Here is a 54,571-nt window from a genome sequence, read left to right as displayed (position 1 = left end):
GATCAAACTAGATTAAAACTTCAAATCGATTTTTCTTGGACACGTATCATATTTAACAGTAGCTTAATGTTAGTAATTGCCAATAATGTGTTATATTAGTACGATAACCGCTAGCTTGGTGGTTAGTGCGTCCACCTCTGATTCGGTAAGCATAATGTCGATACCCTGTCGGTGCATAACAAAGACTTTTTAAAAATGGTACTTCGACGTCAAGAGTAATTCTTGCTTGGCACTGAGCAGTGGAATGGATTCGGGTATGTACTCAGTTGCGCCTCTATACGTCTGCATTGACAACGTCTGCTTCCTAAAGCGTTGAGGGAGAATAAACGCATTCTGCTATGGATACAGTGCTATACAAAACAAGCATTATTTTGTTGCACAGTATGAGTTCTAAAAATGCCTCTATCTAGTAAGTAAAGTTTTAAAGTGACCTTGATCTTTTTGTTCGTCAAGATCAAGATTACAAAAAAAAGTGATCTTAGATCAAGATCACCAAAATAAAGTGATCCGCAATGTCATGCTTAGCTCTGTCCTTAGATAAGCTGATGATTTTGCACAACAGTAGCTTGTTTGATAAATTCATAATTTTTCAAGTTGTAGCCTATTTGCTTTAAGCATCTAAAAATTTTACATACAATTGCAAGGATAGGTTAATCACTTACAATTGAGCTGCTTTTTTTTAGAATTTTGTGTTTACAAATTATGGAGTTGATATAATAAAAAAGCATAAATTTACCCTTGAGCCAGTCAAAAAGAGCATTTGTGATGAAAAAAACAGCACTATTTTTGAAACACTTCACTTTGAGAAGATTGTTTCGAACCCCGATCTTCTATAAATCCCTGAACTTGATAGACAAAAAAGAAAACTAATTAACAAATTATTTGTTAACGAACAGTCACGTTGTTGAAACAAATTGTTTCTACAAAATTAAAGTTGGATCCTTTAATAGCTAGTTTCAAACTTACTAAAATCACAGAAATGGCAAGCCAATAAAGTTAATGTTTGTGTCTATTTTCAGACAGGCCAATAAGTGCTTTGCCAAATACAGTAGGTACACATCATTCTCTTAGTCGTTGCCGTACAAGAGCTCTTATCTCCCGATTACAAGCTACGACAGCAGTAGCCTATAGGACATTGTTGTTTGCTTTTAGCAGCACGATCCTAATTTATTTCACAAGTGTAGATAGAACTTTCTTTGTCAGCCCAACGCTGCGAGTTGACTGTGGAAATATGGTTTTTCATGAGCTTTCGGAACACGATTCGGATAGTTCATTGATTTGATAGCTATGAATCATGACCGGTGGAAGCTACTTAATTTACTGCCTCAAAACTTTGACATCAATACTAGGTATTCTAAGGGTATTTGCTCTTATAGAATGCAATAAATAAGTTAAAGTTAATGCTCTGATAGCTAGAAATGAATTAGAAGAAAACGAGATAAGTTTAAAATTAGCCATTAAAAACCTAAATGCCAAGTCCCAACAAGCAAAAAGCAAATTATTCAAGCAATCCTCAGGCTTGGGTGATGCTTGGATGGTCCACTGAGCTAAAAGCTAATACGAGAAGTCTAACCACGCTCTCCTTGACAACCTGAAGTATTCTGACATACATCATGGCAGGCCTCTAAAGATGACGGAGTTTGAGAAACGTGCAAGCTTTGGGCTGCTTAAACAAAAACCACACAGATTTACCAGAAGTCTTATCAAATATGGAATCCACCAATGAAAAGTCAAGTCAATGGGAAAAAATAGCCCACGAAGCAAGAAAAAAAAAATTGAAGGATAACACATGACACAGTCAACAAAGCCATATGACATTTGACACAACTAATCCACTTGAAAAATGTGCACTAACTCCCATACATAAAAATAATAATCTATTTTACACCACTTGGGTGAAAATAGCGTCAATAACATATTTGACATACTAGACCTAATAAGCGTCACTTTGAAGAAAGTCTGCGCTTGGAAAAACCAAACTCTAATAATAGATCAAAGTTACTCCACAGCACCATCTTCGGATTTCAAACAAAATCTTCTCCCTGTGTACATCGATGCTTCATCCCATAATCAATCCAAGACAAAGCCACCTATTTCATCAGAAAACGACGAAAAACATTCCAATAAAGATGAGGACCCGCAAAGAAACACTAAAAGTTCTAACTAACTAGTAGCCTAATTAACAATTGCAGGAAGTCCCACTTCAATTAAAACTAGTTAAAACTAGTTTTGTAACAACTGTTCACAAACAAATCAGTTTTTTTTTACTACATCAATCTATTCAAGTTCGTTTTGTAATAAACTTGTATGTGGAACGTCGGAGTTATAAGATCTCCTTTGCTTGATATTACGTTGACATCATAATTAAAAATATGCATTTGCAATAAGAAAGTCGATGTATATGCAGCTTAATTTACTGCAAGGTAAAATTACATTTTGTCTGTGTCACAATCAAGGTGCAACTGCCTCGCGATGGCTTGCTTTGTATCTTCAACGAATGTGCTATTTTCATTATGGAATTCTGGTGCGTTGTGTTATTATCGGTTATGACCTGAAGTAACCTCTGATTGAGAAATTTGTATTATGTAACGTATTTCTTGAATCATCTGTAAGCATGCAAATCTAGAAGGTTCTGTTGTTTTCCATGATTTCTGAGCGTCGTTTGTCATGACGTCATAAGGTTGTTTATCAGTAAATGTCCGATTACGAAATCGTTATTATGTAAGAATCTTCTTGCGAACGTGACCTTCTAGAGACTTCTGTTGTTTACCTTTTAAATGCTACGTGACCGAACGATGGTTCTTTATGATGTAACCTTCTCGAAGTTACTGGACTGAACAGCCAACTATAAATAGTGGTGTAGTTTGTGTAATGATTATTCTGAGATTCTGAGATTATTATTATGGGAGTTGTATTATGATGAGTTGGTGATGAGAGTTCATTATTGTAGTAGTAGCAGTTGTTAATAGACGCAAAGATTATTGTTGATCGAGAGTGGAAGTATTGAATACGAGTACTGTAAAGCAAAGTTGATGCTAATATAATTTCTGATTGAAATTAGAATCGTATGAGAAGCTGTGAGTGGATCACGTTAAACTCGATCAATAGTCGCAAGCATTGGAATCTATTGCTGTTTACTATTACTTTGATTAATTGTTGGAAGTGGTGAACCATTCGTTGGAGTCCTTCAAGCGTTTTTATATATCATTTCACCAGTAGAACTATCCGTGAATTTAATTGACTGCTTTTCGGTTTGACCCATTAAACTACGTCATTGAATCTTTCCAAGTCTTTTTCCTGGTAAGAGATAGAAAGAAATCGTGACAGTCTGTAAAAAGATGGTTACAAGTTTTGTAAATCATAAATACATATGAAACGCACAAAATTAAACTTTGTGAAAGTTTTTATTTTTTCTTAAGCTTCATGTCAATTCGTTTGAGAGAGTAATAATATCCATGCCAAGGTTTCCATTCTATTCCATCTGCAAACGAGTCGTGTGCTCCTCCCAAGTATAATCCATTAGGATTGGCGTCGTGACAAGCTGCATACCACCAACCACCTTTGAATTCATTAGAGCAACTATCTGGCCATATATCCTGATCACGATCTTTGGCACTGAATCGTGCTGAATACAAAGCTTGTCCTAAAAAATATGACATCGTAACATTTTTTTAAAAAGGTCTTGTAAACTAAGAATAATTATTATAAAATGTTTTTAAAAGCTAAAGTTATGTAATGACAACAATTAAATATATGATTCTGTTGAAAAACGTTCATAAACTTAATCAAAAAACATTGGAAAATTAATTTTTCCATGTTCTCATTGGCCAGTTTAACACATCTGAGGAAGTGTGGTTGCAAAGGGGAAAAAAGAATGCTTACGGTCAGGGAATTGCGTGCAAGTGAGAAGATAGTTGGCAAAAACTTATTAATTAATTAAGGTCATTAATGCCGGATTGAACAAAAATGGAAAACGCCATATTCGAGTTTCATCCTTGTTTGGGATCATCAGTGGTGCGTCGTTAATTTTTGTTCGATTGGGGCCTTGACTTTACAAATCCCCAAGTCCACTTGCTTGATAAAAGTACAATCAAAAAGGCAAATAATTAAGGCCTCGATACCAGCCCAGCTGAAGTTCTATATTTAACTATACCGCGTTACATAAACGTTTATTTGGAATTTTACTGCTGTATTAAATCAGTTATTCAATGCCCAAAGCTTCTCAAAGTAGCCTATATCAACAAGCTTTTCAAAAAATGTCCTAGGCTGCAATGAAAACCGAAATCAAGCTAAGTTAATGTAGCATTGATGAATTTGTTGAGTCTTTTAGTTCGCTGTAAGCAGGCTTGCAGCGAAGGTTTTACTAGCTACCTAATAAAAATTAGCGGAAGAGATAACAGAAGGAAGTCATTTGGATTTTGCAAGTTAATATATTAGAAAATATTAGATTTTGGAGAATTATCCTCCTGATAAAAATCTTCGGTGAAAAAATCCTCAAATATCTCAATTGACCTAAATCCCTTAAAATCATGTCGTGTAATCAAAATAGATTTTGTTGAACTGCCATTCGAATAAATTGTTTTTGACAAACTGTCATGTCATAGTTGAACAAACTCTACCTGCAGTTCCACTGTATCCTCCAAAAGTCATAGTAAAATTTTTTCCAATTCCAACAATGAAGTCGCTGAAACAAGAAACACAAAAACATAAAATGTAAATTGCAATGGTCTATTGAAGGAAATGGAACACAAATAAAAAGTAAATTTTTGCACAACAGTGACGGCAAAAGTAATACCCACTAGGCCACCACGTAGATTGATGTAGGCTACAAACAATCCAATTTGATTATGAAAAAAATCTCAAAACTGAAACTGGCTCGTTGCTTTTCTGGATGAAGTGCTCCATTTTTATTTAATCTTTACGAAAGTTTAATTTCCTGTCGGATTATTCTAAAAATTCATTAAAACGTCGCTGAATCCCGATTCTGCTTATCACAAAATCTATAGGTTTAAGGTCGTAATGAACCCATCAGCTTGGCCCTGATGTAAATGCGTTAAAGCTCTTTATTTTGTAAATTCGCTGAGAGCAGTGTGTATCGGACTGAATTTACACGTATTCTGGACAGAATGTTAAGTCGGAAAGAAGTAGTGTAACTATATTTGCTCTATAAACTATGTAAACCTCACAAGATGAAGTCTTTGATGGGAATTTGTTACGTCAAAATTGGTCAATGCCTTTTGTGAATTCTAGGGCATATTTTACTTGAATATTGTACAACCAAAGTATATAATTATGTCTAGTTATCATTTCTATTATTTTGTTTAAAGTTCTAAGACTAAAACTTTCTCCTACTTGTAAAGAGCATATCTTGTTTCGCCTTCAAAATCTTCCATGTCTACTCTCATTTCATACTTTCCATTTTTAGTCAATTTGTGTAGGACATCCAATCCTGAAAGAAATGAAACAATTTTTAAACGATATTGTTAAAAACATACTTTGTTAGTTTCGTAATAAGGTAAGGTGGCCCACGGCTGTCTAGGTGGTGTTTCAACAGAACTGAAATAAACAGGGCCAGACAAACTAATTACTGATATTAAGCCTCATTTTTGTTTGACAATGTAAAATAATGTTTCCTTCGTTTTTCAAATTTTAAAAACAGTTAGTTGCTCTGTGACGTCATACATAAAATTTGAGTAAGCAAAAGTCTACATCGAAATGCAATGTAACTGCACAGTGCACAGCAAACGCATATGATAGAAGGTGATTTTAAATTCTATTAATGGTTTAAGCTACAACAATATATAGGTAGTTGGGTTTTTATAATTATAAGTAGTCTAAAATATTTTACAGCACTTAGCAATCGAAAAGTTAAATGACAGCAAAAATAAATATTTTGTTTCAAATAGCCTTTTGTTTTAAATGTTTTAATAGAGTATCGGTAACTTTGTAAAAACGTGTTCCTTTGAAAATGACCAAACCCAACTTGAGTTGCAAATCATAGCCATGCAATATTTGCATTCAGTTATGTACACATGATGAAGAGGCTTCAGCGCACTGCTCCCATTTTTTAACCTTTTTTTACGAGTAAATTTTAATCTAACGATTTGGCTAGTTTAATCTAGCAACGTCGCTTAGTTTCTTTGTCCCATTTGCTTTTATATTGTTTTTTTATATCTTTTTTCAGATATATATCTGATGATAATATATCTGCAGTAGCTTTAGTTGTTGCAAATTTTTAAATTGATATTGTAGATGTACGCTGAGTAGAGGGTGGTAATCCTATGCTGGCTAAAGACTACCAAACAAATGGACGGTTATTTAAAACAACAAATACGAGACTCGGAATATCCTCTCCTTCAAAAATATTCTGCGTAGCCTAGGCCACTGTCTGCATTTGCTTTGTTTATGTAAATATTAATAAGCTGATAAAAATTATTTTCTTTCAAACAAGTTTTAATCATTTAACCTACAAAATATATCTGACGTGTTTTTTACCTAACCAGAACTCTCCTTCTAATCGACCAAAACCTTTGACATAATCTTTAAAATTTCGATAGAAATCCTCTGAACCGTCTATTCTCTTCTGGAAAACCTGAAAAATTGTTTACCATAAAATCTTAAAGAGGCAAGTTTTTTTTAAACACGAGTTAGAATAGAAATATCTGAGGTACATCTGAAAAAAGCATTACTCAAGTTCAAAATTATAATCCCAGAAGCCCGATACTTCGACCACATTAAAGGTTGAAAAAATTCTGAACCACTATTCATGGTCATTCTAACAAAGATATATGATGCCATGGTAGAAAAATAACTGAATGTTTGTGACAAAACAACAAACCATTATGTTCAGAATAATACTGTAGGCTACAATATACCCATATATGGATATTTTTAAATCTAACAACATAATACGTGCCCTGCCAGAAATGCTGCGACAGCGATTTATTTTTATTTTTAACTGCTGAAAGTTAACTTTACAGCAGTGGTACTCAACCCTTTTGTATTTGGCAGACCCCTTTTTCTGCTTTCGAAGCAGTCGCGGACCAGTAGATCGCGTCTCCTAATGGAAACAAATGTTTTATAAGTTTCAAAGCGACACACTATGAACAATTTCCTGAACATATTTATAACGATTGATGGCATTGACAAAGTTATGATATGACTTATGAGCTATATGTTGGCATACAGGATAAAGAACCATTAATCTAAAAGCTGATTTAATGTTTTTATATAAATTTTATCAAAAGTTCGTAGAATTTTTGCGACAGTTCCAAAAACATTCTTTCTTTTTTCATTTGTAGTAAACATTCGTTACAATCACGGCCATGGCAAAACCTGCGAGTGCTGATTGATTGCTGTCAAACGTTTGCATTTGTTAAACATGTATCAGCAATCTGTCTCAAAAGCATTGAGTTGGACAAAGCCGTATTACAAAGAATAACTCATTTACATGATTTGTTTTTTAGTTGGAAAATCGAACCTTTGTTCGACGTCCTTTCAAATGTCAAACGACACACAGTTTGAAAGTCACTGTAATACACAAATAAAGCATAACCAGAATTTACATTTCGCAATTTATCAATCATACTGCAAACTCGGAAACTTTCACAAACCCTGAATCCGCTTTTAGGATCCCGGCTAAAAACCACTGCTCTATAGTGTCATCAAGCCAAAAATTGGCGCTTTGGTTGGCATACAGCACCAGGCTTGGAGTTGGTTGGTTTTGAATCTTTATCATCGGACTGACAAAGCCTTGATAGGTTATTCCTGTTCCTGATAGTTTCGAATACTTGTAGAGGCTTTTGACGCAGGGCCGGTTACCGAGATTGACAGAGTAAAGTTTTTCGATTGTTAAAGTATTGTTGCCGGGGAATTATTCCATAGGTGCCGCTGAATGGAGAGCAGTCCTGAAATACGTTGCTCAAGCGCATACCCCGAGAGTCGAACCAGCGCCGCGTGATCTTGACACGGGCTTGTAACCACTGAGTTAACGGGGCGGACGGAGGGGTTTCTAACGAAACGGAAGTAGGCTAAGCAAAAGTTTACAAAGCTTTACAGTAGCTTCTGCTATGAATCGTTTTAAAATGAAAGCAAAAAAAACACTTCATAAAACACATTGATTACTTGCATTTGAAATATGGAGGAATGTGGTTTCCACTTACCATCCATCCACCACCATCAGTTTCCATATCACAGTAAACCCTCAAACGAGTCAAGTCACCATTCCCATATGGGTAGATGGTATAAACCCCACTCTCACTGATTCCATCATCGGAAAGAAAGTCTGAGCATGTTTGTGGAAACATTGCACCTGCAAGAAGTCGCATTGCACAATAACTATTTGACAACAGAGTCAAAGTAATGGTAAAAGACATCCTTTAATTTAAGGAACCGTTTATCTATCATGGAAAATGCTGTTGCTAATAAGCAAAAAGATATTACGTATTAAAGATAAGTTATAATTTAACTATTTCGATAAGTTATAGTACATTATAAGAGACATGTAGCTATTAAATAAACGCGAGTCTTTAATTTGAATAAGTGGTCAATGTCCACTGAATTAAAAATGACACAGGCCAACAAAAACATTTTGGCGCAAAGGATGAAGGTAATTTCAGAGTATTGGCTTCTAATTTTAAAAATGCACTTAATTTTTTTAATTGGTTCTAGTTTTCGAGATATTCGACAATTAAAATACTTTTGAAATCCTCACCCGAAAAGTCTTAATTATTAAATCACTCATTTCCAGCACTGTTTATCATGATGATGTCATAATTGCGCTTGTCGCGTTCCCCAGTCAGTGGTAGACCTTGCTATGATAGCGACGTCCAAGCAGGAAAATAGTCCACGCACTCTCACAGTAGTTAACAGTCTACGTAGTAGGTCCGACATTATTGAAGTCAACAAGCATATAAACTCAAGTTCCATTGCATATTCTTCATCTTACATCCTCAAGCTTACTTCGTATCGTGTTTTAAGTGTTACTGGGCTGGTAAACCTTAAATAGCAGTTTGTTCGGTCGTAATCAACTTGATAAGTCCCAAATAGCTGTTTATATAACTTAGAAATATGCCTGGGATTACTTCCAGTTATGTCTATTTAATTAACGACACGGCGTTATAAGTCTATGGGTGCTAGCAATTGTGAAAGAAATAATTTTGCCAATGCCTATATCTAAAAAAATTAATAGAGGCCCGGCCCAAATGTAAATGGAACCTCTAACATTAATACCGGTCGGATTTGCTTTCAGATGCTGTTACTTGGACGTTTTAGCGCTAAGGCAGCCGCGTGTCAGGAGCAGTACCACGAGGAAAAGGTTAAAAAGTATATCAGATATAATAGATGATAAGGCAACGAAAACAGGACATTTCAAATTAAACAAAATGTTTTAAATTGAAAGCTAGCAAGAATTTCATAACATTAGTCAAAAACCAATGTTTTCATTAAAAAGTAGAAAATCAAACGCAGCAAAATTAACGAAAAACTATTGTTTTGACTTACCATTTTGTTGAAGCTTGTTTTCTGCTTTCTGAGTGTAATAAAAAAAATAAATTTCAAATAGATTTAACAAAATTTGCATAAAAATTACACAACGAAGCATTTTGTTATTTGTGTTAACCCTTTGCTTTTCAACGTTTTTTTGGAAGTTAACTGCTCAAGGGGGGGCCGTTTTTGGATCAAATTCAATCAGCTGTTACGTGTTATCCACTGATGCTATTTCAACAGAAGTTGCACTGGTGTGAAAGCAAATCATTTGTCTATAAGTTTGAAAAGTCATTATTTTAAAATTTTATATGTTAAACTTGATATTTCAATTTTTGCAAAGGTACCCAAAAACGACAATTTTGATTTAACTTGCCGCTATTTAATTACCGTGCTAATCCGATTTCATGCAAACTTCTAAATAACAAAGAGCTCGATCGAACGCACGAAGTGTGTGTGCGGTGTGCCGAATCATTGCATTGATTAGAATTTACGACTTGCGAGCAAATCTTATTGTAAGCTACTCACTGATTCTAAAATAGTTACAATCAGAGTAACATTGTTACACGAATTTGAAAAAAAACAAAACTGCGTTTGTTGTCTTACATTTTTATCCTAAACTAATGCATTCCGAAACTCATGGCTAGCTTCTAGTTTTATGGAACCAAATTTCTCATAAGTAACACCTTAGCCTGCTTGAATAGCTGTTTACATCTTCGTTTGTGTATTTTAGGTTTACAATTGAGTTTGTAGTATGAATATTTTTAGTAGAGAGAAGACAATTGAACAAGTTGTTGAAATTATCTGAAATTTCTAAGTCAAATTAGGTGCTTTTGAAATTGTGGATTTGTGTCAAGTCGCATCACAAATATCATGCCGGCCACATCATAAGTCATTTCGCTTACGGGTGTTTATAAACATGACTCATAAATTACATCCACAAAAAATACAGCATTTACATCAACAAAGCTAAGTTCGAAGCTCACTTTTTATTGAAGATTGTGTCAATCAATTTGAAAATACATTTTTAGTCCGCCAGGGTCGAAATAATGCAACAGCGAATTGAGGAACATGCGTGAACAAAGGAAATGTGAAATAACCCATAGTCAGCAAATCTACATAAATTTAACGTTTACAAATGTTGAATCAATGTAAAAGGACTGGATTGCTGACTGGGTCCTTATTGTTTGAAGCACTAAAAATACGCGTAAAAGCGACAACATCAGCAAGGCAGTGATTATGTTTCTGGCCAAAAAAAAATAACTTTTGACTTCAAAGATAAAAATGATTATAACGAAGCTTCAAAGTTTGTCGTAAAACATTTTACAGAGATACAATAAACATAATCATTTTGTGCCAGATTGTGAGAAGACTTCCTAGATTCTTTCCAACCATTTGCATGATTGCAAATTATTTTCTATAACTTTATATTGCTAAAAGATTGCTTCTTTGTTGAAACAACGTGGCTACAATTCTATAAAAAATTCTTAGGCCTACTACATGAAATTTTTTTTGTGATTTTGCTGATGACGTTTTACAATATCCGAGAAGTAAAAAATAATAATGATGAATTATTTTACAAAACCGTGGTTTGCAAGTGCTTCACAAAAAATTGTTGGGGGAAAATTTACTATTAGACGTAAAACGTTTGTAAAAGAAAATTGTCGGTTTACGTATTTATAATGTTTATTGCGCTGTTATCGAATTATAAACTGCCTGTAGGCTATTGTCTACCTTTGTGGTTGCCGGCCAGCTTAGAGCAGCATGCAAACTAAGCGTTTATGGTATTTGCATCGTGTTATGATTCTCGAAAATTTCCCACAAGGTCTATATTTTTATCGTGATATTTTGTGCCTCTTCTGTCCTAAACTTGAAGTTATTGTGCAGCACAATCCACATCGGTTTTTAGACTCAGTCTTCAATGAAAATCTTTTGTGTGGTGCTTCATTTCAAGTAGTGTCTTCCCCTAAACTGTTACACAAATCGCCCAGAACCAGGTTGATTATTATGTATCTTACAGCAGTTGAGAGCCCGTTATTGTATGTGTGGAATTATTACTGTAGATGTCTGACTAAATTCATGCCAAAGTCGAGCAAATTCTTCTTTCGGGATCCTTGCCGTTATTTACGGTATTTTTTGTTGATAAGTTTAGGCAGCATTTTTCCAAGATAAATGAAGACATCTTTATTGTTCGTCACTTAGATTTAGTTTTCTCAGCATTGTTTATTCATTCTTTGATCCACTAGTTTGTCTCACTTTTGGTATAATCGGATCGTTTATAAATGGCGGGTCTTCACAATAGCCGGCCCCTTATACATTGGCGCAACGTATTCAGATGTTGAATCAATGATGAAGAAAGCTGATTTGTTGTTTGTCTTATGTGACGCCTAACTTTATGCCTCGTCTACAGTACAAAATATTTTGTAATGTACATTGTGTACATTGTACATTTTGTTTGTAGGCCTACATTACAAAATATGTTGTAATGTAGATGAGGCATTATCATCTTTATTTTGCGCTCTTTGGAACAAAACACAGTGCACTGTGAAACAAAAATACAGAACATAACAACAAGTAGGCGACATAAAGCAGTGAAGGGACGCCATCGAGTTAGCTGCTACGTGTAAATGGAGCCTATCTCATAATTTTGAGTGTATCTCACAATTACTGTTTGCAAAAACGCTATTTCTCCGGCTTCTCCCAAAAGCATTTGCAGTGATACATTTCCTCAATTGCAAGTTTTGTCAATGAGAGCATTTCCATAGAACGTTTATTTCGAAACCAGGTTTTCGTGTCTTTATCCAAGAGAAGATTTCTTATTGTAACGTTTTTTATTCGTCAATGAATATTATCTGCTTGAAACAACTGTTTTGAATAGTTTGTGGCCTCCATAGCCTACTATTTTGATCGTGGATTGCTATTCTTCTTTGTAGAGCTGATAACGCAAAAAACGTTTGCTATTATTGTTTCTAATTAACAGCTTTGTGATCACTGGCTTTTCTTTGTAGCATAAGAAATAACGCGCTTTGTATTATTGAGGTCAAACCAAACAAAAGAAAGCAAGAGGATGTTTCTCTCTGCTCGCGCATATCGATGCACGAAGCAATTATGAGCTTATGGCTTGTCATCGCAATGTAATCCATTTCACGCTTTGCTGGAAGTTAGCTAGAAATAGCAAAAATTCACCAAAATCTTGAATTTACAAGAAAACTACACAACTTTCAGCATCAAATTTAATATCATCAGATCCGCCTGGCAATTTTAGGAAAAGTCAAGAAAAACCAAGTGCATGGCGTTACTGTGCTTCAAATAATTAAAGGAAATATGAGGGGGGGGCCAAATCTGGCCTCCCTTTGAGGAGCAAAGTGTTAAAATATTCATAGGTAGGCCTACGCCCTACAAGTATTAATCAACGATTTACCTTTAAAAGCACAAGATTAACGCTGATAACCAGAATGTTAATGACGAAGACGACGATAATTGTTATGAATAAATTTCTGTTTCGTACAAGAGGCTTCCGTTCTGAAATACAAAATACAGCTTTAGTAGGCTATCTATAACTAAGTGAGCTGATCATAACCAGAGCGATTTTTAGCACCATACTTTGGTACCACGGATTAATGTTTGACAGTTGCAAATGCAATGAACATAATTTGAATGCTGTTTGGTTTGGTTTGATCATAAATTTAACAATTTAACAATAAAACAATCAAACAATAAATGCAATTAATACTTTTAATACTACAAAAAGTGATCAATGCCAAACAAAAAGCCAAGCAGAGCAAATTACATCAAATACAGTTACTACTCTCTAAAAACTTCTACAATTCAAAAATTTATAAAAAGGAAATTACTATCAACGTACCACGGCAGAAATTTGAAAGGCTTCAAGCCTAATTTGGCACAGTTAGGAATCTTCTTGCAATTTGATTTAGTCTCGAATTTTTGTTCATCTCTAATGCTTCGAATTAATGTTTGATGTTGAAATTTTTACGTTATCTCACGTGGAAAGTAACGCTCAGACATATTTTGGTTAACTTTAAAAATAATATGTGTTTCACTTTTTTCCCTTGCCTTCAACCGCATTGCAGTAAGCATATTATTAATTTTGTAAAAAAAAATTTGTATGTTTTTCGCTCTGAAGATCCCCATTGTCATGGTGCACGAAGCAAAACGTCAATGAAACGATAAATCAACTTGTTTGTCTTTGCGTGTACTTTTACTTTCATCAGATGAACGTTGCAACTAATGCCAGAAACGATAATTATCCTGATGAACGCCGAAACGTTTCAGTATTTATTTTCAACCAGTCATATTATACTGTTTCTAGATTAAGTAACCGATTAGCGGGCAAGTAAGCCAATTTGCTGTTTCCATGCAAGCTTGTCATCAAATATCTTGCCAAGATACAGGTGTGTGCTTTCGGTAAACGTTCGATCAACGCTATTTCGAACGATGTTCAAGCCCAGGTGGAGTTTAATCTTTACGAAGTGTAACGAAATGTCACCAAATATCAAAATAAAATATTGCAATAAATGCAAAGCAAAAAAGCAAGACAGACTTGATCAAGAGCATAACTAATTGCACTAAATTCCATATCACGATTAACTTGACAAGAACATGATAATTCAACAAGAATATCAGTTATCAGGTAACAATTGTAGTTACAGTGATTGTTACATCACTTCAATCAAAGAATTGTTGCTTCTTTCGGTGTCTGCTCAAAACGAACAAACCTTAAACCGTTTCAAGAAATGCTAAACACTTCCTTCAATGACAATTTGTTGTGATCACATTTTTCGTTCGTTCCTGCCTACTTTGGTTTTGTTATCAGCAAACAAGCATCAAATTGAATGAAAACAAAACAGAAGGGATATTAGAAAAAGTTTAGCCAAAATATTCTTTCATTTTGACTTTCTGTAATAAACTACGATAGAAATTAACCCACCAACGTCAGATACATTGACATGGGGTTGCACCAACGACTTGTTTTGTGAAGCCTCATCAACTTCATCAGCATCTGGGTTTGTAGATTCCCTTGGTTGTTGGTGTACTTTTAGGCTCACTTCCATTATCACATTTGTTAAGCAAAGCTTATTTCCCGGAGTTGCTACAGAATGATATTTGTGGCTTTGGTTATATATTTGTACTAAAAACCTTCCTTAGAAAATATGAAAAGATTTGTTCAAAGCATCTAACAATAAAAGACCACAGTGCGTAAACGAAGAAGGTTCAGTTCAGTTTGTTTTTATTTCTGATCATCACAACGAAAAACAATATATGCCAAATATAGCAGAGGTCTACAGTAGAAAAAGGTAGAAGCTTCAAAACCCGGACGTTATAACGTGCATGATATCAAAGCAAGACAATCAGTTTAAAATATGGCATGGTTGCACCACCTTAATTATAAGGTATGATTATGTAGCGATGATTTAACTCTCTGGATATGAATTTGAACAGTTTATTGATTATTGGTTTATTTTGTTGTGCAATATCATAATAGGTAAGCGCTAAATGACACAGCATGGATAACGAGCATGACTAACAAAAGAAAATAATAAATGTAAATTAAGTGTAGTAAAGTAATAAATGTAGCCATGGGCTCTATCCAAGGGGGGGTGAGGGGGGTGATCACCCCCCCAGTAATTGGAGTGGGGGGGTGATCAATGCAAAATCACCCCCCCACTCATTTGGCTTTGAAAAGGTTTTATGATATTTTATTGATCAAATTTTGAAAAAAAGTATTTTCGCTATTAGCAGATTTTAAATATTTTTCAATATGAATTTTCAGTATGAATATATATTTCATTTTAATAAGATTTTTTGGTTTGGCAACCCTGAACTACGAGCCAGGCGTTTACACTGTGTTTTAACCAGTGGTGTAAGCGCATACAAAAAATATTGACGCCGTCAGCGTAAACACAAACGTTCGAAAAACCATACGCCGTATATGCGTCAACGTAACTTGTAAAAAAAGTTGACGGCGTCAGCGCATACACCAGCGTAAACTAATTTTGTTTGCTAGGTGCCAAACATTCACACGGTATAAACCACTCGAAACAAACAAGTTTTATTTTGAATTTCCACGAAGAAACACAAGCATCTGAAAGTGTTCATCTGAAATTTTGCTGTGTTTTGGTTCGAATATGTCTTTGCCCATTGAAAACATTCTTTCAACTGCAGCGCTGGAAGGTATTGGCGTGTTGTAGCGAAAAAAAGTATGCGTTGACGCTATGCGCTAAAAAAACGCGAAAACTTTACGGCGTAGCCTCAAGCGACAACTATCCAAAAAAATGTGGCCGCAAGCGTTAGCGTAAACAAAAAGTCTACGCCGCAAGCATGCGGCGTAGAATTTGCGGCGTATACGTACATCTCTGGTTTTAACTTAGTCTGCTTGGTAGCCACTTTAACAAGAAAAAATTCTGCCACTGCAAATTACTAGAATGACACCGCCAACCAATCAGAACATGTTATAAGAGGCTACCGTCCAATTGTGACCTTTCTCGTATTGCAATCAGCCAGAAAGTTAATCCTTGTTTTGAACTTTATTTGGTAATTACAGAAGAAATAAGAGCAATAGCAGTTGTGAGAATGGAACCCACGTCAATGAAATGACTACTTTCTAACCCTAACCCCTATGCCAACCAGCTGACAGAAAATCCAGCACTTGATTTGCTTTGTATCATCTTCTTTTCGCCCTTTTTCACATCATGGAAAACGTAGTTTATGATTGGTTCGAGTTTTCATTTGCAGTGGCAGAATTATTTCTTGTTAAGTGACTACCAGTTTGCTTACCCAAAAATGCCCTTTCCGAAACATACTTTGTGAAATGACTTGGAACCCCTGTGCTCCCATCAGAGTGAAGCTGATGCTGCAATGGGGGGTCTGGGGGGCGCAGCCCCCCAGAAGTTGAAATGACTATGACGATTTTAGCCCACTGTCCAAAAATCACCCCCCCGAATTCTAAAAGTGGATAGAGCCCCTGAATGTAGCCTACACTGCATCGTTCAAGTAAATAAAAGTTTCAAGTAACCACAACGGGGAATTTCAAAGTGACCATGGCGGTCTTCGAGTCAAGCAGCCACCCTCAGCCAAGTCGATGAGAAACCTTTAATATACCTTAAATTAACAACAGAAATACCAATAGAAACAAACTTGCATTCATAACGTGTCAAAATACGAATCTTTCATATTAGATACATTTCTTGTGGTAGGCTATCCAGGCTTATACCCGGTTGGTTGAAGATTTAGATTAAGCGGATGGGAAGGCAAGGAAGCCAATCTTTATGCCCACCTTTAAGCATGATTAAAAGTCCTGCCACAGACACAGGGCTCTCACCACTCGGCTATGTAGCCGACATATTAGATATTGGATGCTGATTTGGATGCATATTAGATATTGGATGCTGATAGCAGGCCCGTAGCCAGACATTTTCAAGGGGGGGTTCCCAAATCCAAAAATATGGACCTTTTGATAACACTTTCTTTTTTGTGTGTCTCCAAGCAAGCAATCAAAATATATAGACCAGAGGTGACAAACCTGCGGCCCGTCAAAGAATTTTGTGTGGCCGCAAAACAATTTGACAATCGCTCATGTATTGCATGCATCGAACAGTTCTTTTCTAAAATGCACTTTACAAAAAGTCGTTACAGTTGAAGTCGAGGCTGACAGAGGAAAATCTTAGTATGTAGTTGACAGTTGCCACCTCGTCTGTTCGACCTAATATTGAACGCTTAGTCAAGCAAAAACTTTCCAAAAATCCCAATAAGCAAAAAAAGTCAATGCTTCAATGTTATTTTTTAATATTTTATGCTTCAATGCTGCATTAAATAGCTTCAGCTGTAGGATTTGCATGGGCTTTTGTTTGTTGTTTGAGAAAGAAATTTCATTAACTGATTTCTTGTTTCGGAGCATAATGGTCGAAACATTTAGTCAACTTGAGCAAAAAGGATAGAGCCAAAAAAGAAGAAATCATACCCATATGAAAAGAACGCTTCTAAAATTAAACTATCTTCATTATCAGTGCAAGTACTGTTGCTCTATCCTTTTTGCTCAAGTCGATTTGTTTTTATTTTTTACTGTTGTAGGCCTTTGTTTCAATTCTGCGTAAGAGAATTTCAACTGTGTGGGTTTTATTACTTTCATCTGCCGTTTGTTACTTTTTATAAATAATATCTTGAGTCGCTTTTAAAAGATTTCATAATAGGTTAGGCTACGATTAAAAAGTTGTGTGGCCCGATAACTCGTGTATAATTGACAAAGTGGCCCGCGACCGCAAAAAGGTTCGTCACCCCTGATATAGACCAACAAACAAAACAAACTTCATATTGTCAACATTAAAAAAACGAAACAAACAATCAGGCTACAAACAATTTTCACATTAACATAACACATCTATAGAGGCGCCGGAAGCGGGGGGCAGAGGAGGCGGATGCCTTTTAAGATCATGTAAGCTACTGCACATTTTGCAATATAACAATTTCTGCTATTCGCTTTTAGCCTAAATTGTCTACGATATGCGAGGTTCTAAACCAGGGATCCGCAAATAGTGGGTTGCAACCCAAATTTGAATCGCGAGACCATCCACAGTGGGTCGCAAAAAGGTTTAAACTTAACTATAAATATAGCTTGTATGTCAAAAATGAATACAATCATATACCGTAGGCTACTCTTTGACGTACTGAACTACTGAGTTTCGTCTTTCCACCTAAAACATCGGGAAGCTGATCGTGAGCTACATGTTCAGAACAATGGAAAACCTCTGTCCTTCTGCCCCGAACCAAAATAGCTTGGGGTGACACTAGGCAGATCGCTCGCATACCACCACCATTTGGTGTCACTGCGCATGACACTGACATCAAGCGCTGGGCTACTCAAGCACCTGGCAGGCTCTAGCTGGGTGGCAAGGGATGACACTTTGCCTATAGCAGCCTTAGCCCTTGTCTACTCTTCAGCAGAGTTCTGTGCACCTGTATTGGTGCTGCAGTGCTCACTGCCACAACATTGACACTGCCATAAACAATGCCCTGCGCACAGTGACCGGATGCCTGCGTCCCACACCATTGAACAATCTCCGCATTCTTGCTGGCATCCAACCCGCTAAGCTTTGTCGCGAAGAACCCAATCCGTCTCTCAGTCGACGGGCACTGGAGCCTAACCACCTTCTCCACCATAAGATCTCTGCTCTCCCAAACGAGCACCCCCGTCGATTAAAATAAGACAACCATTTGTACCAGCCGCTCAACTTCTGATCAACGAAGCTGATGAACAAAACATCTCTGCGGCTACTTGGGCAGACCATCTAAGAATTCTGAACGGAAGTCAAGTAGCCTATTACCAGACTCCATTCGTTCATTTCCTACACCGACACATGCTCCATTGGCCTGACATTACGAAGACAGGCATGGGTGGGCCTCTACAGTCTTCGTGCGGGCGTCGGGCTTTTCCGCTCAACCATGCACCAATGGTGAATGGTCTCTTCCTCCTCCTGTGAATGTGGTGCCGAGGAACAGACCGCAGACCACATCATCAATGACTGTAGAACGGAGTGGAAGGTCTGCGCGTCCTGGATGATGAAACCAAAGACCGTCTGCTCTCTAGTAGCCTTCCAGTGTTGTCCTGGAACATCGTGAATCTGGGGTGGTAAAAGGGTAGATCCTCAGCCCCAGAGGTTTACACGACGACGACCTCAGTTAGTAGGTCCACTCGCTTATTAAGGCCTATTCGGTCCACTCCTGAATTACAGAAAGTATAGGAGTGGTGGACAATTCCCCCGCTCAATAAGCCCAAAATTGTCCGGTCCCGATGTGAGCTTAATAAGCGGGTACGACCGTATTGAAATTGATTTTAAATTGCAAAAGATCATGTGCAAAATTATATGCTTCTGAAACGTTTGGAAACCTGAGAACCCCCCCTGGCTACGGGCCTGCTGATAGTCAACGATAAAATGTTCTAAGATCAGAAGTCTACGTTATAAAATTACAAATGAACAATACTTTTTCAAGAACAGCAAAAAGCTGAACAGTAAAGTTTCAAAAGCAGCAAAGAGCTGTTCTTGAAAAGCATAAACAATGTTGTTCAAGAACAGCTCTTCACTCAATGGAAATTTGTGAGTGTATAGTAATCTATCTGTAGCAGCACTTCAACTACTTCAACTAGGCTATTTCAAACTTTATTTTGCAAACTTGATCAGATCTGAGCGAGTACTTAAAAGTTTCTACAAAACCAAGCGAGCAAACTAGAGCAAGGATTTCTTCATGGTTTCACAACAATAAACAACACAAACTGATTTCTTAATCTGACAAAAGTGTTTTATTAAAATTGTTTCAAAAAGCAACGATATCCGTGCTTAGAATTACATATGCGAGTAACTGTAATCTTTTTTTAAACTTTTGTTTTCTTTCGTCAAGGGTCGTGGGACTTTGTTTTTTCACCACCACCTGAACAGTTAGTAGTCACTCAGGCTAGATATTTGGGCAAGTGTGAAGCCATTGAATTGCACACCATTTGACACACAATAACTGAAGCAGTTGCTGATCGTGTGATCTGTGGCATGATCATCTTTGTCGCCCTCACACAACGCGGATGGTTTCATTTGTCATTTGTGCGTGTTGGAGCTAAATAGTCCGACGCCAGTACGAAGGCAATTGGGCTGCACCCAGGCCTTTTTCAGCAACTGCATCCTGTTCAGCTGGGCCCAGTGCAAGATGAAGCTTTGGAGCCTAATAGAGTTCTTCTTCCACTCCAGGCTACATTGTTAGTCAGCCCACAATCCCCACATAGTCTCACTGATGGATTCTCAGTCTCAGCCTCAGCCTGGAACAATGCAAAAATTACCAAAGGTTGCTACAAGATTATCTTCAGCAATTTTCATCAAGAGTTGAGTAGGCTGTGCAGATGGATGTCTTGATTTCAATTGCCTGAGTTTGCTCGCTTACAGACTCATACAGCCTTGACTGGAGCGAGTGGTTAGGATTTATGGCGCGACAAAAAAGAAACAGGCAAGACAATCACTCTGTCTGGTCCAGATCTTTACCAGATCTGGTACGGATCTGACTAGATCTTTACCAGATATGAGCCAGATAAAGTGGCTGTGTGGTAGTGTGGCTTCTTCAAAATGAAGCTCAGTAGGTTGGATGCCTGGAATGAAAGGAAGGCTGGCCGATGGTGTAAGTCAAAGGCATTCAGTCACAATACGCAAGGTCTCTTTAAGAGCAGTGTCAACGTGATCGCAGTTGATACTGTGACTAGACAGAGACTGCGACTTCAAAATGTTTGAAGAGCAATCAATCAAGGTGTCAACTCCGTCACCCGAGCCATAATCAACCAATTGCCTTAGAAAAGCTGTGCGTGCTGAGATCTCTTACGTTGTGACTCCAAATATTGACTATTATAGGTGAGCAATATGTCCAGGACTATCCCCAGCAGAAGGTATCTAGGGTTTGGAAGTTTTTCTGCCAGTTTCGCTTTCCGGTTATGGAAGGCTGTCGTCACTATTTTGATTTCGCCGAGCTTCCATCCGCATTTCTAAAATTTTGCCGAAACTGTCGGCATATTCTGGTTTAGGGACATTGCATGTTGAATAAGATCAAATATTTATGGAAAGCTTCGAGTTTTGCAAAATCGTTCTTTTACTTACATAACCAATAAACGACTGATTAGCATTACGTTAACCATAAACTATGGAACAAAAGTTTAATTAGGTTACTTATAAGTGAAAATTTACTAAGCTCATATTATATCATATGCACATCGACACAAAAAATATATTTATCTGACTGAAATATGAGAGAACAAATCAATAAACATTAGCAAGGTCTCAAGGTTGATATGTAATTCTGTAGCCTACTTAGTGAAAAGCATCAATTAAGTTTACACAGTTTTAAATAAGTGAATTAAATCTCTCTCTTAAGTAGGTCTAATCAAGAGTAAACCTGTTTTTTTTTCAAAATATATCTATTGAAACAACATCATTTGTTTTCATCACTCACAACCACGACCGAAGTCATATCGGTTTGCTTTGTACTTTGCTTTCTTTTTGCAACAATGGCGCATACTGAATAGCTTGCATTGGCTACTAATCTTTATGAAAGTGATTGAGTTCAATCAACTTTCCTGTGAAATCTGACTCGCTGGTTACGAATTTATTTCATCGCTTCACGACCGAGCTAACTGTAAGCTGCTTTCCTGATTGCAGTTTTTAACCAACCAAGCGTGAAATTTCATAAATTACTTGTGAATGACTTTACTTCGCATGACATGACTTCATGCATATCACTTCGTGAACGAAGCTTCAAGATCAAGCGGCGCTAGTTCGACTTTCGAGGTGTGCGCTTAAACAACGTATTCTAAGGACTGTTCTCCATTCAACAGCACCTAGTGGATAGAAAAATTCCCCGGCAAAATCTCGGTGACCGGCCCTGCGTCAAAAGTCTCTTATATGCAAAACTACCAGGAATAACCTATCAAGGTTTTGTCTGTCCGAGGATAAAGATTCAAAACCAAACCAAATGAGAAACGTTTCAGCAATCATCTCCTTCCAACGCTTTATGGATTACCAGCTGCTGACTTGAATGAAAATGTCATCAACAAAAAAAGGCTTGGAAAACAAATCACACAAAATGCAATGACGCCGATGTATTTGTCATGTACATTTGGAAATGCTTTCATCTATCGTTGCATTTTTTGTTAGATTTTCTTTGAATATCTTGCTCTTCTTCATGATGAGCTAAACAATTGCAGCTAGATTCATAGAGCTGGTCACTGCCCAGACAGTCCACTACGAAACAACAAAATCACATGCAAGAGCTGCAAATAAACTTTCGTAGATGATACGATCCATTCACTCCACTCCCGCCTGAAAAAACACCTTAGTTCTGACAAAAGTTTCGATCATCAATATAATAATTCCACACCAACTTCGAGTAACATTTCCGCTGCGGCAGCGTTAAAGATTATGCGACAGTGCGAGTCGGCGAGGTTTTCGCTGCCTGATCGTTTTGTCTGTAAGAGAAAGCTACTGTCTGAAGAAACAGTTTTGTCTCCGATAACGTTCCAATAGTTTTAAACGTGTTCTTTTTCGTTTTCCTTAGATATAAACTTACCTCCAGCAACTTTTGGATAAAACTTTTATCAACACAAAATACATCAACCTTTTTAAAGCAACCTATAGCAACAACTCAAGAGCACATATTAAAGCAAACATCGGAACAACCATATCGATCGGTATTCTAAAAGGTGTTAAACAAGGAGATGAAAGCACAAAATGAATGCACAATTGGATTCACGATTGGCTGTCACGTGATATCCAACCAAAGCTATATAGACGACATGGCTATCATCAACAACTCTAAACAGAAAATACAGGAATTTTCGATACTCTATCAAAAAAAGCTACTAAATTCGACCTTTAAATAAATGTGTCTGTAACCAAATGTATGACAACTGATATAACCAGTGGTGGATTTCCAGAAGATTAGCTTCAGGAACGCTAGTTTTTTACTTTCCAAATGCGCTAGGTGTCGTAGAAAAGATTCAGAAATATGCCCTTATAAGACTTTGAAACAACACACTTGATGTACGGTACCTAAAACGTTGCTAAAGTAAGTATTATGGTTTATAGATGGTATAGCGTTGTTCAATGCAAATATTCGTATTTTAGTGAAACAATAACACAAAAAAAATACAAGTTATAGCCCGCAATTTTTCAAGACATTTATCGTATTCAAAACTATAAAACTTCTGGCGATTTCGGGTCTCAATTGCCGGTTTACGTCCCTGGCGTAACCAGGATCCAACATACTTCGCTGGTTAAAACATTCTCAGTGGAGGACCGACCATTCGTACAAAGAATAAACTTGAAACAGTTGCATAGTGTGCAGAGAAGCACGGTCAGATGTCAGTATGAGGTTCATTTGTGAAAATCCGCGTTCACACTCGCTCGATAAAATTGGAAGGGATTTTAGTGACGTTATCAAATTTTGAAAACTCTGGGATCTTCTTTTTGTAGTTATATATTCACGAAGTCCTCTCACAGCTTCGCGTTCATTTAAGCGTCGGCTGCATAGCTGAGTGGTGAGGGCCCTGAAACGGAAATCGAAAGGGCGCCGGTTCGACACGGCTCATGAGCATACGGCTGTGTATTTGGCAGCACATTTAAAGGCATGCCTGAAGGTGGACACGACGATTGGCTTCCTTGCCTTGCCGTCCACTTAATCTAAATTTTCAACCACCGGATGTAATAGCCTGGATGCGACAAATCTAAGCGTAATCTCTTTGCCACTTCAATGATTTCGTTTTCTCCGTGTGTAGTTACGTGTTACATTACTTACTGTGCCAGAGGACTGGTCTAGTTGAATCATCCCTGAGTTGAATCAAGTATTTTGCAGTTGTTAATAAATGACAAGCCTGTTGAATTCAACAAGTGATCTTGGGTGGAATTTTCTAAGTGATGATAGAAGATGCGGGGATTGATTAGCGGGCTATTTCTGAAATTGTTTAAATTCAATTCCACACCTTTGAACTCTAAGTGTTATTCAGCATCCTTGGGAATGCGATAATGTCATCCGGGTTCGTTCCTACGTGTTTCAAATAATTTTGCAAGATTATTAATTTTGTTATCTGCATCCCAAATAGTACATGCTCTGTTTTGCAGTTCGAGGATTAAGCTACTTCGGATAACTCTTGCAAGAATCGTAGGCCTACATCAAAGCCAAGTCCAACAAGAAATCCGTGGATGTTATCTTCGACAGGAGTCCTTGATATTTCGCACGTTCCAGAGAATCTCTTATGTCGCTACTGGCTCCTTTTTTGAAATGTTTGACAAGTGCTGGGAAGTCATTACAGACGGCATTAACTGGGCGGAAATTTGAGGCTACCCAACGTGTGTCCAGGACTCTTCCGATTTTCAACAATTGCACTTCAACAGCCGCTGCACATTTACCAAATTCCCTGCTATTGTTAGGAGAAGCGTGGTAAAGGCTATAGCGCTTGTCCATAAAAGATCGAAATCGATTGACATTACTGACTGATTTTACAACATCACGAACCGATAGTTCTAATCTATGTTTGTATACAATACCACACCACAATGTCTGGAAATTCATCAAGAAGCAATTTTGCCACACCATTTTTGCGACCTAACATCACAGCCGCGCCATTTCATACTGTACAACACCAATCAAACAAGAAGATAAAAATGTTGTAAACATGCCATATGATGTTAGGCAGCTCTTCAGGGAATCAAAGATGCCATTCGCCGTAAGACTAGCGAGCTCAAAAAGATCTACAAATACATTCACATGCAGGTTCGCTTTCGTCAAGACTGGTACGAAGATATAGCCTATTGTAGGCTATTATCAGAGTGGATACGCGATTTATTGTGGTCGACTCATCAAGAATTATAGATAAATTTTTATTGAACAGGACAAAGCAAAATAAGAGTATAAAATATTTGAGCTTCTGGAACGCCGTTCCGGACAAGTCAACCATTTGATCGAGCTTCCGGAGCGGCGCTCCGGACCGTTCCGGCTGAAATCCAGCCCTGGATATAACTGACAACTCGAACAACGTATTCAAGCATTTGAAGATTAAAAATGAGAATTAATTGGTATTCTATTGAATAAGATATTAAACAAAGCCGCCTTTACGGTGGCGAAAACTTTATTAACAACTTATACAAGGTTTTAAACCTGACTAATCTTCATTAAATGAAAAAAAAAGAGAATTTCGACACTTTAAACCCTGATTAACGTAAAGTCAATAGAGGATCTGCGTAAAGCAGATACAAAAGCATCTAATTTAGTGAAAAAAATTGAATGCAGTAATAATGACGACCTTTTAAAGTACATGTAGTTCAAACAGAAATAGAAAATGTAGGATGGAAATTCAATGTTTATGACAAAGTCCAAATTGAAATTCTTTTGTTGCAGATCGCGATTTCGAGTATTAAACCTTCTTCAGTACAACTTCTTAGCTCATAGTATCAGTAAAAATTTCGCAGACTAATTTGTTCCTTAGCAACCACATAACATTTTTAGTCGTTTTTCTAAAGTGAACTGCTGAAAATTTTACTCATACAATGAGCTAAGAAGTTGTACTGAAGAGGGTTTAATACCCGAAATCGCGATCTGCAACAAAAGAATTTCAATTTGGACTTTGTCATGAACATTGAATTTCCATCCTACATTTTCTATTTCTGTTTGAACTACATGTACTTTAAAAGGTCGTCAATATTACTGCATTCAATTTTTTTCCTAAATCTTCATTAATGCTGGTTTTTAATTTAAGGCGTTTTGTAAGATGAGCTTCATCAGATCCTGCTTATTTTTGCCGAGGTCAACAAATTAATACAACTGTTATTTATCACCAATTTAATGTGCTCAGAATTGACGATATTGTTAAATTAGAGACTGCAAAATTTATGTACAAATACAAGTACAAAATGCTGTCCCAGGCCTTTGCTGGCTGCTTTATTTTTGTAAACGAAATTCACCATCATAAAACTCGTCAGAACCAAAAAAATGATTTATATTTGACTTCTGCAAAGTCAAACTCTGGTAAGAAGATGCTATTTTTTAATGGAGTGAAACTATGGAATCAAATACCAAAAGATATGCAAGGAAAGCCTTATAATAGTTTTAAATTTAAACATAAATGTTTTTTGTAGAACTTGTAGCCTACAATCATCACTCCTAAAACATATCATCTGCTTATGTCTCTGCACAGTTTTTATTATCTTGCCCTGTGTTATTCCACTGCTAATGTATTATGTAAAGTGCTGGTATTGTGCTATATGTGTTAATGTTCTTGATTTTGGGTCTTTTGTTTAAATGTTTGGGTGGAAGCTGACTTTGGTGACCTTTTGGTCTTTTGCTGCCATCCTTGTGCGAATTATTTGTGTTTATTTTGTTTTTGTATATTGTTGTTTTTTCTTTCTTTTTCTCCAACAAAATAAAATAAACCGAACTGCAAGCGGAGGTTCTCAACAGATCTTGGACTTAGTGGATATGTCACCAAAGATGTTTACAGGATAATTAAAAACTGGGTATTGTTCAGAAGAGGATCTTTATTGTTCGGAAGAGGATCAGTATTGTTCAGAAGAGGATCTTGATTTCCGCGTAAAAACTGGATTAGGATTAGAACAAGCTTTAGCAAACAGTTTAGTTCACATTGCAATCTTGTATTGTTTTTTTCACATGTGCTGATGATGCGAAATAAAAGAACTTGAACCCCCTCCCCACCCATGACACGAAGTGAGCTATAGTTTTGGTGTACACAGTGTAGTATGCACCCAAGTTGTAAATGCCATTGAAATGGAATCTAAATTATATCAACATGTCATTTAAAATTCAGGAAAGTTTTTTTTCTCAATGATTTAAGGATTGTGTTTTAGGGTGGCCCGGAATACAAAGATATTCACAAAATGGTTGATAATAATTGGCAGGATTAGAATAGGATCTTTAAAATTTCCAAATCATTCACATCAGGATCGGATCTTGTGCTTGTCAAATTAGAACTAACTCAAAGTCTTAGAAAAGGGAATTTTGAACATCTCTGCTAGTCACTACGGACATTGAAGAGTCAGTAATTTTTAAAGCTTCGTGTAGCATATTCGCGTTCAAAAAAAATGCTTTTCTTTGTCTTGACTATTTTTCTTGCAATTTTCGTTTCGTTAAAATTCAAGTATATTCCTATTTTTTTAATTTTTTACTGAACAATACTAAAATATTTTACATGGAATAACACAACACATGTCGTGATACTTTTCAAGCTTGTGGGAGGCCTAATTCGTTGTTGTTAAAAAGTTTCCAAAACCTCATTGACATTTATACCTTCAAGAGACGGAATAAATCCGCGTTTAATTCCTATTACTTCTTTCAAGAAAGTAACTGGTAAGTAGAATTAATGTCATATCGCTTTCCATCTCCCAGTCCTCATTAACCTGTAGCATTGATTGTCATGACTCCAAAATGACTTAAATATATAAATTTAATAATGTGATTGCGGAGTCAGATTGAGTTAAACATCCTTTGAATGAGATCAACAATAATAGTTTCAAAGAAAGAGCAAATATTTCTTGAAAGTAAATGTGAATACTTTACAAAACCAAAGTTGGAAAAACCAAAAAGCGCAAAGAAGTGGTATTTTGATACAAATAAGCTAAAAAACAAGACTTGAGTAATTGGAAAAACCAAAAAGCGCAAAGAAGTGGTATTTGGATACAAATAAGCTAAAAAACAAGACTTGAGTAATTGGAAAAACCAAAAAGCGCAAAGAAGTGGTATTTTGATACAAATAAGCTAAAACACAAGACTTCAGTAAATTTTTGTCCAGACAATTGTCCATATCAAGAAACTAAATTGTGAAATAAAACCTTTTTCTGATCAATCTAGTTTGTATAAGTCATCTATGTTAGTAAACAGAAATATACACAGCAACCATCTTGCGCAAACGCAAAAAAAAACACAGAAAAATGCAAGCCAGCTAAATCAAAAAAAGCCCAATATGAAACGATGATTTGAGCTGTGGCAAACTTTTCAGAATTTTCTAGTTCATTTTCGTTTCTGTTTGATGAACCATGTATGCTCCATGGCTAAGCGCTCCTGCACAGTTTGTTGCCTTTTGTTCTCAGCTTAACTGGATTGAAAATTATTCTGACTTAGTGGTAACATGAAAATGATCGTCGACCTTAATCCTTCCGAATCTGAAAAAAATAATTGGTACCAATGAACAGCAGACATGACCACCACGTTAAACATGTTTTTTATTTTACTTTTTATTTGTTGTGTACTATGCACAGCACAGGTCCTTTCAATTTGTTTGATTCTGTGTTTGACAGGGTCGAGCTTTATCTCAGTTGTTCGGTATGAAGATCTTTAGTTTGTGAGGGAAAATCAAACGTGGGTTTGCATGTAATGCTGCAGTAAGCCACAAAACCACGACGTTTATTTTGTTTGTTGCCTACCAAATATATTTTACTTAGTCTACTCTAGCACCATATCTGTTTATAATACACTTTAGGAAGAGAGGTAACTTTTTTAAACCATAAACAGACGTAACTCAGCAACCACACTACATTTAACAGTATAAAGAAAAAAAAACAATAAGCTAACGTTTTCGGCTAGTCATACAGCCCTTTTCAAGCCTATAAGATAAAATATGCTAAAGAATCATACAGTATCACAGCAAAAAGTATGACCAAATCTATACATTTGAGAAACCGCTTACCTCGCTCATACAAAATGATCTTAAAAAATTACGCAGCGCAACTACAGGTCAAGAAGTATTTAAGAGATAAAATTAATTGTTCAGAAAAGGACTCAAGCAGATTGCGCAGTATGGTTACTGTATATCTGTTGATGCTTATCAAGTGATGTCAAAATGGCCTGCGGCATCAAATTTTTTTGTTTTTGGTACTAAAACGTTAATTGGCCATATTATGTCAGCTTGAAACTTTTGGAAATCTAATTTTACAACAAGGTCATGCTTAAAGGCAAACACTCAAAAACAATGTTTGTACAAAACATTTTTTTCGTTTATGGCACTATTTGCAACCGTTCATCTGATGAAATTGAAAGTAAAGCATCAACAAACAGGATGGTTTATTGCTTCACTGTTTGTTGTTGTTTGTTGTTGCTTTTACTTTTTATTTCATCAGATGAACGTTGCAACTAGTGTTATAAACGATAATTGTCCTGATGAACACCCAAAGTTTTCAGTATTCAAACATTTTTTTGTTAGATGTTTTTTCAATATCTTGCTCTTCTTTACTGTTTATGCTCATCAAATGATGTCAAAATGGCCTGTGGCATCAATTTTATTATTTTTGGTATTAAAACGTCAATTGGCTATATTATGTCAGCTTGGAATTTTCGGAAAACTGATTTTACAACAAAGCCATGCCTAAAGGCAAATACTCAAAAACAATACTTGTACAAAAACGGTGCGATCCAAAATGTGTCATAAGTAAGAAAATGTCTTGCAGTAAGAAAAAGACCATGTATTACAAGAACCGAAAAAAATGGAATTTCAGCCGTAAGCCCAACTATAAGAGTAAGCTCACCGACAGCAAACGAAGTGATGTTTGGTACAAAAGTATGGCGTTGTAACCAGCTTTGTCCTATGCAGTCTTACGCCCGACGATTGAACATTCGAATTAAGTGGACGTGAGGGCTTGGAAGGAAATCTTTGTGTCTACATTCAGACATGCCATTGAGTGTCGTATCAAAGACACATCACGATTTTAGTCGGTGTCAATCCGACGCTCTTTTTAATGTCGTGCCAGGACTCTCACCACTAGGCCACTTTCACTGAGCTTCATAAAAGTTTGTTGCTCGATCAGAAAGCGATGAAATCTAAGGGATTTAAACCTTATTTTACATTGACAGTACGAAAACAGAACATTTCGAAAATCGGCTTAAGATCTTGCTTAGTGTTAAGGCTGCTTTATTAGTTATTTACAAATAAACAAAATGATAGTGTAAACCTGCAGTAAACCTTAACCAATTTTCGATTGTATACTTTAATCACGAAATGCTGTATAAATAGTGTCGTACACATAGGCTACAGTATACCTGGTTGAAGAGAAACGTTCCTGCACAAAACGAGACGTATTTTGATGTAAGTTTGTGGTTGTGACCTTGAGGTTTAAAAGTAAGTGCTACATTATGGAAAAGTCTATAGGCATCTTACATCAAAAATCAAAGTAGTCAGTATGCAGTGGCATACGAAAACGAAGCGATGGTACATTTTTTCTTTCTTGGAAAATGTGTTTCAACCATGGCTTACTATATTACAGGCCTCCCAGACGTGCAGTGCCACCTAAAAACTGGAGGCGAGTGATTTAAAATCACATTTAACGTGTAATTGGTACAGACCAATCATTTTACCATTTTGCAACCATTTTAACCTTTCTGACCGTCAAACTTACTACTTCTACACAGAACAAATGTTGCTAGATATTGAAACAACATAAAACAACTGATTTTGCTATAGGTTGTGTAATGCTTAGAATGCATGCAAAATTGCAATTTAACCAAATGTCAACAAAGGAAACTTAAAGTTTATCAACATGAAAATGTATGCATTACACTCAATTCAACAATATTCATTAACAAATATGCAGTTATATGCATGCTGTGAGCTTTGAATTGAGTTTTACATTGCCAATTAATAAATTGTCACTTCTGGCAATATACGAAAGTCACATGCTAGCACAGTGATTCTCAATCTTTTTTCTTTTGTGGCCCATTTTTACCAAGCACAAGTTTTTGTGACCCATTATCCTGTTCACATTGTTGCAGTGGCTGAAAATCAAGGTTCGTATATGGTGCAATACAAGGCATTGATTGCAACATGCCACCGAATCTATAATAATTAGAACAAAAATTGCCACTCTGTAGTAAAAAAAACAACAGCATCAGTCATTGTTACCACTATCAAAACTACTAAACCAACGCACAAGTGTAAAATTAGCTACAGTGAAACAAATGAAACTAAAATTTTCAATGAATCTAGCATTTTTTAAATAGGTCTGCGGCCCATCTCAAAATGTTTCCATAGCTGAGAACCGCTGTGCTAGCACAATCAAAACAATAAAACATATGGGGCCCTACGTTGTGGAAGTCAAGTAAATTAGCATCAGTTCTGTAGTTTCAAAACTTTTAGCTTTGCCTCCTTGTTGCTACGAGGTGTGCAAGCGCAAATGATTGTTAAACAAAATATTGCACAGGGTTGCAGTTGCAGCATGCTGTTTACTTGCACAAAGCAAAAGAACACATAGAAATTTACGACAAGTTACATTTGCCACTTCTCGAAAAAGTATGTAGCTGTAAAACACCCACTGGCAGACGTTATCGCCAGGAATAGTCAATCCCCCCCGATTTATTTTTTTCATGTATTCACCATACTTTTTGTAATAAAAACCGGTGTCATCAACATCAAAATTAGGCACAACATAACCAGCAATATACAACAATGTCATCTTACATCTGTACGCAGTGAGCCCTCTAATTTGTCCAAATTTTCAAAGACTGTGCAAACGTTTTATGACATAGAAATATCACATTTCAAGCAAGAGTGACCACCAGCATTAGCACTTTTTAACAGGTTTTTGTCTATGCCAAGAAGAAGTTTGGTTTTGTAAATATCAACTTTTTCAAGCACTTGCTGTGCAGTAATAAAATATGCACCACCTGAGCCCTGGCGCAGTTTGCCAAACTTTTTCTGAAGTGCATTGGTAGAAAACCGTTGCTGAAAATCTCAGATTTTTATGGGCTGTGTGCAAGTAAACAGCATGCTGCAACCCTGTTCAATATTTTGTTTAACAATCATTCGCGCTTGTACACACCTTGTAGCAACAAGGAGGCAAAGCTAAAAGTTTTGAAACTACAGAACTGATGCTAATTTGTCTGACTTCCACAACGTAGGGCCCCATATGTTTTATTGTTTTGATTGTGCTAGCACAGCCATGGACTTCTAAATAGTAGAATCTGGACTGGACACGCAGTGGACAACATTAGGCCGAACAGTTGGTACAACAGTTGGCCAACAGTGGACCAACAGGGTTAGTTACTTGGCTGTTGGTCCACTGTTGGCTTACTGTTGTACCAACAGTTTGGCCTAATGTTGTCCACTGCGTGTCCAGTCCAGATTTTACTATTTAGAAGTCCATGTGGCACAGCGGTTCTCAGCTATGGAAACATTTTGAGATGGACCGCAGAACTATTTAAAAAATGCTAGATTCATTGAAAAGTTTAGTTTCATTTGTTTCACTGTAGCTAATTTTACACTTGTGCGTTAGTTTAGTAGTTTTGATAGTGGTAACAGTGAATGATGCTGTTGTTTTTTACTACAGAGTGGCAATTTTTGTTCTAATTATTATAGATTCGGTGGCATGTTGCAATCAATGTCTTGTATTGCACCATATACGAACCTTGATTTAAAGCTACTACAACAGTGTGGACAGAATAATGGATCACAGAAATTTCTGCTTGGTAAAAATGGGCCACAAAAAAAAAAGGTTGAGAATCACTGTGCTAGCATGTGACTTTCGTATATTGCCAGAAGTGAAGTGACAATTTATTAATTCGCAATGTAAAACTCCAAGCTCACAGCATACATATAACTGCATATTTGTTTATGAATATTGTTGAATTGAGTGTAATGCATACATTTTCATGTTGATAAACTTTAAGTTTCCTTTGTTGACAATTGGTTAAATCGCAATTTTGCATGCTTTCCCAGCATTTCACAACCTATAGCAAAATCAGTTGTTTTATGTTGTTTCAATATCTAGCAACATTTGTTCTGTGTAGAAGTAGTAAGTTTGACAGTCAGAAATGTAAAAATGGTTGCAAAACGGTAAAATGGTTGGTCTGTACCAATTACACGTTAAATGTGATTTTAAATCACTCGCCTCCAGTTTTTAGGTGGCACTGCACGTCTGGGAGGCCTGTAATATACAGTAGTAAGCCATGGTTTCAACGGTTGATATCATACGACTTGTTCAACATTAAATGCTCGTGAAACGGTGAAGATGTTCGATGTTGGCAAACAGAAGCAAATAGAAGTAGCATTAAGCTACTCTTGATGAAACATCTCAAATCAAATCAATTCTCCCAATCCCAGTATCAAAATCCTGCGTACGCCACTGAACGTTACCTCAATACGCGTGGTTCATTGAGTCATTAATGCGACGTCAAGAGTGTTATTATATCATTTTATATCATTATATTATATCATGTTATTATATTATATCAATATGACTATATTATTAGCAAAAGAGCGTTTTTAAATTTTTTTCATTTCGTTTCGATTCGAAAAGCATTTATTTTGCTCCTGATCCTTGAAAAAAATCCTGCGTACACTGCTGTCAATATGGCAAAGGCCATTGGCGAAGTTGACTATTTTTATTGAAAAAGGGAGTCAAGTAGTCGACTGTTCTATTTTATCATCAATTGCTAAGTTTAATGAATCCATGATGCTTTATCTTTTTGCGGAGCTTACTACAATATCACAGGCAGCCATGACAACTGAAGCCCATCTGAGTACTAAAAAGGCGATATGTTGGGCTTCACTTGAGATACTCGACTGGGTCCCAGTTAGATTTTCCGCGGGATCAAGTTCCTACTCAACTGGCTAGACCAGTTTGAAAATATTAAAAAATACGCTTCTGCGACTATCTGGTAAGTCACGCAAATGCAAAAAAGCCAATAGGCATCTAAGGATGAGAATAAAAGCAATCAGTATAGGGTAGGCCTAAGTGGCGAAGTTAGTTGACTATTTATTCATTTCATCAATTAGCTTGCATCAATTAGCTTGTCAGTTTAAATTTCTAAGCAAAAGGTTTCATACCCGGGCTTGTGCAGGTGTTATAATTGAGATAATAAGCACGCTCCGATTTGTTTAACACAATGTCTTGTAGGAAGCTATTATTTAACGCTATCTTTCTTAACCGTTTTTACCTCAGGGCGCACCTGCACCTCTGAAAATGTGGTGGCTCAAAGAACGAGCGATATGAGCACGACTTTCTCTTGGGTATTGCGGTATTTATTTTGAATTGCTTGCAACTTTTTATTACACAGGTCTCAGTTACACTATCTTTAAAGTAGTGCATCTTCAATTAAATAAGTCGAAAAAAAAGAAAAAAATGTAAAAAGTAAAGCCTTTAATATTGTAATAACTTCAAATTATGAAAGCACACAGCACAGCATTTTAGCTGAACAATAATTTAGATCTAACTTCAACAAAATATTACGTCTTAAATTGAACTACCCAGCATATACAAACTAAAAGCATATCGAAATCATTCAGTCTGAAAATAGCAAAATATCAATAAGAACTGGTACACACGTTTAGTGTTCATGTACAAATAAAATAAGTAGTTAATGAGAGACTTGCGCTTCGCGCACAGATTAATAGTAATGTACAGATTTTGTTGAACAAATTTTCGATTTCCCTGCGGTTCAACTGGTCCATTTCATGGCTCACTGGTGCGACGCAGCGCACCAGTTAACAAACGCTGCGTTAACATCTGTAAGCATTCTCGAAATCAAGATCTTAGCCTTAGACCGCCAGCTCAAGTATGGCTTCATAAGCATGCTGATGATAGCCCAGCCTACTAAAAGCTAAACCATAAATAAAAACAAACCAAAATATTTTTGATTTGCAATCACTGTTTCTTACAGAGTAATCATGACATTTGTAATTACTCTTCTACTTGTGATATTAACTTTGGGCTGTCAGGTTCAGATCAACTTCGGAGCGGGATTGAAAGGATTTAATGGCGATGAGGAACCCATGGAAACACAAGATCCAACGGAAAAGTGCAACTGTTGTGATATAGAAGACCTCAAACGTACGTCATAATACAACAAGTCTACATACGGTATCATCAAAAAGGTTAAAAGTTCACAGAGAAAAGTCTTTTTATCGTTGCTTTGACATAATCGTTTGCAAAAGCTAAATCATTTTTTCCGCGCCAAGTATTTTTACACTTGTAAGAACTTTTTTGTTTGATTTTTAATGTTTTAATAATTGCTGAAAAACAAGATTGTATGAAAATTAGTTGCAGAAAAGTAAAACAAAACGTGTTACTTCAAATTATTATTTTAGTTCACTTGATATAAATCATGCCTTCAAATTAAAAACATGCCTCTGAATGCTGTAAAGTTTGGGTATTCATCAGGACAACTATTGTTTCTAGCACGTTGCAACGTTTATCTGATGAAAACACTTTCACTTTCATCCGATGAAAGTGAAAAGTTACTTTCTTTTTCTTTTCTTTATTCTTTGGTTACTTTCACTTTCATCAGATGAACGTTGCAACTAGTGTTAGAAACGAAACATGCCTCTGTTAAATAGCTATAAGTTGTTTTTAATTATATATTATATCATAACTTTTCGAAATGATTAAACTGTAACTTATTTTTTGCGTAATACTTATTTACTTTTTGACAGAAGACGTCGTTTGATTTTAGATTGTAGGTTTTCTTAAAGAATGTGTTCTATCAAAAGTATGACTTTGTTTCCTGAATAAATATTGGATTGCGTAACTTCTTGTAGATGCAATATTTCCACAAACATGCTCAGACTTTCTTTCCGATGATGGAATCAGCGAGAGTGGAGTTTATACTATCTATCCATATGGGAATGGTGACTTGACCCGTGTAAGGGTTTACTGTGACATGGAAACGGATGGTGGTGGATGGATTGTAAGTAAAAAGAATATTCATCCATATTTCCAAAGCAAAACATATGTCATCAATCAATGTTTCATAATATATAATTGTTTTTTTTGCATCTATGTAAAGCAATTTATAACAATATTGCTCAAAATTTTAGTAACCCTTTTCTTCCATCTTTTTATGTAGTTGCGTCAAAACATCCAATATGCACCTGGTACATTAAATGCGCATCAAAGCTCCAGTTATCGCTTGATGACAGTGTTGAATTACTGGTCAAAACTTCATTTTAACAAGATAAAGATTTAGAAGATGACAACATTTCTGACAACGCACAACATACAGTATACACAGTGCCAGTGACAACACTGTAGGCCAGTGGGCGTAGGCTCTGCTTTCGATCATACAAAAGTTGCTAATTTTATGTTGCTAGATATAAAAGCCGCTTTGATTCTGGTTTTGCGCGTGAAAATTCGTTGTTTGGCCTCAAACATTCAGTACCCTTCCTCTCTCGTTAAAATCAAGTCTTTCCGTTAGAATGACTAGATGGATTTAAAATTATCCTTACTGTATCTCTACTGTGCTCAAACTATATGGTTGCTGTGTATTAAAAATTTGAGCTTGAGTTACGATATATTCCAGATACACTTTAGACACAGGGCAGTGCCAACCGATCTCACGTCAACTACCCTTTAGCCATGGAGAGGGGCACGGCTATTTAAGGGCCCATTTATAATATCTGTTTAATGGTTTTGCCTATTTAAACCAATATAAACAAAGAAAAAGTGTGGAAGGAAGAAACTCAATAGCTTACATGACACGAGGCTGGCTTATTCACCGCTTCTCACACCACCGTGACCTGACTTGGTGCTTTGAAAGTGATGCAAAATGTGTCGTGAAACCACGTAGCCTACAAGCTGCGTTTTATGACGAAGCTTTGCAATAAATGGAAACACTGTGCTGTAAAAATTGTGAGAGAACTCGTTACCTTGTAGGAAGCTGTTCAAAGACGAAAGGTGTGGTGATGTGATCAACCATGGATGCCAAATCAATAATCCATTTTTTGTTGCTCATTCGAGGAATGATTTTACTATCTTCATCAAACGCATTGAATTCTGAGAGTGACACATAAATATTTTGGCGACTTATAACACGACTAAACCACCGAACGGCTGTGAACATGCACACGGATCCTTAGTCAACATCAACATCTGTCGAAAATTGCTTAAACTTGCGATAGTTAAGCACATTTGCACAAATCCTATCTACTGTTGATGTTTTGATTTCAATCACATTACAATAGACATCATCCATGACGTAGCAACGATATTTTCTTGGTGTAAAATGTAGTGGTGACACATTGCAGATGTAAGATTATCCTCTTAGTCTTCACGTCATCTGTTAACGGGTCCATAAAGATTGTAATTCTTCCCTAACATGGAAAGACACCCATCTGTTGCATCTGAGCACAACTTTGGCGGATCCAAATGTGTTTCTACAAGACTTGCACGGTATTCACGATACATCTTTCTTGTTGCCCCGTGAATGGAATAGAAAGTGAGAAATCCATCCCAAATGTTGAATTTTGGCGTAACTCCCCCAATAAACTCCCTTGCAATTGCAAGTACGTAAGTTATGGAACAATGATGTATTCTCGTCATGTTGAGCATTTCTTTTAACACAAATATATATTTTTTTGCTACTTTGATGAGGGCCGCAAAAAGAATGGTTGAGGGCCGCGATTCAGGCTTTGAACTACCAACGCAGGGCCGATTACCGATATTGAGAGAACAAGTTTCCGATAGTTGCTGTCGAGCATTATTCTGTCCACTGACTGCTGTTGAATGGAGAGCTGAAAATGACCTGATCTGACGTTTTTTGCTCAAGCGCACACCCGGAGAGCCGAACCAGCGCCGCTTGATCTTCAGTCGAGCGTTTAATCACTGAGATAGCGTACTGCTTTGACAACACATCGTCCAAATTTTCGGAGATCAGCAAATCAAACAAAAGCCTAATATTGTGTTTGCTGTTTCTTATTTCTGTTAAGTTATTTTATGTAAAGCTTGCACTGTCTTCCTATTTTACTGACACTACACATTTTCGTGTAGTTAGTTAAACAATTCTTAGTAAAAATTTTCAATTTGTTATTACATGTTTTGGAACCAGTGTTTACATAAATAAAGTTTTCAATCAGTCGCATCAAGACCCCTCTTGTCTCTCTCTCTCTCCCTCCGTAGTCGGTTTACGGGCTTACTTTGATACATTGGAACTTTTCTATTTCATAAATTTTTTGAAAGTGTTGTTGTGAAAATACTAGCGTTTGATGAATCTAAAAAAGCAGGACCATGTATTTAATAAAGTGATTTTTCAGATTGTTAGAGTTGGTCTAGTTTTCATGTAACAAAGTGATTGCGGAAATTGACTGAGGAAGCTCCAAAAGAGAGCTTGAAGTGACTGATTTTTTTATATGGCTTCTTCCTTTAAGTGATGTCTCATTTTTTTGGAAAATGTGCATATTTGTGTTATGACAGATAAAAATTTAATTAAGCTATTAATAAAATGAAATTTAAAACGAAACTTACGATTTTTCACAATTTACGCAAATAACCGGATATCTTTACCCATATTTGCTATGCTTTTGTTTTGTTTTTAGCATGAGAGTGACCTTTTCCCCTGCACCTCCGTCTTCTACAGTTATAACCATGAATAAACAAATCAAAGTATCAGCATAAGCAAAGCAAAACATGATTTGTAAACTCCAATGCACACTACGTCATTGTAGGCTCATTAACTGTTCTATTCTATAAATTATGAAAGAGTTTTTTCTTTGTTTAGATTTTATTTTCTTCACATTGGGAGTTTGTGACCGTAACCAACTTTCTTGATGTCTTTTTAAACAAGCTTATGAATTGAGAACTATTTTAATAATAATAATAACAACATTTATATAGCGCTACATCCACAGTGCAAACTATGCTCCTGTGCGCTGTACAGTGTACATGACAATTTCAGTGCAATCACTAAAAATAGTGGCCACTAATGGATTTTGGAAAAGGGGATAAATGGTACTCACAGGGCAAAGTCCCGATAGCTTAATTATTACAGTAATCGTATTTGAAAAATTTACCACCTTTAAAAACTTACGGTAAACAAATTTTCAGGTTTTCCAGAAGAGAATAGATGGTTCAGAGGATTTTTATAGAAACTTTGCTGATTACGTCAAAGGTTTTGGTCGATTAGAAGGAGAGTTCTGGTTAGGTGAGGAAACACTTCAGAAATGTGGACTAAAATGGTTAAACTTGTCTTCAGTAAATAATGGTTCTCATTTTTATCAGGTTATTGATGTATTTGCATAGCGGAATACATACAGATATTGTGGCCGAGATGTGCAACCTAAGTTGTTATTAATATTATTATTGTTACTGGTATCATTAAGTATTATATTTATTACTGAATAATGTAGTTTATTACTAAGTATTGCTATACTAATGTTATTGTTAGATTATTTTTGTCATTGAGGTTGTTGTTATTATTTGCATAATAGAATGGATAGAAATGTTAATTATGTTCGAGTTGTGCAACTAAAGTGACCATTTTACCACCAAGTTGACAAATTAATTGCTATGTCTGGTGAAATTGTTTAGCTTACGTGTATTTGTAACAGCCTAGCTTAATTTTGTTTTAACATAAGTTACTATTAAAATTTTAAAATGATCACAATCAACTTGGACGTTTCTTGTGCACTCACATCGCGTTCTGATGGGGACTTTGATTTATTAAATTTTATGTATGACGTCACAGAGCAAGTAGCGCTTTTTGGCAAATTGAAAAAAAATCATTTCAAAATGCAAAACCAAAAATATGGCTCAATATAAACAATTCGGTTTTCTGAACTAGTGTTGATTGCTTAACTTCTTGCAAAAATCTATGTATGGAGAGTTTATAACCTCGTAGTGATACCTAGTGTACCTACTGCACTGATGAGGCTGTATGACCGAAATAATGTACCACAGTTTGCAGTTATGGTCCATACTACAAAATGTTATGGTCCATGACCACACTACAAAATGTTATGGTTATGGTCCACCTTATGGTCCACCACACATGTTCACACTACAAAATGAAAAGCTAGACCACAGACAACAGGTTTTCCCAATTTACCGCTTATTAATTTTGTGCCACATGATAATGCTGAAACGCCGCGCAAACACCAGTTTGAACAATCTTGCTTTATTGTGACACTGAAATAAGACATTTTTTCAACAATACTGTAGGCTATTGCCTAAAAATCTCTCATTTTTTTCAGGATTAGATGTTCTTCACAAATTGACTAAAGATGGAGAATATGAAATGAGAGTAGACATGGAGGATTTTGAAGGCGAAACAAGACATGCTTCATACAAGTAAGAGAACGTTTTTGTCTTAGAACTTTAAATTAAATAACTAGGCTTGATTTCATGTTACAGTATATGAGTAGACTATCATAAAAAGAAAAAAAGAAATCGAAAAAAGAAAAGCAAATCAATGAAACGGCAAGGCAGAGGAAAAGCAAAATCACATGACGCTTAATTGCATAAGAAAAAACACAAATCTATGACTCAAAAATTTTCAATTTTTGTGTATGTAGATCAGATCTGTTATTTCAATTTATGAAGAACACCAGTCGGTTGGTTACCTGAAAAGGGCTAACATGAGTATGGCCGAAAACGTTTGTAATGTTTAGTTTATTTTCATGTTTTTATGTTAAATGCCGTTTGGTTGTTAGGTTTTATTTGTCTACGACATAAAGCTGTTCTATACATCTTGTAATCAGGGTTATCATCTTCATAATAAAATACTATGATTTGTATATCAACCTGTGTCTTAGTTATAACTTTCACAGTCACTGTTGTGTTGTGAAGATATTTCTGTTTGTATAGTTTCGGGAAAGAGTTTGCTTTTTTGTACCAAAGACAGGCAAGACACAACAATACTATAGGGTTGAGCATTACAAGAATATATTTCTCATATTTACAAATAGTTTATAAGTCAAACGTTTTCGGCTTAACTTAAGCCCTCATCAAGAAACTGAAAATATTTATAAATTCCAGTAAATTTAAACTTCTTGAAGGTAGCTACCCAGCAAACATTGATTGCTGGGCCAGCATTGGCTATATGCTGGGTATGTTGGCACAAGGTCGGCAATTTCGTCCAACATTTTGCCAACATTGCCAACAATACGCCAACAATTTCAATACTTCTTATTGAGCGTTGAAAAAGGTCTCAAAGATTTTATTTCAGGTTTATTTGTTTTAAACTTGAAAAATACTAACACAAACCTCTTTTCATGTGGTATTGCTTCAAAACACAGTTGTGTGATTGGTTAACATCGGTCAGAAGCATTGCCAACGTTGTGCCAATTCATAACAATTTTGGCGTTTTCTTTCAAATTATGCAAATGTATGCCATCATTTTGCTACAATTTTAAATTTTAATAATAGGCGATCAATGCTGTTATTATTTTCTGATACCGTACAAGTATATTATGAATATTTAAGACCAGCGTTGGTCAGAAGAGTAGCCAATGCTTTGCCAACAAAGTAGTTTCATTTCAGTTTGTTTATGCCAAACTGAGCAGAGATCTAGAAAAAGGTAGGAGCAACAAAACGCGAACGAGATAACGTGCTTGACCGAAACAGTTTAAAGTTTCCATTAGCCTACACGTTTCCACAAAATAAACAATTGCAACGTTGGCTATATGCTGGATGTGAGGGCACAAGGTCGGCAATTTTGTCCAACATTGCCAACAATATGCCAACAATTTCAATACTTCTTATTAAGCGTTCAAAAAGGTCTCAAAGATTTTATTTCAGGTTTATTTGTTTCAAACTTGAAAAATACTAACACAAACCTCTTTTCACGTGGTATTGCTTCAAAACACAGTTGTGTGATTGGCTAACATCGGTCAGAAGCATTGCCAACGTTGTGCCAATTCATAACAATTTCAGTGTTTTCTTTCAAATTATGCAAATGTATGCCATCATTTTGCTACAATTTTAAATTTTAATAGTAGGCTATCAATGCTGTTATTATTTTCTGATACCGTACAAGTATATTATGAATATTTAAGACCAGCGTTGGTCAGAAGAGTAGCCAATGCTTTGCCAACAAAGTATAGTTTCATTTCAGTTTGTTTATGCCAAACTGAGCAGAGGTCAAGAAAAAGGTAGGAGCAACAAAACGCGAACGAGATAACGTGCTTGACCGAAACAGTTTTACAGTTTCCATTAGCCTACACGTTTCCACAAAATAAACAATTGCAACGTTGGCTATATGCTGGATGTGAGGGCACAAGGTCGGCAATTTCGTCCAACATTGCCAACAATTTCAATACTTCTTATTAAGCGTTCAAAAAGGTCTCAAAGATTTTATTTCAGGTTTATTTGTTTTAAACTTGAAAAATACTAACACAAACCTCTTTTCACGTGGTATTGCTGCAAAACACAGTTGTGTGATTGGCTAACATCGGTCAGAAGCATTGCCAACGTTGTGCCAATTCATAACAATTTCAGTGTTTTCTTTCAAATTATGCAAATGTATGCCATCATTTTGCTACAATTTTAAATTTTAATAGTAGGCGATCAATGCTGTTATTATTTTCTGATACCGTACAAGTAGGCTATATTATGAATATTTAAGACCAGCGTTGGTCAGAAGAGTAGCCAATGCTTTGCCAACAAAGTAGTTTCATTTCAGTTTGTTTATGCCAAACTGAGCAGAGGTCTAGAAAAAGGTAGGAGCAACAAAACGCGAACGCAATAACGTGCTTGATACCGAAACAGTTTGAAGTTTCCATTAGCCTACACGTTTCTACAAAATAAACAATTGCAACGTTGGCTATATGCTGGATGTGAGGGCACAATGTCGGCAATTTCGTCCAACATTGCCAACAATACGCCAACAATTTCAATACTTCTTATTAAGCGTTCAAAAAGGTCTCAAAGATTTTATTTCAGGTTTATTTGTTTTAAACTTGAAAAATACTAACACAAACCTTTTTCATGTGGTATTGCTGCAAAACACTGTTGTGTGATTGGCCAACCTCGGTCAGAAGCATTGCCAACGTTGTGCCAATTCATAACAATTTTGGTGTTTTCTTTCAAATTAAGCAAATGTATACCATCATTTTGCTATGATTGTAATAATAGGCTATCAATGCTGTTATTCTTTTTATGATACCGTACAAATATAACTTACCGGTACTATGAATATTTAGGACCAGCGTTTTAGTTGGTTTATGTCAAACGAAGCAGAGATCTTGAAAATGGTAGGAGCAACAAAACGCGAGCGTGATAACGTGCTTGATGCCGAAACAGTTTAAAGTTTCCATTAGCCTACACGTTTCCACAAAATAAACAATTGTAAGGTTGGTTATTATATGCTTGATGTGTTAGCACTTCATTTCAGCACTTGTTTTATAATTTAAAAATACCAATAGCCTAAATGACTCTTTCATGTGGTTTAGTAGAAAAACATAGTTTTTCCAGCATATTCTGGCACCAACAACATTATGATATAAATCGTTTGTTCATATTCAATTGCTTCAGATAATTTAGTGCAAGAGATATCTTGTGATTCAGAGGGCACTTCCAGGAAGTTTACGCTTTGGCGCCACCAATATATTGTTAGCAACAGCTAACAAATAATAAAAATAAAAACGTGGTTGCAAATTCAAGTTGCCAGGTCTTCATTTTTTTTCCTGGAGTCAACAACAGCTTTATTAACTTTCACGTTTAACAATACTATAATGTGTTTTAATATTTTGTCAGGAGCAGTCATGTTGCGTCGAAATCTCTCCTCAATTTCTTGAAGCAAGATTTCACAAAACGATCGCTACTTTTACTTTCAACGATCCGGCAAATCGTTTTTTCTTCTCTCGCGGTGCATAGAGCAATACTGCAGGCACAATAATTGTTGTGAAAACTCCATTATGACGTCACTACTTAAACTTTGACTGGGCAATATGACGCGTTGAAGTGAAATAGGCAACAAAGCTTTAGAATGCGGCGATGTGTTATATCAACGTGAGAAGACGCAATTTAGAAGAAGAACTTGGTTTTTTTTATGAAGGAAGACAAAGGCCATGACTTAATCCTTTGCTAAAGGGATTATGACGTCACTCGATTCACTTCGACTGTTCAAGCATGGCGGTTGTGCGCAATACACAATTACGTGGAGAGCCGAAAGCACAATGTTTATGTGAACAGCGCTAAGAGGAATTTTCGCTTCTTGCATCGAAAATATAAAAAAATCGAATTCAATTGAAATATTACGGCCGAAAGGAGTTTTAGAAATGATCAAAATGAAACTATAGGAATGACTTACTACAATGTTTATGAAAACCTGGTAAGTGAATGTCTTTTATTCATTGAACCTGAAATAATTGTGTAAAGTCGTTTTTGTCACTAGGCTACGTTTACTCAGTTTAAAGAAAGTTATAAAACTCAATGACCAATGGAAAACTTTCATATGAAATATTCTCGTGACAAATTTAGTGCCAGTGCTCTTAGATGAGTGCTAAGAGCATATCAGCAAAGTAGCAGAGCTTGTGATGCCCCACAACATGTGTTGTGTAGGGTTTTACTCAATCTTTGATTTTGCTGCTCCGGCGGTGTTTGCCTGACTGCTTGAATGTGTTCGTATTTTTATGTCGTGTGGATAGGTTTGTGATGGTTGTAGAGTATTTGCAAATGTAGCTTTCATTGCAGTCAGCTGAATAATAATAATAATAATATGTTTTATTTTGCGCCCATTGCGACAACATATAGACTACAGTAGCCTACACTGCGACCTACATACGCAACACAACAGACGACTGGAATCCCAAAATAAACTTTAAACGTTGGTTGTCATTTGTAACAGTCGAAAATGTCTGTAACAAGTGCTGAAGCTTTTTAATATGATGGATGAAACCCCTGTCATTACATTCGATTTACATTTTGCAGGTCGCAAATTTAAGTCAAGTTGTTGGCAAAAATGCAAGCGATTGTATCAGTGAACTTATGTCAACTATTATTATCGAACACAACACAGTTCAAGTCATGTCGAGAACAAAGAAAGAAAAGAAAAAAACATCGTGAAGTCTAAGCACTCGTTTGATTGTTTAAAAAAAGAATCTGAAAAAAGTTGTTCTTGGTGAGTACGGATAAATGTTTCTACTACGACTAAATGATTATGTCATAACTATGCCATTTTGCTCTTTTGATTAATGTATGATGTAATTGTGAAGAGTATTGAGTAATGTATGAAAATGTTTTAGTGGTGTACTCGCATTGATGTGAACAACGAACATGGTGGTTAGTAGGCTATGTCGGCATTTATACACTGATTTAACACTTCTTTTTTTACTTTCATGATTAGACATGGTGATGGCGCACGACAAAGCTGCTGCCGTGCAGCAATTTGATGAAGAGTTTCAGAGTGATTTCGAAATTGCAAGGACAGGCAATTGGTGGCCGAAAAGGGCAAAAACTAACTTTTGGTGAGCTTGTTATATGTTTGAAAGACAACAGCGAATGTGTTGCTTTAGTTGTTGAATAACTACTGTACACGCAATTAGAATGTATTGGAACTTGATTATTGCTCTGCGTGGCTCAGAATCGAATGATAAGTTTTTTGTCACGCACGTTGGAGAGAGGGATATTACATTGATATTGCAGATTGTCAATTAACTTCGTATTATCCTGGACGACAACTGATCAAAATCCTACACTGTTGCCAAACAGCCCTCTTGAATTAAATATTTTTGTTTCATTTGCAGGAATTCAGAATGATAAAGATACACAAGAAAAAGCTGCTGATGTGCAATGAATCTCCATCTATCAATTCGATTTGATGTGGCTTGTTTCTAATAAATGTGAAAATATACGAAGCTCGGCTGTTACTTTGCTTTGTCACAAAGGGAGTAGTGTTGCTTATAAATCCGTGTTGCTGCTGTTCTTTCGCCCAAGGATTAGCTAGGTTCAACAATAAACTTTTGGTGATGAGCGAGGTTTAGGTACAGAGACGTTTGGCAAATGTAGATGCCAATGCTGTTCAGATGTTTTATGCACCAGCTTGCTTCGCATGTCCAACCTTGGTCAAAGCGCGGGCATCACAATAGTCAATAGGTCAGAAGCAGCATCATGGTGCATAAAAGTCAACCAGAATTTAGGCGCCAGATGAAGCAAAATGGTGCACAAGCCATCTTGCCAACGTTGGCCAGACACAGATGCCAACGTTGGCAAGATGAAGCAAAATGGTGCATAAAACATTTTGCCAACGTTGGCAAGATACAGAAGCCAACGTTGGCTAGATGCAGAAGTCGACGTTGGCTAAATGCAGACGCCAACGGTGGCAAGATGCAGACGCCAACGCTGGTCAGATGCATCCAAATGGTGCATAAAACATTTTGCCAATGTTGGCAAGATGCAGAAGCCAATGTTGGCAAGATGCAGAAGCCAACGTTGGCAAGATGCAGAAGCCAGCGTTGGCAAGATGCAGACGCCAACGCTGGCCAGATGCATCCAAATGGTGCATAAAACATTTTGCCAACGTTGGCAAGATGCAGAAGCCAACGTTGGCAAGATGCAAATGCCAGCGTTGGCAAGATGCATAATCCAATGTTGGCAAGATGCAGAAGCTAACGGCGGCAAGATGCAGACGCCAACGCTGGCCAGATGCATCCAAATGGTGCATAAAACATCTTGCCAGCGTTGGCGTCTGCATCTTGCCAATGTTGCGGCCAACTTCTTGCCAATGTTGCCCCAACAATCAATGTTTACTGGGTAACTAACTGTAACTGACTATAAGCATCAAGAAACACGTAGCTGTTGGAGTCTTGTGTCTTTCGTCAAAAGACCAGTGTAACATATACCTTTGGTCTCTGTGTTTTTTGTTTCAGTGACTTTGTGGTTGGAGTTGGAACAAATTATACGATGACTTTTGGAGGATACAGTGGAACTGCAGGTAGAGTTTGTTTCAACTTGACAGTTGATCGAGAGACAAATTATCAAAATAGCAGTTTTTTAAACGACAGTCCCATAAAATGACAATCCATTGAAGTAGAGTAACGGTGATCAAAACGACATGTCATTGAAAAATTAGCCCAATCTATTGAAACGACAGGAATTCGGGGGAACTAAGGACTGGGGAATTGGACCAATTGAATCATTTCAAGAATTTGTCCAACGATTTTCGTCTGGAGAATAATTTACTAAATCTAATAACCTCCAATATCTTCATTCTCGAAATCTTAAGGATCCACTTTTGTTTTTGTTTTTTTTAAATACCAAATTTTTCATAGAAAATTTATTTTTAATTAATTTGTTTCTCTTTCGCGGCCACGGACGTATACACACGTCTTGCAATTTTTGCCATGATGACCATGGACGTATCCATACGTCCAAGGTAAAAAGGTACGGTATTTCAAGCAAAAAAATGTAAATGATGGCAACTTCATAGTCTTTACCTGTCCATTTTTGGCTATTTGAAAAAAAAAAATTTTGGCAGTGCAGTTATCAGATGAGGACTTCTTAAAGATGGGGACACAGTGGATTTTTTACCTTTTACTCATTTGAATTGGCAGTCAAAACTGGCTTGTCAACTCCTTACTTTGGAATTTTTCTATAAAAAAGACTGTACATTACGTAAACGTTTTTGCTTAAAATTTTCCAAATTTGTCCATAATCATTCTGCTGTATCTCCTAAAGTATTGCGCGCAGAAACAACGTAAATTTTTTCTCATGTGCAGAATTGTTTTGGCATTATAATAAACTACATATATTTTCATATTATTGCATCATGCTTGGGTAGTAAAGGTTATAATGAAGTATACTTTTTTGCCAATTTTTAATTTTTTTAGAAATTATAAAAAATACCATTTGGAAAGTTGCTAGTTGTACATTGAATGGTTTAAATTTTATTGCAAAGCTTTGCATCTTCGGGTAGCTGAAGATGTATGCTTCCATTTGATGTCAAGATTGTGCGTCTACGTCGATCATCATGAGATGGTATAACGGCATACAAAAGATTTTTGTGAAAAATGTCTGGTTATTTAGATTAAACGTCGAGACCTCAGTGGTTGCGAAAGAGTTAAATTTCGATGCTAAAGCTTCGACACAAATAAAAACTTTTATGAAGAATGGACAAAGCAAAAATAAAATCCGAAAACAGCAATTTTAGTTATGGGTGCCAACCTTAAAAAAATTAAGCTAATTTTTGCCACTTTTTAGTACCCTTTTGCGTATTTTGTGGCCAAAGATTGTTTTTTTTTTAAGACTGCACAGTTGGCATCAAAACTAGATTTTCGGAAAAGTAAGAAAAATGTTTTTGGTTTAACAATAAAGTTAAACATAAAATCATTGTTATATGACGAGTAGGAATTTCATTTTTGTTTTGTTGAAACGTTTTGCTTAATAATCATGAGAAGATTTTTAAGATTATTGCAAAGGGTAAAACTTGTTAGGAAGGTTACAATTATTCTGCTTGCTAAGTTGTAACCACAATAACCAGAAACTTTACTTTGTGCTTGTTATGATTTTATTCAAAGTTATTCATTCAAAACATTAAGACTTTTTTTCTTCATTTACACAAGGTAGGCTGGTATATGATCAGTTATCTTTGACCAACTAAATATTTAACATTTCTTTCTCACTAAAATAAACAAAATGTAATAGATATGTTGATGATGCATCTAAATTAGCTACTACACTAATTTAGCTATTTTCTAATCAAACAACTTATTATTTTATGTTTTTCTAAATTTATTTTTTCATGACACAATGAGGCCGACTGTTGACCATCATGTAAATGTATTTTTTAAAGGAGTTTTTTTAATTGTCATATTTTTCAGGACAAGCATTGATTTCAGCACGATTCAGTGCCAAGGATCGTGACCAGGATACCCACTCGGATGGAAGTTGCGCCAATTTATACAAAGGTGGTTGGTGGTATACAGCTTGTCATCACGCCAATCCCAATGGATTGTACTTGGGAGGACCACATGAGTCATATGCTGATGGAATAGAATGGAGGCAGTGGCGAGGATATCATTACTCTCTCAAACGAATTGAGATGAAGCTAAAGAAAAAATAAAAATGCACAATGTATAATATGATCAGCTTTGTGCGCTGTAAATGTAACTATGATGTAAAACAGTAAAATAACATGCATGTAATTTTTGTTTATTTGTGCTGAATATACAGTATTGCATATCAACATATTGCACCACATATAGCACATGTAGATTTCTATAGGCAACGAAAAGTTTATTTATCAGTCAAAGACTTATTCGGCATTGACACCAAGCTTCAATATATAAGACTTGCTGTTAGTCATATTTGTTGTAATTCTTGCTTCAATCTACAAGTTTCAAAAGCTTCAGTGCAGTAGGTCACTTCAGCAGCAATCAACTTTATCAAATAGAAATAATTTTTGACACTGATCTGTGAAATTTTCTAAAAGTTTTCCGATCTAATACTAGTTGGTAATGAATAACAGATTATGTCACCTGGGAGCAGTAAAATAAATGTGACGGCTTTTAGAATCTTCTATTAGGGAGAGGGTTAATCGGATTTTTTCAAATCTAAATTTAACCTTGGTTTTAGTAAGCAACAGTACACTCTAAGACAGGGGCGTCCAACCCGTGGCCCGCGGGCCACATGTGGCCCGCGAGAAGGTTCTGAGTGGCCGCGTGATATTTTTCGAAATGACATATATTATATAATCAACTCAATCGCCAACGTAATTTATGGCGAACTTACATTCCGATAAATTGGCATTTATTGTTTGCTTTCTTTCTCTATTACTCTATAATCCCTAGTGGATGGGGTGCGCAACTGTTCAAGTTAATTTTATTGTATCACAATGCACATTGTTACGCATCACATTTTCCACATTGTTACGTCCACCCTTTTCCACACAATAGTCCTGGTGCTTCAAGAGTCAGTCAATCAGCAATATTTCTTGCTTTTAGCGAGAGAAGTTCAAAACTTTCTATTGCTAGAATTTTACAAAAAAAATTGTTTCTTAAGAAAAAGATCAGAGGATTCATAGATTGGCAGTTTTCGTGACATCATTATTCGGCAGCACTTACTTGTGCGAGCAAGTTTTTCGTGGATGAACCTAGGGACAGCCGGACAATACATTACGGGACGCGCAACTCCGCTGTTCCGGCAACATCAGAAGGGTCAATTGCCAATTTGACATTTTTTACGCTTTGCTGCTGGCTTGCTTTCAACTAAAAACCTTAAAACCACTTTAAAACCAACTTCACTCTTCTTATATAACCCATAAAATGTACAAACACATTTCTAAGATTAGAATTTGGGTGTAAGGGTTTTAATTAGAAATTATCAGACAGTCACTTTTAAGATTACAAATTAGCAGTAAATACTCAAGTGGCCCGCGCAACCATTCGTAAACTACATGTGGCCCTTTGGCCAAAAAGGTTGGACACCCCTGCTCTAAGACCTCCGGTAAAAAGTTTTAAAATTTTTGTCCAAACAATTCCTTTACCCTAAAAATTGTTTTTTTTTGACCTACAAGTCAAATATTTGGCTCGACGGCTGTGGCTCGACGGATTTTGGTTGCAAGTAGCCTACACCTAGTGGAAGACCAGTCAGCTTGACCATACATCCATAGTCCAGCCAGCTATGTACATTGACCAGCTGAACTGAACATAATCCATAGATACACATTTCACTTGTTTTATATAATTCAAAGTAGGCGATTGTCATCACAAACTTTTCTAACAGTAGTTGCAACCATCACTACATGAGGCCTACTTCTGGGCGACATTGTATGACGTAAACAATGGCGCATTGTATCCAACCCTCATCGCGACAAAAACAAAACATTGATGATGTCTTGTCATGACTATATCTTGATATCGCATCTGTCTTGAGCGTATATGGATAAATGAAATGTTAATTAAAAAACTGCAGTATTCTCATACTGGGCTTACGCTTTTTTAGTGTCTAACAAAACATTACAAATTGTTAAAAGGAAATTACGGAGAAATATTAAACAATCGAAGAGATTTTAATGCACAAAACAATGCTCCACTTTCAGTAGATAAACTCACTGCAAATCGAAGTATGCCGCTAGGCTACGTATGTTTGAAATAACAATGGTTGTTTCCTTTTTGGATTGACATTGCTTTCTTTGTATCTGATGAGCAATGGTTTGGCAACCTCGTCTTTCCGTTACAAAGTCTTTCTAAATGAGCAAAGTTTCCTCTGCAAGGTCTTTTTTCTTTTCCAACTGCCGTTTCAGATCCAGAAAGGCTCAGCAATCCTTTTTTTACATTTTACGAAGGATGCAATATGAGACAACCAGTTTTGTTTCCATAACTTTATGTCAAGTTACGTAGAAACGATTACGTTTTTGATCAGTTTTTGACTCTTGCTTTATTATTTATTGCAACTCTGCAACTATTGACATCATGCAAATAATTTAACCAAAATGCGACATTTGCAAATTTTTATAACGGCGCAAGAATGAAGGAAAAATATACAAGGTACGAAACTTCAATTCATCTAAAATGGGTTTAAGGTCCATTTCTGCAAGTAGTGGGTTATGCACAGGGCTGTGGAGTAGGGAGGGCCGTCAATGTACCTTTTTTGTCAAATCACTTAGCAACTCGGCTCAGACAGGAGGCTTAGGTCACAAACAATTATTCTGAAATTTTTTTTTCGGGTGGCGGGAAAACACCGCACAAAAAAGTCAATATTACCCAAACACAAAAATAAAAAACATTTTTTCCTAAAAAAAAAATTTAAATAATTAAAAAAATAGAAAATACACAAAACGAAGAAAACAGTCAAAAACAATCAGAGAACGTAACCTTTTTTTGACTCAAAACGTGAACGCTGTGAGCGAGCAGCAGTTCGCGTCAGCATAAGTTCATGTCTGTTGTCATGGCCGATGACTTCATCGCTTACTTCGGTGACGAGTTTGACTGCGCACTCCACTGCTTGTGTGCAGCATGGAAAACTGTCAATCGATATAGGAACATCGGTCTCGACGAAAAGCTCTGTGAGCTGTTGGATGCTGAAATCGCGTAGATTGGCGGCTCAGTGAATTTCCGCTCGCTCCACCGGAGCAACGAGTCTGTTGTCAAATCTGTGCACCCAAAGTTTAGTTTAGGAATTTCGAAACGACGTAACCCACCCGTGTACTACTGTACTCGTCCCTTGCTTTCTGGATCTGATGAACTGCAAGCTTACGCATTGGTTTAGACTCGTCATGCAGAAGGGCCAACACTACATTCTCCGAATACGCAGCAAAGGCGTTTGTTTGTACGCAACTGTCGACGACTTTTATTGATTGGCCTGTCAGATAGCAAGTCAGCTTAACCAACGGTTATTAAAAACTGAAAAATTTTTGATAAATTTCTGTTTTAAAATATTTCGTCGTCATCGTCGTATGAGCCTCTGGGGCCGAGGGTATATCCTTTTACCACCCCAGATTCACGATGTTCCCGGACTGCACTGGAAGGCTACTAGAGAGCAGCCAGTCTTTGGTTTCATCATCCATGACACGCAGACCTTCCACTCCGTTAGGTGGCTTGAAGATGGAACAGCCATTGATGATGTGGTCTTTAAAATATTTAGTTACATGCTACAATAAGACAACTTCATTAACTTGTGTTTGTTTCGAAATATTTCTTGTAGAAAGGAATGTTGTTTTAAGTTTTCAAATACCAAGTCATTTGTTTTGTCATGCATTTGAAGCAATACACAAGAATCTTAGAATGAAAAAAGCATTAACATTTCAAACTCATCTTGAATTTTTAAAAACCTGGTAAGGATTATTATTACAAAATAGTAGAATGCAGACTATGCCTAACCGGTGTGACGCTCCAAGAATTATCACCGTCCCAAAACGGTTTGTTTGCCAAATCGTTTAGTTATCAATTTATTTGAGACGTTATATGAGAGCAATGCAAGGATCTGCATACCTAGATTGAAAGTGAAGCTTGATTAGCATTAACGATACATATTCATGCATTGATTATTGGAACACACCACAAGAAGAAAATCTCCGGAGACATCACTCCAGAGAAGTTCACCACCGCATTTTCCCTTGTGAAACCACACAAGTCTCGAAGGCCGGATAAGATCTGCTCTAAACTTGTGCTTCATGCTGGCCCTGCCTTCAAGTCTTGGTTGCGTAGATCCCTTTCTTCCTACTTGCACCACCTCACAATCTCAAAAATCTGATGAAGAGCTTTAGGAACTGCGATCTCTATGGCTCACAAGCCACCAGAGGACCCAAGAAGTTATCGTCCAATCATAAATGGAATTATGAATGTAATTCAAGTACCAATAGGTTCTATTCGTTCATCTCTGACGTCAAAACCCGCCTCATTGGCCTGACACTACTGAAACATGTGTGGATGCGCCTCAATCGTCTTCGCACTTGCGTCGGGCTTTTCCGCTCAACCATGCACCTAGGGGGAATGGCCTCCTCATCCTGTGAATGTGGTGCCGAGGAACAGACCGCAGACCACATAATCAATGACTGTACCATCGGTACCCGGTCAATTGGTCGAAAGACATTTGGTCGACAGTCATTTGGTCGACAGACATTTGGTCGACAGGACGTTTGGTCGACAGACAATTGGTCGACAAGACATTTGGTCGACAGGACATTTGGTCGACAGACATTTGGTCGACAGGACATTTGGTCGACAGACATTTGGTCGACAGGACGTTTGGTCGACAGACATTTGGTCGACAGGACATTTGGTCGACAAGACATTTGGTCGACAGGACATTTGGTCGAAAGAACGATTCGTTTTAGGGTTAACTAACCCTAACCTAACCCTAATCCTAACCCTAACCCTAACCCTAGCCTTAACCCTAACCCTAACCTAACCCTAACTCTAACCCAAATGTCCTGTCGACCAAATGTCTTGTCGACCAAATGTCTTGTCGACCAAATGTCTTGTCGACCAAATGTCTGTCGACGAAATGTCTTGTCGACCAAATGTCTGTCGACCAAATGTCTTGTCGACCAAATGTCTTGTCGACCAAATGTCCTGTCGACCAAATGTCTGTCGACCAATTGTCTGTCGACCAAACGTCCTGTCGACCAAATGTCTGTCGACCAATTGACTGTCGACCAAATGTCTTTCGACCAATCGACCGGCCACCGTACCATCTTCAAACCACCTTATGGAGTAGAAGCTCTGAGCGTCTTAGATGATGAAACCGCAGACTGGCTGCTGTCTAGTAGCTTTCCAGTGTAGTCCTAAAACTAGTGAATCTGGGGTGGTATAAGGATAAACCCTCGGCTCCAGATGCTCACGACAAAGAAGATCTGGAGTTTTGATGAAAAGTTTATTGATGCGTGGATGTTTAATGGGAGAGGACAAAACTATCCATTATTGGGGCACGACTGCTGAGATATTTGGTTGAGGGGTTGAAAAGTCTAGTTTTGCTTATGTATCGGCTCTCTCGTTTTAAGCAGGTTTCAGTAGGCAAGGACCGAGATGGTCATCAGTCGCTTGTCGGTTGTGAGAGTCACGGTTGTTTGTTGCAGAGAAATTATAGATTTTTAATCTGACCGAGTGTTATTCACTGTGCCTTGACCTGTGACTTGCAGTCACAGATGATATGGGCTGCCGACCAGCTGTTAGATATTTAATAGTATCTCAGAAAGGGTAGCTTTTCCAAATAGATGGAGTTACTGTGGAATCTCGTTGGGGTGTGCCACTCTTAGATCACTTCATCATAGTTAAAATCAGGGGTGTGGAGTCGGGAAAACGATATACGTATCGTATTATAACTGGCCTACTCTGAGTCCCTCTTCAGTATTGGCAGGTTTTTGAGGGATTTTGAAGTGATTGAAATTAAAAAGGCAATTTTTACAAACATCG

The 54,571-nt window shown here is 36.7% G+C and overlaps 2 protein-coding genes and 1 long non-coding RNA gene across 3 annotated transcripts; 2 read left to right on the top strand and 1 right to left on the bottom strand.

The window, feature by feature from the left end:
• Positions 1-1,693: 1,693 nt before the first annotated feature.
• On the bottom strand, positions 1,694-14,626 carry LOC145783938 (microfibril-associated glycoprotein 4-like). Its single transcript, XM_082595703.1, has 8 exons — positions 14,432-14,626; positions 12,905-13,005; positions 9,502-9,529; positions 8,163-8,311; positions 6,496-6,592; positions 5,353-5,449; positions 4,620-4,684; positions 1,694-3,643 (listed from the first exon to the last, which is right to left on the bottom strand). The coding sequence occupies exons 1-8, from the start codon at positions 14,553-14,555 to the stop codon at positions 3,405-3,407; spliced, it is 900 nt and encodes a 299-aa protein (XP_082451829.1). The 5' UTR covers positions 14,556-14,626; the 3' UTR covers positions 1,694-3,404.
• Positions 14,627-34,675: 20,049 nt separating this feature from the next.
• On the top strand, positions 34,676-48,903 carry LOC145783953 (microfibril-associated glycoprotein 4-like). Its single transcript, XM_082595715.1, has 6 exons — positions 34,676-34,841; positions 35,549-35,697; positions 38,829-38,925; positions 39,974-40,070; positions 46,589-46,653; positions 48,539-48,903. The coding sequence occupies exons 1-6, from the start codon at positions 34,679-34,681 to the stop codon at positions 48,778-48,780; spliced, it is 813 nt and encodes a 270-aa protein (XP_082451841.1). The 5' UTR covers positions 34,676-34,678; the 3' UTR covers positions 48,781-48,903.
• Positions 40,077-46,326, top strand: LOC145783991 (uncharacterized). The gene is made up of 4 exons (XR_014290973.1): positions 40,077-44,052; positions 44,652-44,841; positions 45,067-45,187; positions 45,467-46,326. It is a non-coding gene; the product is annotated as an uncharacterized LOC145783991 (long non-coding RNA).
• Positions 48,904-54,571: the final 5,668 nt, after the last annotated feature.

This window comes from Aplidium turbinatum, chromosome 1 (assembly GCF_918807975.1).
Source record: "Aplidium turbinatum chromosome 1, kaAplTurb1.1, whole genome shotgun sequence".
In the NCBI taxonomy this organism is placed as follows: domain Eukaryota; kingdom Metazoa; phylum Chordata; class Ascidiacea; order Aplousobranchia; family Polyclinidae; genus Aplidium; species Aplidium turbinatum.
The sequence above is the reverse complement of the archived record's forward strand: the minus strand, read 5'-3'. Positions and strand labels throughout refer to the sequence as shown.

Bases quoted from the DNA above. Each gene is read 5' to 3' on its own strand.
- LOC145783938 (XM_082595703.1), bottom strand. From the start codon at position 14,555: ATGGAAGTGAGCCTAAAAGTACACCAACAACCAAGGGAATCTACAAAC. The intron at 13,006-14,431 runs GTGGGTTAATTT...TTTGTATTTCAG, and splicing joins TGTCAATGTATCTGACGTTG to AACGGAAGCCTCTTGTACGA. The intron at 8,312-9,501 runs GTAAGTCAAAAC...GACTTCTTGCAG, and splicing joins AAACAAGCTTCAACAAAATG to GTGCAATGTTTCCACAAACA.
- LOC145783953 (XM_082595715.1), top strand. From the start codon at position 34,679: ATGACATTTGTAATTACTCTTCTACTTGTGATATTAACTTTGGGCTGT. The intron at 34,842-35,548 runs GTACGTCATAAT...AACTTCTTGTAG, and splicing joins TGATATAGAAGACCTCAAAC to ATGCAATATTTCCACAAACA. The intron at 40,071-46,588 runs GTAAGAGAACGT...TTTTTGTTTCAG, and splicing joins ACAAGACATGCTTCATACAA to TGACTTTGTGGTTGGAGTTG.